General features: G+C 36.7%; 1 long non-coding RNA gene across 1 annotated transcript; it reads right to left on the bottom strand.

Moving 5' to 3' along the window:
* Positions 1-37,268: 37,268 nt before the first annotated feature.
* On the bottom strand, positions 37,269-48,939 carry LOC125964339 (uncharacterized). Its single transcript, XR_007477277.1, has 3 exons — positions 48,886-48,939; positions 47,735-47,836; positions 37,269-37,321 (listed from the first exon to the last, which is right to left on the bottom strand). It is a non-coding gene; the product is annotated as an uncharacterized LOC125964339 (long non-coding RNA).
* Between the last annotated feature and the right edge of the window lie 23,150 nt (positions 48,940-72,089).

Genomic DNA, 72,089 nt, shown 5'->3' with positions numbered 1-72,089 from the left:
GGCTTCCCTGGTGGCACAGTGGTTGAGAGTCCGCCTGCTGATGCAGGGGACACGGGTTCATGCCCCGGTCCGGGAAGATCCCACATGCCGCGGAGCGGCTGGGCCCGTGAGTCATGGCTGAGCCTGTGCGTCCGGAGCCTGTGCTCCGCAACGGGAGAGGCCACAGCAGTGAGAGGCCCACGTACCGCCAAAATAAAATAAAAATAACTGAAAAAACAAACAGAACACAAAATTCCGACTTTGGTCCATTTCTACCATCAACAATGGCTACTGTTAGATTTGTACTAACTCTTTATTCCTCTCCTGAAAGGACAATAATCTATCTTCAAATCCTCAAGGGATGGAAGAGCACGTTCAACAGGTTTTGATGTAAAGAAAAGGGCATGCTTTCTAAGACTATCTGTTTTATAACAGTCATGGTTGTCACCATAAATATGATTAACTGGCTTTTTGCCACCAACAGCCTTTTAATTCTGAGACAGTGGCAAAGATGAATAATGGAAAGACTTCATCATTCTGTAAAGCTGCAATTTTAAAGAATGTAAATCTTATGATGAAAGAAGGAAGTTGGCTGAATTATGTGCAAACTGCAATTTGACCAATATTGTTTTTCATAATAACTACTCTTAATATGTCAGCCATATTTCTTCTCTTGCACTAAAGTCATATTTCTTTGAAGTGACAGTAAATTATTTTTTCCTGTGCTTATTCACTTCAATCAGGTGGTACTGAATGATGAAAATGGAAACCTACACATTTCAACACATACATTGTCTTTTCTTATGCCCTTCAGAGTAATTGTTGGAATCAATTCATTTTGGTCACAAACATCTTGCTCTTACTTAATCATTTCTAGCACATTTGATGTGCTTTACTTTAAGACTTTTCAGATTCAAATATTTTAAAAAGACCAAGGTATGCTGTTTTTCTTTTTAATTTTCTTACTTATACTGTGAAGATGCATTTTATTAACTATAAGGTTCTCTTTATTCAGTAAGGGATTCCAAGTCACATTATGTAGCTTTGAAAAGAGAATTTAACTACATGATTTCACCCACATAATGAATTTTTTTATACATTTTTATATCTGTTAATACATATTTTGGATTTGAAGTTTAGCTATATAAAGTTTTTGCATATTTAATAGCTTAATATTTGTGTAATTTTCTTCTAATCTGGAAAGTATAATGTCAAAGAAATAACCAATCACCTTATAGGGTTAAATAAGCTAAAGTAAAGATAATCATTATGTTTCTTTTAACTCATTAAACTTGCTACAGTAGATTTCAATGAAAAAATATTCACAGTAATGGCTGAGAAGTAGTTACCCTTAAAACTCCAGAAATTCATTTATTCAAGTCTTTTAAAATACTTTCTTTTCTCCCTTCTGTAAAATCTTTCATGTACTGAATGTGTGTAAAAGAGTATCAGGAGAGGATAAAGTGAGGGAAGTGCAGAGTTTGAAGCGATTAAGTTGAACTGTGTTTTTATTTTTCAAAGGAGATGAGCACGGACATTTTATTTTATAAGTTTTTGGTGCTTTAAAATGAATAATATTAATTTAAAAAAATTTGGCAATGACTTCATTGCAAATGGAGCAAAGAAAACTGAAACCCAGATTATAAATGGGAAGCCATTTGTGTTTTTTTCCCCAAAGTTGTAAAAGTTATACAAGTGTTTAGCACAGTCATTGCTAAATTTTTAAAATTTTTGTTTTGTAGATTAAAATATATAGTGTATTTGGAATGAAACACACATATCTTAGGACAGGCTCCATATGTAAAAATATAAAACACAGATAAACATTGGACTGGGAATTGCCACTGACAAAGCTATATTCACAGTTACTACAAGACAACAATGTGGACAAAGGCAACAGAAAACAATTTTCTTAATCCTTGAGCAAGTTCTAACAGAGAATATATATATAGCACCTGCATGGGGTTAAATCTAGAATTTTTATAACAACCTTAACTACCTGCAGTTAGTTTTGATGTAATCATTCTTCAAGAATAAAAAATGAAAGTTAATATAAAATGATAGTCTAGTTTTAGAGAAAAATTCTAAAAGTTTGCTATTTCTGTTAATTAGAAAATAATTTAAGGCCATACGTTATGCTCTGTTATCTGACACAGGCATTTAAAAGTTTAATATGTGCCACAGGCATGTCATAATCCTCTAGGCTTAAAAGATCTCTAGGCTAGGGCGCCACCCGGTTGAGAGTCTGCCAACCGATGCAGGGGACACGGGTTCGTGCCCCAGTCCGGGAAGATCCCACATGCTGCGGAGCGGCTGGGCCCGTGAGCCATGGCCGCTGAGCCTGCGCGTCCGGAGCCTGTGCTCCGCAACGGGAGAGGCCACAACAGTGAGAGGCCCGCGTACCGCAAAAAGAAAAAAAAAAAAAAAGATCTCTAGGCTTAAATTTTTTCTCTTTCTCTCACCCCGTATATATATATATATGAATAAATATACACACACATGTACATACACGCACATAATTAATTAATTAATACTATTTATTGAGTACTTACTATGTGTAAGACACCATATTACCATGGTAGGCACTTGGGAAGACGTCAAAAATGGAAAAGAGGCTGTAGCTACACTCCAAGTTTTTTCCCTCTAGTTGGGGATGACATAGGCACACATATAAGGCAGAAGAAAGTAAATATAAGAAAAGTTCTGATGTAATGCTCTCAGTGTTCATAGAAGAGAAGGACCACTTTCATCTGGGAATTTGAAGAGACCTAATGAGAGAGGCGATGTTGCAACTTGAAATACATCATATTATACTATATGGAAAAGAAAAGCATTTATAGTAAATGAAACAAATTGAACAAAATCCAGGAAAATGTGGGTCAAATAGAAAAAAGTAAACAGATGTGCTTTTTGGTAGGTACAGATATATAAAAGTAAGTGGTATGAAATGTATTTAGAAACATAATTTGCAGACAGATCCCAGAGTCTTGGAAGCCAGGAGTGAGGGTCTAGACTCTACTGAGTACAACAGGTACATGAAAGTCCTTGAACAGGAAAGTATTATGATTGCTGCAGCATCTGCAATGCTTTATTATACAGAACATTAATTCTCTATATGTCTCACTTGGAAAAGATTTCCCTACACCAAGTTCAAGAAGATTTTCTCTAATAGTATCTTCAAGAAGCTTTATTGTTTTACCATTTCATTTAGACCTCCAAACTACCTGGAACTGATTTTTGTGGAGGATGTGAGGTAGAGGTCAGACTTCTTTTCTGTTCCCCCTAAATGGACAGAAATGCTTATCTTTCTAATTTCCTGGTTCTTGAAGGAAGTTTCACTCTATGATCAAAATATTAAATGACACTGACTAGTAATCAAAACATGAAAAGTGAAATAACATTATTTATTTTTGCCTGATTGACAAAGACTTTTTCAAAGTGTTATTATTTAATATTGATAATTAGGATAATCTTAGAACTGAAAGTCTTTTAAAGTCTTGGCATTGGAGCTATTTTTTGAGAAATCATTTTGGCACAATCAAATACTTTAAAATATTCATAACCTTTGACTAATTCTATTTCTATAATCTATTTTAAAAATAGAAAATGATGGGCACTTCCCTGGTGGTCCAGTGGTTAAGAATCCGCCTTCCAATGCAGGGGATGAGGGTTTAATCCCTGGTCAGGGAACTAAGATCCCACATGCCACAAGGCAACAAAGCCCTTGAGCCGCAAACTACAGAGCCCATGCACTCTGGAGGCCGAGTGCCACAGTGGAGGATCCCGCATGCCGCAACTAAGACCCGACACAGCCAAAAATAAAATAAAATAAATAAACATTAAAAAATAAAAATAGAAAATGAAAATGGCAAATAAGGGGAAAAATGTAGAAAAGAGGGATAGGGATTGCTGTGTTAAGGGTTAAAACTTTAACAGGATAATTAGGATGGCCTCACAAAGAAGGGGATGTTTGATTAAAGACAGGAGGGAGGCAAAGAGCTTGCCAAGTGCCTTTGGGAAGAAAGCATACCAGGCGTGGAGGTCCAAAGGTTCTGAGAATGTGTATATGATGAACAGTGAGATGGCCAGTGAGGGAGGGGAAAGAAGAATTAAGTGAGGTCAGAGAAATAGCGGGAGCTAGATCAGGAGGACTTTTTTAAGACATTGTAATGACTCTGGCTTTATAATAAGACAGAATCTATTGGAGAGATCTGAATAGAGGAGTGACATGATCTCACAAATTTACTGTGGCTTTTATATTTTGAATAGAAGGTAGGGACATAAGAAATACTAGTCATATGGAAATTCAATGATCCAGGCCAGAACTGTTGGTTTTCCAGACCAAGGTAATAAGCAGAGAGGTTGGTAAGAAAGGGACACAGATCCTGGATATACTTAGAAGGAGGAGTTAACAGAATGTGCAGCTTGGATATGGATATAGGATAGAGACAGAGAGGAGTCTAAATGACTCTAATGCTTTTGTCCTGAACATTAGAAGAATATAACTGCCATTAAATTAGATGCACAAGACTATAGGAGAAGAAGGTGGGGGGGAGGTAGGAAATTTGAATTTGGCATAAATTTGATGTATCCAAGTGAAATAGACAGTTGGATGCAAGACTCTGGCATTCGGAGGAAAGGCCTGGCCTAAAGATACACATTTAGACAACAGCATGGAGATGGTATTTAAAATCATGAGCCTAAGTGAGATCACTCAGAGAGTGAGGGTAAACGGAGAAGCAAAGTTAGAAGTCTAAGCTGAATCTTAAGCCACCCCAATGTTAAAAACTTGGCGATGTGAGGAGTATCTAACAGAGAAGATTCAGAACTAAAGAGTGAGTTATGAGGAAAACCAGAAGAGTTTGAGAATCTCGAAATCAAGAGAACAAATTTCTTCAAGGAGGAGAAATTTTGTAACAGTACAATCCAATAACAAACGTATACCTTTATACAGCCATTAAAATCACATGGTTTTTTTTTTAAATTACACGTTTTATATACCTGAAACTAATATTATAAATCAACTATGCTTCAATTTAAAAAACCATATGCTCTGGATATTACTAAATGACGTGGGAAAATGTTCCTTATCTGTTAAAGTAGAAAACATAAACTATGATCCTTGTTCTGAAAAGTCAATATATATGATGTGTATTTAAATAGGAAAAAGTGAAAGGGATTACACAAAATATTACTAATGTTTATCTCTGGACGGTAGTATTATAGACAATTTTTTCTATATTTTCCATATTTCCTCCAAAATATCAAACAAAATGAATACTTTCATAACCGTGATTAAACAAAACAACTGGGGTTTAAGAATTTGAAGTGGGCACTATAGTTCCTCTGTTCATATTCAAATGAACCTTACCTTCCACCTAAATGTTGTTACAAGTACTTTTCTCTTTATATTATGTACACACACACTTACTCTCTCTCTCTCACACACACACACACACACACACACACACTTCTTTGGGCCAAAACACTTGAGAAGAAGGTGCACATGCTTCAGTACTTTATTTCTAACTACTTCAGCATGAAACTCCTAGGAACAAGGACATTCTACTGTAATTATCACACTCAAACAATTAATACTGATGCAATAATATTGCCTATAGGCTTAAAATTTAAATTTCCTGAAGATGCCCAAAATGTCTCTAATAGTTTTTATTTTTCAATTAATCCATCATTCAATCTACGATCACACAATTGCTTTTAACTGCCATGTCTGTATGTCTCCTTTAATCCAGATAAGTTTTTTTTTTCCCCCCTCTATTTTTATCTGGTCTTTCATGACACTGAGAGGTTTTGAAGAGTCCAGGTCTGTTGTGTTGTAGAATGTCCTGAGTGTTTCCTTATGATTAGATTCTGGTTAAATGGCAGGAATCTCTCCTTCTCAGAATATAAATCTGGAGATACATGATGTCACTTTGTTTCAGTATTAGTGATGGTAATTTTGATCACTTGATTAAGGGGACGTGGCCAGATTTCCCCATTACAAACGTGCCCTTTTCCATTTGTAATAAGCAATTTGTGGAGTGATACTTTGAGAGTGGGATAGCCAGTTCCCCCAAAACTTTTCAATCATTGGTTTTGGCGTCTCCTCAAAGTTTGCTGCATAATGGCAGTTTTCTAATTCTCCTTTTGCCTCAGCATATATGTTAACTTCTAAGATAAAGAGGTCCCCCACCAGTTTTTCTTCTTTCTTCTTTCTCCTTCCTCCCTCTTTCCCTTCCTCCTTCCATTTCATCCCTTCTTCCCTCAGGTAGTTAGCAGAATTCATTGCCTTGAGATTATAGGATTGAGGTCCTGTTCTCTTACTGGCTGTGAGCTGAGAGTCACTCTCTGCTCTAAGGGGCTGCTTGTAGTTTGTTTGTTTCTTGCCATGTGGCAGTCTCCAATAGCACAGCAACCTCTGTTTTCAAGCCAACAAGGGACGAAAGTCTCTTTCCAGTAGGCTAAGATAGAGCATTGTATAGTAATGTAACATAAAACTTAATTAGAGTAGTAACCCATCACATTTGTTATAGGGTCTAGCCTAACTAAGAGAGGGGCATTTCATCACCTTTGCCATATTCTATTGGTTAAAAGCAAGTCATAGATCCCACCTACTCACAAGGAGGTGGAGATTTCACACAGAGTGAAGATGGGGGTTTGTCCTCTAAGTATGGTGTTTTCATTTAATATCAACTTTTTTTAAAAAATAGAATTTTTATGAATTTCCTTTTTAACCAAAGTGATCACTCATATTTCCATTTACATAGTCATTTACAAAGTTTTTGTTATTAATTTCTAGTTTTATTTCATTGTGATTAGAAAAAGATTTTTATCATTTCTATTCTATGGAACTTATTGATACTTTCATTGTGGACTATATATGGCTTTTGCTGCTGTTTTGTTGTTTTTAATAATCCATGGGTGCTTGATAGGAAGACACAATACCTGATAATCTGATATCCAGACATAAAATTCACAATATTGACATAAAATCTACCTTCATTACTATATTCTTTAGTTATTATATATTGATATTCTTATCCATTTCACTTAGGTTGAACTGATATGATTTTTTAAATTAAGACTTTATGTTTCTAAAGCAGCTTTAGGTTCACAGCAAAATTGAAGGGAAAGTACAGAAATTTCCCCCACACATGCATAGTCTCCCCAATTATCAACATTGCCCCCCAGAGTGGTACCTTTGTTACAACTGATAAACCTATGCTGACACCTCATAACCACCCAAAGTCCATAGTTTATATCATGGTTCACTGTTAGTGTTGCACATTCTGTTGGTTTGGAGAAATGTGTAATGACATGTAACCATCATTATGATATCATGCAGAGTATTTTCACTGCCCTAAAAAAAAATCCTCTGTGCTCTGCCTATTCATTTCTCCCCTCCCACCCCAACCCTTCAAAACCACTGATATTTTTACTGTGTCCATAGTTTTGCCTTTTTCAGAATGTCATATAGTTGGAATCATATAGTATTTAAGCTTTTTAGATTGGCTTCTTTCACTTGGTAATATGCATTTAAGGTTCCTCTATGTCTTTTCATGGCTTGAAGCACATTTCTTTTTAGCGTTTAATAATATTCCATTGTCTGGATGTACCAACGTTTATTTATCCATTCACCTACTGAAGGACATATTGGTTGCTTCCAAGTTTTGGCAATTATGGATAAACCTTCTATGAACATCGGTGTGCAGATTTTTGTACAGACATAAGTTTTCCAATTGCTTTGGGTAAATATCAAGAGCTCACAGTTGCTGGATCATATGGTAATAGTATTTTTAGTGTTGTAAGAAATTGAAAAACTGCCTTCCAACGTGGCTGTACCATTCTGCATTACCGGCAGCAATGAATGAGTCCCTATTGCTCCACATTCTCACCAGCATTTGGTGCTGTTATTTCACTTCCTCGAAGAACACAACTTTCTGAGTATAAATATGTTTGAGTGATATATCTACATAACCATTTGCATTTGTTTTTTTGTTAACGTTCTAAAAATTTTTTTGTGTGCTGTCTTTTATTATACATACCTTGTCTGGTACCCAAATTTAATGGTACCCTTCTAAAAATAATTAAAATTGCCCTTGTCTAATGCTTTACCACATAGTCACGTTTTGTTTTGTAATCATAAATGAAAACCAAGCAAAATCGGTGGAGGGAAAAAAAATAACCCTGAGGACAAACATCAGTAACAAGTAGAAAATTTTCTAAGTCTAGAACTTGGCAGTCTCCATAATGGGCCAACTTCTGGTTTGTTCTTGGTTGCCTCAGGGCTCTTCCAAACTTTGAAGTTATCCTGTTCTCCAGCTGTTTACTACTCAGGAAGAAGCAGCTACTTTTTTTCCTAAATAAAGTAAAATTACTAAATCCTAAAATTTGAGGAATTAGCAGTGATTTCTCATAGTTTCATTACACAGTAATGAACTCATAGACGTTTTAGGTAGAAACGTATGCTCTCCTTTCTTCACTGAGTGCATTTATATATTTCATATTTTTAGAGAAATAAATACATCAAAAAAGACTCTGCATTTGATACAACTGAACCACCTGAAAATGATACTACATATACAATAGTAACATTTTATACTTCAAGTACACAGGCACCAACTCCTTATATTATTCCACTGCTCTTAATGCTGCCTATTGAAAATGTCATTTAAAAATTATCCAGCTTTTTAAGCTCAACATTCTAACGTCAGTTCTTTGACGTAGCAGACACTAACTTCCTATTTGATTGGCAATGTTTTGAAAATTGATAATTGCCAATATATTCATTAAACAAAGTGCTTTAAATATATATTTAGCCTTCATACTGCTCATAAGAAAACATGTTTGAAAACAAGCCTGCCAAGAAAAGAAAAAGGACAATATGCAGTGGTTTACCTGGCAGCCAAGATTAATGAATGTTTCCTTACTAAGAATCACTTATGGATATCATGATGCTCTGAAGTTTGTATATTCAGACCTCAAATAAAATCTCCTCATGTTTTCTATTAGGTTAATTTTGTGGGTGACTTGATGGAAGATTTTCTTGAATTACAAGCATGTGTAGGATTTCAGGGGTGAAGAATGGGTGCATGGGGATTGTGTGTTTAGTTTGGGCATTGGGCATAGGGTCACTATTAGTGTATTTGAAAAAGCCTTTTCTGTTATTTATATAACTTTGGCTATAAAAACAAATATGTATTCTTTTATTCTCTTATTTTTCCTCATTGGCGAGGATTCACAGCTATTTGAGGGGTTTTAAATGACAATTAAAACATCAGAAATAAGTGGTGTTGAAATGCTATGCAGCTGCTAGATGGCTTTAACTATTTATGGTTTTATTTGCATGTGTCCATGCAATTAATTTAAACATCACTGATTTATTGTATTGAATGCTTACTATGTACCAGGCACTAAAGTCTTTACATATTTTAATTAATGCGATCTTTACAACACAAGGCAGGCACTATTATTAGCCTACTATATACAGGAGGAAACTGAGGCACAGAATTTAAATAAGCCACCAGACTGTACACATAGTACAGACAGGATGGAACCCATGAGGTCTTATTCCAGTCTGCCTGACTCAGATTGTAGCAGGAGCTTATCTGATTGAACTAAAATTTACCATGATCCCTCTGGGATGAAACTCCTTAAGTTGAATCATATGAGTAGAATAACTATATAATTTATCTTCCACATTAGGATACATTTCTGAGTGAAAGGAGGTGTTAAATTAATAAGTTTTGAAATTTTTTTTACCAAAAAATTATTTTACTGTGTTGGTAAACTTATAAAATGGTTCTACTCAGGAACAATTTTTTAAAATAAAATTATTTCTATAAATTAAAAATAGCCAGAACAGAACAGAAATTCCTTGGCATCTCTACTCCTGCCCTCCAATCTCCTTCTATCATTTTGGGCAGAGGTTGGCTGGGCAAGGAGATGAAAAAAAAAAAATAGCATGTATCCATGTACAATATACAAATCCTATATTTATATAGGTACATTTTCTTATATTTAATGTTACTTAAAAACTCATTATAAAACTACCTCATCAGTATTTTGTTGAAGTATTATAATACTATCTCATCAGTAGTTTTTCATCAGTTATAATTTTTTTCATGAAAATGCTTTTAATATTTTTCAAAGTAGTACATTATGGTCAATAAATTTTAAATTGGTAACAAATTTCATTGCCTTTTTTCCTACAAACCATGATATTTCTCATTGAAAAGAATAATCTCACTAAAGATACTAGCTATGATCAGAGAAAATTCTGCTAAATGGAGGCTAATATTGTGTGTGCTTGTGTGTGAGAGAGAGAGAATGGAATATTTTTCTTTGAGAGAGATTTTACATGACGGAATTCATTAAATTGGTTCCCTTTATGCATGATTCATTTGAAACAGTAATTGCTGTAATATTCTAGACCTTCTTAATTTTATTTTCTTCTGTACAGAGTAGAAATCTATCAAATTAGAAATTAAAGCTCCATCAAAATATTCATTTCTAAGTTGAAATATTCCAAAGCACAATTATACAATTTCAAAATTAAATGTAACACACCAGGTAAGCTCATAATTTGCTCAGTTGACCTCTTTCTTTTGTAATAAAACTTTTTAAAATGATCCTGTTTTCAAGTATGTTTTTTAGCAACTGCAATTTAACAAAAGCTTCAGAAGGTGAACTCTTAGCTCTCCATTTGCTGAAGGCTTTTGTTAAAATCTTCTCATTTAAAAAAAATGGAGGGCTTCCCTGGTGGTGCAGTGGTTAAGAATCCGCCTGCCAATGCAGGGGACACAGGTTCGAGCCCTGGTCTGGGAAGATCCCACATGCCGCGGAGCAACTAAGCCCGTGTGCCACAACTACTGAGCCTGTGCTCTAGAGTCCGCATGCCACAACTACTAAGCCTGCGCTCTACAGCCCGTGCTCCGCAACAAGAGAAGCCACCGCAATGAGAAGCCCATGCACCGCACTGAAGAATAGCCCCCGCTGGCCGCAGCTAGAGAAAGCCCACGGGCAGCAACAAAGACATGATGCGGCCAAAAATAAAAAAATAAACAAATTTTTAAAAAATGGAAACAAACTTTAGAGGATTTGCTAAAACAAAAAAAGATGAATACCATTATAGAACACAGGTGGTTTTGCAAAATAGTTCTTCTGAGTGCCCACATTTTTAAAATTCAAATGATGATGGGCAGCAAAGAAAGTGTACACTGTCATGCTGGTGTATGATAACTAACCTCAGCTTTGCCTTAAAAAAATTGTTATTCAGTTATTCTAATTCTGTTTATACCCACCATTTTGTAAATTTTCTCAATTACAACTTCTACTTTTTCTAACTCTATTGATATACAATTATGTAGTTTGTTGTAATTGTGTAATAACATTGTTTTACTGATGTATAACACTGTGTAAGTTTAAGGTGCATAACAGTGTCGTTTCATACACATATATTGTAATATGATTACCATCACAGCATTACCTAACACTTCCATCATGTCACATAATTATCATTTCTTTTTCACAGTGAGAATATTTACAATCTAGTCTCCCGGCAATGTGAAGTATATAATACAGGATTGATAACTATATTTACAATGTTGTATTAGATCCCCAGAACTTCTAACTGGAAGTTTGTGCCCTTTGACCAATATCTCCCCAATTCCCCCACCCCGCAGGCCTGGTAACCAACATTCTACTCTCTGTTGTTACGAGTTCTGCTATCCATGGCAAGATTTCCTTCTTTCTCATGACTAAATAATAATTCATTGTATATATATATACAACACCTTCTTTATCCATTCATCTGTTGATGGTCACTTAGGCTGTTTCCATATCTTGCCTATTGTGAATAATGCTGCAATGAACATGGAAGTACAAATATCTCTACAAAATGGTGATTTCATTTTCTTCATATATACCCAGAAGAGTGACAGCTGGGTTATATGGTAGTTCTATTTTTTAAAAATTTTGAGGAAACTCCATACTGTTTTTTTTATAATGGCTGCACCAATATACATTCCCCCCAACAGTTCCCCTTTCTCCACATTCTTGCCAACATTTGTTATCTCTTCTCTTTTTGATGACAGCCACCCTAACAAGTGTGAGGTGATATCTCATTGTGGGTTTGATGTGCATTTCTCTAATGATTACTGATGTTGAGCATCTTCTCATGTACCTGTTGGCCATGTGGACATCTTCTTTGGAAAAATGTCTATTAAGTTCCTCTGCCCATTTTTTTTTTAACATCTTTATTGGAGTATAATTGCTCTACAATGGTGTGTTAGCTTCTGCTTTATAACAAAGTGAATCAGCTATACATATACATATATCCCCATATCTCCACCCTCTTGCGTCTCCCTCCCACCCTCCCTATCCCACCCCTCTAGGTGGTCACAAAGCTGATCTCCCTGTGCTATGCAGCTGCTTCCCACTAGCTATCTATTTTACATTTGGTAGTGTATATATGTCAACGCTACTCTCTCACTTCGTCCCAGCTTACCCTTCCCCCTCCCTGTGTCCTCAAGTCCATTCTCCACATCTGCATCTTTGTTCCTGTCCTGCCCCTAGGTTCATCAGAACCTTTTTTTTTAGATTCCATATATACGTGTTAGCATGCAGTATTTGTTTTTCTCTTTCTGACTTACTTCACTTTGTATGACAAACCCTAGGTCCATCCACCTCACTACAAATAACTCAATTTTGTTTCTTTTTATGGCTGAGTAATATTCCATTGTATATATGTCCTCTGCCCATTTTTAAATTGGATTTTTGTTGTTGTTACTGAGTTGTATGAGTTCTTTATACATCAGATATATAGTTTGCAAGTATTTTTCCCCATTTTGTAGGTTATCTTTTCATTTTGTTGATTGTTTATTTTGCTATACAGAAGCTTTTTAGTTTGATGTAGTCCCACTTGTTAATTTTTGCTTATGTTGTTCATGCTTTTGGTTTCATATTAAAAAATCATTGCCAAAAAAAATGTCAGGGACCTTTTGCCTATGTTTTCTTCTAGGAATTTTATGGTTTCAGGTCTTATGTTTACATCTTTAATCCACTTTGACTTAATTTTTGTAAGCCATGTAAGATGTCAACCACATTTTTCTGCATATCGTTATCCAGTTTTCCCAACACCATTTATTAAAGAAACTATCCTTTCCCCATTGACTGTTCTTGGACCCCTTACAAAATATTAGTTGACCATATAAATGGGGTTTTTTCTGGGCTCTTGATTCTTTCAATGGCCTATGTTTCTATTTTTATACCAGTACCATACTGTTTTAATTACTACAGCTTTGTAGTACATAGTTTGAAATCAGATAGTGTGATGACTCCAGCTTTGGTCTTCTTTCTCAGGATTGCTTTGGCTATTTGAGGTCTTTTGCAGTTCATGCTTCAATTTCTAGTTTTATTAGTAGAATATCTTAACTGTAGTGGATTTAACTGTGAATTATAAGTACATAATAACCAATCCCAAGAGTATGCTTGCCTGCTTGTTTCTTAATGTAGCAGAGCACTGTTTTTTCCATGACAATATACTCCACCCAAATGTGAATGTGTAGTCTCACAGCAAAACACATTTTAGTTTCTTCAAAATTAAGCATGTTAGTTGAATTTATAGTTATGTCAGATTGTTTAACTAAACAGAATAATCTTCCAAAATTTTACTTTGATTCCAAGAATTGGATTAAAAGTAATTAAGCCATAATTGGACTTAATCATTTTTTTTCCTTGAAGTATCTGAAGATACTAATAGAAAACTGATATCATTTATGTTTAGAAAGTTCCTCCATTACTAGAGACAACATATTAACTATTGCTGCTTATTTCATACATACACAAAAAAACTTGGAACAAAAAAATAAGTAAAATTTACACAGAACTGTCACTTGCTCTACATGGGAAAAAATTAAAATGCTCCACCAAATGATATATAAACCCACCTTCTTTGCCTGACCATGTTGAATAATCATCTTTGGGCATAGTGTTTTAGAAATAACTACTAACTTTTGAAGCATTTACTGATACTTTTTCAGCAGATTTAGATCTTCTAGTTTTCCTATGGCCAGTGATATTAGGATAGTCCCCTGATAGATGTGAAGTGTTGGTAAATTATCTGTGTGAGTTATGTGTTCATAATTAAGCTGTGTGAAAAACAGAAATTCAGTACTCAATTTATTTATTAAACATATTCTCTTTTTTGGGAGCATTGCTTCTGAGACATTTCATGGACAAAAAAAAACAGCAAACAATAGAAAACTAGATACATATAGATTACACCATAAATAAATGACATACCCACATACAGTGAGTGAACTCTCTATTCGCTATATGGAAGTACATTCAGCCTCCATCCCTCACTTAGTTCACAAACCCATTACTTTCCCATGTTTCTCATCTTATAGACCGACAGGTAGTACTTTTGCTTCTCTATAATGGCACAGTTACATGGTACACCACTGAACACTTCTCCCAGGAATTAATCTGAATCTGAGCACTGTTCATTTTATCAGCAAGTACCCTACATGCTCTTCTTAAAAGAGAGGTGTTAATTACACTTATGTTGCATTTGATAAAGGCTGGAAAATGAGAGATGTAATTATGATAAACTTCCAATAGTATGTTAAAGATTTAACTGTTCTTTGCTAAACAACTCCTTGCAGAAGCTGGGTAGGTAAAGTGGAAGACCAATAAACCCATCCTGCTCTATTTAAGGCAGTTTTAATAATAATACTGGTTAGAGAGACTTTTTCTTCCCTCTGTTTCCTGGTGCGCGAGGAGAGGGGATTAAGAGCGCTGCTTAAAGGAGCTCCAGAGACGGGCGCAAGCCGCAGCTACCAACACGGACCCCAGAGATGGGCATGAGACGCTAAGGCTGCTGCTGCCGCCACCAAGAAGGCTGTGTATGAGCACAGGTCACTATCCACACCTCCCTTCCGGGGAGCCGGGGGAGCCTGTGCAGCCCGCCACTGCCAGGGTCCCGGGATCCAGGGAAAACTTCCCCAGGAGAACGCACAGCGCGCCTCATGCTGGTGCAACATCACGCCAGCCTCTGCCACCGCAGGCTTCCCCGCATCGTGCCCCTCCCTCCCCCCAGCCTGAGTGAGCCAGAGCCTCTGAATCAGCAGCTCCTTTAACCCCGTCCTGTCTGAGCAAAGAACAGATGCCCTCCATCGACCTACTCACAGAGGCGGGGCCAAATCCAAAGCAGAGCCCCGGGAGCTGTGCAAACAAAGCAGAGAAAGGGAAATCTCTCCCAGCAGCCTCAGGAGCAGCAGATTAAATCTCCACAATCAACCTGATGTACCCTGCATCTGTGGAATACCTAAATAGACAACGAATCATCCCAAACTGAGGAGGTGGACTTTGAGAGCAAGATTTACTATTTTTTCCCCTTTTCCACTGTTTGTGAGTGTGTATGTATATGCTTCTCTGAGATTTTTTCTGTACAGCTTTGCTTTCACCATTTCTCCTAAGGTTCTATACATCCGTTTTTGTTTTTTCTCTTTTTTTTTTGTTTATACTTAAAAAATTTTTTTTAATTAATTACTTTTTATTTTAATAACTTTATTTTATTTTATCTTACTTTATTTTATTTTCTTTTATCCTCTTTCTTTCTACTTTTTCTCCCTTTTATTGTGAGCCGTGTGGATGAAAGGCTCTTTGTGCTGCAGCCATGAGTCATTGCTGTGCCACTGAGGTGGGAAAGCCAACTTCAGGACACTGGTCCACAAGAGACCTCCCAGCTCCACGTAATATCAAACAGCGAAAATCTCCCAGAGATCTCCATCTCAACACCAACACCCAGCATCATTCAACGACCAGCAGGCTACAGTGCTGGACACCCTATGCCAAACAACAAGCAAGACAGGAACACAGCCCCATCCATTAGCAGAGAGGCTGCCTAAAATCATAATAAGTCCACAGACACCCCAAAACACACCACCAGACGTGGACCTGACCACCAGAAAGACAAGATCCAGCCTCATCCACCAGAACACAGGCACTAGTCCCCTCCACCAGGAAGCCTACGCAACCCACTGAACCAACTTTAGCCACTGGGGACAGACACCAAAAACAACGGAACTATGAAACTGCAGCCTGCAAAAAGGAGACCCCAAACACAGTAAGATAAGCAAAATGAGAAGACAGAAAAACACACAGCAGATGAAGGAGCTAGATAAAAACCCACAAGACCTAACAAATGAAGAGGAAATAGGCAGTCTACCTGAAAAAGAATTCAGAATAATGATAGTAAAGATGATCCAAAATCTTGGAAATAGAATAGAGAAAATGCAAGAAACAGTTAACAAGGACCTAGAAGAAATAAAGATGAAACAAGCAATGATGAACAACACAATAAATGAAATTAAAAATACTCTAGAACGGATCAATAGCAGAGTAACTGAGGCAGAACAACGGATAACTGACCTGGAAGATAAAATAGTGGAAATAACTACTGCAGAGCAGAATAAAGAAAAAAGAATGAAACAAACTGAAGACAGTCTCAGAGACCTCTGGGACAACATTAAACACACCAACATTCGAATTATAGGGGTTCCAGAAGAAGAAGAGAAAAAGAAAGGGACTGAGAAAATATTTGAAGAGATGATAGTTGAAAACTTCCCTAATATGGGAAAGGAAATAGTTAATCAAGTCCAGGAAGCACAGAGAGTCCCATACAGGATAAATCCAAGGAGAAACACACCAAGACACATATTAATCAAATTGTCAAAAATAAAATACAAACAAAATATATTAAAAGCAGCAAGGGAAAAACAACAAATAACACACAAGGGAATCCCCATAAGATTAACAGCTGATCTTTCAGCAGAAACTCTGCAAGCCAGAAGGGACTGGCAGGACATATTTAAAGTGATGAAGGAGAAAAACCTGCAACCAAGATTACTCTACACAGCAAGGATCTCATTCAGATTTGATGGAGAAATTAAAACCTTTACAGACAAGCAAAAGCTGAGAGAGTTCAGCACCACCAAACCAGCTTTACAACAAATGCTAAAGGAACTTCTCTAGGCAAGAAACACAAGAGAAGGAAAAGACCTACAATAACAACCCCAAAACAATTAAGAAAATGGGAATAGGAACATACATATCGATAAATACCTTAAATGAAAATGCATTAAATGCTACCACCAAAAGACACAGACTGGCTGAATAGATAGAAAAACAAGACCCATATATATACTGTTTACAAGAGACCCACTTCAGACCTAGAGACACATATAGAATGAAAGTAAGGGGATGGAAAAAGATATTCCATGCAAATGGAAACCAAAAGAAAGCTGGAGTAGCAATTCTCGTATCAGACAAAATAGACTTTAAAATAAAGACTATTAGAAGAGACAAAGAAGGACACTACATAATGATAAAGGGATTGATCCAAGAAGAAGATATAACAACTGTAAATATTTATGCACCCAACATAGGAGCAACTCAATACATAAGGCAATGCTAAGAGCCATAAAAGGGGAAATAGACAGTAACACATTCATAGTAGGGGATTTTAACACCCCACTTTCACCAATGGACAGATCATCCAAAATGAAAATAAATAAGGAAGCACAAGCTTTAAATGATACAATAAACAAGAGGGACTTAATTGATATTTATAGGACATTCCATCCAAAAAAAACAGAATACACATTTTTCTCAAGTGCTCATGGAACATTCTCCAGGATAGATCATATCTTGGATCACAAATCAAGCCTTGGTAAATTTAAGAAAATTGAAATTGTATCAAGTATCTTTTCCGACCACAACGCTATGAGACTAGATATCAATTACAGGAAAAGATCTGTAAAAAAGACAAACACATGGAGGCTAAACAATACACTACTTAATAACGAATTGATCACTGAAGAAATAGAAGAGGAAATCAAAAAATACCTAGAAACAAATGACAATGGAGACACGATGGCCCCAAACCTATGGGATGCAGCAAAAGCAGTTCTAAGAGGGAAGTTTATAGCAATACAATCCTACCTTAAGAAATGGGAAACATCTCAAATAAAGAAGCTAACCTTGCACCTAAAGCAATTAGAGAAACAAGAACCAAAAAAACCCAAAGTGAGCAGAAGGAAAGAAATCATAAAGGTCAGATCAGAAATAAATGAAAAAGAAATGAAGGAAACGATAGCAAATATCAATAAAACGAAAAGCTGGTTCTTTGAGAAAATAAACAAAATTGATAAACCATTAGCCAGACTCATCAAGAAAAAAAGGGAGAAGACTCAAATCAATAGAATTAGAAATGAAAAATGAGAAGTAACAACTGACACTGCAGAAATACAAAAGATCATGAGAGATTACTACAAGTAACTCTATGCCAATAAAGTGGACAACCTGAAAGAAATGGACAAATTCTTAGAAATCCACAACCTGCCAAAACCGAACCAGGAAGAAATAGAAAATATGAACAGACCAATCACAAGCACTGAAATTGAAACTGTGATTAAAAATCTTCCAACAAACTAAAGCCCATATGACCCAGCAATCCCACTACTGGGCATATACCCTGAGAAAACCATAATTCAAAAAGAGTTATGTTCCAAAATGTTCATTGAAGCTCTATTTACAATAGCCAGGAGATGGAAACAACCTAAGTGACCACCATCGGATGAATGGATAAAGAAGATGTGGCACATATATACAATGGAATATTACTCAGCCATAAAAAGAAATGAAATTGAGTTATTTGTAGTGAGGTGGATGGACCTAGAGTCTGTCATACAGAGTGAAGTAAGTCAGAAAGAGAAAGACAAATACCGTATGCTAACACATATATATGGAATCTAAGGAGAAAAAAATGTCATGAAGAACCTAGGGGCAAGACATGCATAAAGACACAGACCTACTAGAGAATGGACTTGAGGATATGGGAAGGGGGAAGGGTAAGCTGTGACAAAGTGAGAGAGTGGCATGGACATATATACACTACCAAATGTAAAACAGATAGCTAGTGGGAAGCATCTGCATAGCACAGGGAGATCAGCTCGGTGCCTCGTGACCACCTAGAGGGGTGCGATAGGGAGGGTGGGAGGGAGGGAGATGCAAGAGGGAAGAGATATGAGAACATATGTATATGTATAACTGATTCACTTTGTTATAAAGCAGAAACTAAAAAAATAAATTATGGAACATAAAAAAAAATAATAATACTGGTTTAAATTTTTTTAAATTCTGCTAAACTAATAGAACATTGTGATGAAATAAATAAACTATGTCTATCCAAGTCAAAACAGGATTATGGTCACCTTAATACTATATATATAATGGATTCACAGCACACTCATTGATTCCCAAAGCAGAGAGCTGTGGGAGGGCAATTTATGGTAGAGGAGAAGGTTGGCCACGAGAGACACTCTGATAGACTTGTCTAGGAACAAGGTACTCTCAAAGTTCAGAGTAAGGTAGAGATCACAGTGGAAAATGGCCATGGAGTGGAAAAGATAGTCTCTAAATGGCCAGAAAAGCCTGGGGTGAGCATATTCAGGTAGGAGAAAAGTTGAGTTTCACATAGTGGGGAAAGAAACTCCATGCTATGTCTGAATCATAACTTCTGTCTCCCAGCTAGCAGGAATGAATCAAGTCTCCCTTTGTTTATATTCCACAGTCTTGTGTTCAGTGACTGTCAGTGTTAAAGATAAATTTCTATTTTAACTGTGGAGGTTATTTTCTTCATTGCTATGGCTTTGTTCCTGTTCATAAAACTTTGTCGTTATTAACTGAATCATTATGTTCATGTAACACTGACTTGGAACGTAAATAAATATCAAGGGGCAATGCCTCTCATTTCCATAGCAACAAATTAAAAGCAAATACTGGTCATTTAAGCATTTCCTTCCTCCATGCATGACCACATATTAGCACACTATATCTCTGATTTCATCCTGAGTAGAGACAGAATCAAGAATGAATGTTTCATGTCTAGAGAACAAGTGGAAAATCTGCTCGGTTGTAGCAGTAAGTAGGTTTGTGAAGGGAGTGGGGCGAGGTTATAATTTCTGTTGGACGCAAATTTGAGTTTAGTTTGTCAGCAGTAAGTAAACACGGGAGAATTTTGAACCTGGGAGTAACATGAGAGAATGATATTTGCAGAAAATTCACCTAGTAGTACTTTGTAGTATGCAATTAGAAAGATGAGAAAGGGAAGTCTGGGAAGTTACATGGTTCTCTGGATACCAAGATGAGGCAGAAAGTGGGCAAGTTAGTTCAGTAAATGATTTTAACAAATACACTGGACCCCCACCCCCAATATTTATTTCCCTTTTTTTTTTATAGATCTTTACTGGAGTATAATTGCTTCAAAATACTGTGTTACTTTCTGTTGCACAACAAAGCGAATCAGCCATATGTATACACATGTCCCCATATCCCCTCCCTCTTGAGCCTACCTCCCATCCTCCCTATCCCACCTCTATAGGTCATCACAAAGCACTGAGCCGATCTCCCTATGCTATGCTGCTGCTTCCCTCCAGCCAACTATTTTACATTTAATAGTGTATATATGTCGATGCTACTCTCACTTTGGCCCAGCTTCACCCTCCCATCCCACATCCTCAAGCCCATTTTCTATGTCTACTTCTTTATTCCTGCCCTGCAACTAGGTTCATCAATACCATTGTTTTTTTAGATTCCATACATATGTGTTAGCATATGGTATTTATTCTTTTTTTTCTGACTTACTTCACTCTGTATGACAGACTCTAGGTCCAACCACCTCACTACAAATAACTCAATTTCGTTTCTTTTTATGGCTGAGTAATATTCCATTGTATATATGTGCCACATCTTCTTTATCCATTCATCTGTCGATGGACACTTAGGTTGCTTCCATGTCCTGGCTATTGTAAATAGAGCTGCAATGAACATTGTGGTACATGCCTCTTTTTCAATTATGGTTTTCTCAGGGTATATGCCCAGTACTGGGATTGCTGGGCCGTATGGTAGTTCTATTTTTAGTTTTTTAAGGAAGCTCCCTACTCTTCTCCATAGTGGCTGTGTAGTTTTGATTTGCATTTCTCTAATAATTAGTGATGTTAAGCATCTTTTCATGTGCCTCTTGGTCATCTGTTTGTCCTCCTTGGTGAAATGTCTATTTAGGTTTTCTGCCCATTTATTAACTGGATAGTTTGCGTTTTTGATAGTAAGCTCCATGAGCTGTTTGTATATTTTGAAGATTAATCCTTTGTCTGTTGTTCATTTATAAATATTATCTATCATTCTGAGGGCTGTCTTTTTGTGTTGTTTATGGTTGCTTTTGCTGTGCAAAAGCTTTTAAGTTTCGTTAAGCCCCATTTGTTTATTTTTGCTTTTATTTCCGTTACTCTTGGAGGTGGGTCAAAAAAGATCTTGCTGTGGTTTAGGTCAAAGAGTGTTTTTACTATGTTTTCCACTAAGAGCCTTATAGTGTCTGGTCTTACATTAAAGTCTTTAATCCATTTGGAGTTTATTTTTGTGTATGGTATTAGGTAGTATTCTAATTTCATTCTTTTACATGTAGCTGTCCAGTTTTCCCAGCACCACTTATTGAAGAGGCTGTCTTTTCTCCATTGTATGTTCTTGTCTCCTTTGTTGTAAATTAGGTGCCCATAAGTGCATGGGTTTACCTCTGGGCATTCTATCTTGTACCATTGATCAATATTTCTGTTTTTGTGCCAGTACCATACTGGCTTGATTACTGTAGCTTTGTGGTAGAGTTTGAAGCTGGGGAGCCTGATTCCTCCAGCTCCGTTTTTCTTTCTCAAGAGTGCTTTGGCTATTTGGGGTCTTTTGTTTCCATACAAATTGTAAAATTTTTTGTTCTAATTCTCTGAAGAATGCCATTGGTAGTTTGATAGGATTGCACTGAATCTGTAGGTTGCTTTGGGTACTATAGTCATTTTCACAATATTGGTTCTTCCATTCGAAGAACATGATATATTTCTCCATCTGTTTATGTCATCTTTGATTTCTTTCATCAGTGTTTTATAGTTTACTGAGTACAAGTCTTTTGCCTCCTTAGGCAGGTTTATTCCTAGGTATTTTATTCTTTTTGTTGCAATGGTAAATGGGAGTGTTTCCTTAATTTCTCTTTCTGATTTTTCGTTGTTGTTGTATAGGAATGCCGGATATTTCTGTGCATTAATTTTGTATCCTGCAACCTTACGAAATTCACTGATTAGTTCTAGTGGTTTACTGGTGGCATCTTTAGGATTTTCTATGTATAGTATCATGTCATCAGCAAAGAGTGACAGTTTTACTTCTTCTTTTCCAATTTGTATTCCTTTTATTTCTTTTTTTTCTCTGATTGTCGTGTCGTGTAGGACTTCTACAACTATGTTGAATAAGAGTGGTGAGAGTGGACATCCTTGTCTTGTTCCTGATCTTAGTGGAAATGCTTTCAGTTTTTCACCATTCAGTATGATGCTTGCTGTGGGTTTCTCATATATGGTCTTTATTATGTTGAGGTAGGTTCTCTCTATGCTCATTTTCTGGAAAGGTTTTTTTTTTTTATCATAAATGGGTATTGAATTTTGTCAAAAGCTTTTTCTGCACCTATGGAGATGAGCATATGGTTTTTATTGTTTAATTTGTTAATATGGTGTATCACATTGATTGATTTGCATATATTGAAAAATCCTTGCATCCCTGGGATAAATCCCCCGTGATCATGGTGTATGATCCTTTTATTGTGTTGTTGGATTCTGTTTGCTAGTATTTTGTTCAGGGTTTTTGCATCTACGCTCATCAGTGATATTGGTCTATAATTTTCTTTTTTTGTGATCTCTTTTTCTGGTTTGGGTGATGGTGGCTTTGTAGAATGAATTTGGGAGAGTTTCTCCCTCTGCAATTTTTTGGAAGTGTTTGAGAAGGATTGGTGTTATCTCTTCTGTAAATGTTTGATAGAATTCTCCTGTGAAGCCATCTGGTCCTGGACTTTTGTTTGTTGGAAGATTTGTAATTACAGTTTCAATTTCATTACTTGTGATAGGTCCTTTTATATTTTCTAATTCTTCCTGGTTTGGTCTTAGAAAATTGTACCTTTCCAAGAATTTGTCCATTTCTTCATGGTTGTCCATTTTATTGGCATATAGTTGTTTGTAGCAGTCTCTTATAATCCTTTGTATTTCTGCGGTGTCAGTTGTGATTTCTCCTTTTTCATTTCTAATTTTATTGATTTGCATCCTCTCCCTTTTTCTCTTGATGAGTCTGGCTAAGGGTTTATCAATTTTTTTTTTTTTTGCGGTACACGGGCCTCTCACTGTTGTGGCCTCTCCCGTTGCGGAGCACAGGCTCCGGACGCGCAGGCCAAGCGGCCATGGCTCATGGGCCCAGCCGCTCCGCGGCATGTGGGATTCTCCTGGACCGGCACACAAACCCGCATCCCCTGCATCGGCAGGCGGACTCTCAACCACTGCGCCACCAGGGAAGCCCCAGGGTTTATCAATTTTGTTTATGTTCTCAAACAACCAGCTTTCAGTTTTATTGATCTTTGCTATTGTTTTCTTGTTTTCTATTGCATTTATCTCTGCTCTGATCTTTATGATTTCTTTCTTTCTACTGACTTCTGGTTTTCTTTGTTCTTCTTTCTCTAGTTGTTTTAAATGTAGGGTTAGATTGTTTATTGGAGATTTGTCCTGTTTCTTGAGGTGGAATTGTATTGCTATAAACTTCCCTCTTGGAACTCCTTTTGCTGCGTCCCATATGTCTTGGGTTGTCGTGCTTTCATTGTCATTTGTTTCTATGTATTTTTAAATTTCATCTTTGATTTCTTCAGTGATTTCTTGGTTATTTAGTAGTGCACTCTTTAGCCTCCATGTGTCTGTGTTTTTTACAGTATTTTTCCTGTAACTGATTTCCAATATCATAGCATTGTGGTCAGAAAAGATGCTTGATACGATTTCAATTTTCTTAAATTTTCTGAGGCTTGATTTGTGACCCAAGATGTGATCTATTCTGGAGAATATTCCATGTGCACTTGAGAAGAAAGTGTATTCTACCACTTTTGGGTGGAATGTTCTATAAATATCAATTAGATTTATCTGGTCTCTAGTGTCATTTAAAGCTTGTGTTTCCTAATTTATTTTCTGTTTGGATAATCTGTACACTGGTGTAAGTGGGATGTTAAAGTCCCCTACTATTATTGTGTTACTGTTGATTTCTCCTTTCATGGTTGTTAGCAGTTGCCGTATGTATTGAAGTGCTCCTATGTTGGGTGCATAAACATTTATAATTGTTATATCTTCTCCTTGGATTGATCCTTTGACCATTACGTAGTGTCCCTCCTTTCTCTTGTAACAGTCTTTATTTTAAATTCTATTTTATCTGATACAAGTATTGCTACTCCAGCTTTCTTTTGATATCCATATGCATGGAATATCTTTTTCCATCCCTTCACTTTCAGTCTGTATATGTCCCTAGGTCTGAAGTGGGTCTCTTGTAGAAAGCATATATATGGGTCTTGTTTTTGTATCCATTCAGCCAGTCTGTGTCTTTTGGTTGGGGCATTTAATCCATTTACTCAAGGTTATTATCGATATGTATGTTCCTATCACCATTTTATTAATTGTTTTGGGATATTTTTTTTTGTGGGTCATTTTCTTAGAGAAGTTTCTTTAGCATTTGTTATAAAGCTGGTTTGGTAGTGCTGAATTCTCATAGCTTTTGCTTGTCTGAAAAGCTTTTGACTTCTCCATCGAATCTGAATGAGATCCTTGCTGGGTAATCTTGGTTATAGGTTTCTCTCTTTCATCACTTTAAGTATATCCTGCCACTCCCTTCTGGCCTGCAGAGTTTCCGCTGAAAAATCAGCTGATAACCTTATGGGGATTCCTTTGTATGTTACTTTTTGTTTTTCCCTTGCTGCTTTTAATATCTTTCTTTGAATTTAATTTTTGTTAGTTTGATTAATATGTGTCCTTGTGTGTTTTTCCCTGCATTTATCTTGTATGGGATTATCTGTGCTTCCTGGACTTGGATGACTCTTTCCTTTCCCATGTTAGGGAAGTTTTCAACTATAATCTCTTCAAGTACTTTCTCAGACCCTTTCTTTTTCTCTTCTTCTTCTGCGACCCCTATAATTCAAATGTTGGTATGCTTAGTGTTGTCCCAGAGGTCTCTGAGATTGTCTTCAATTCTTTTCATTCTTTTTTCTTTATTCTGCCCCTCAGCAGTTATTTACAGCATTTTGTCTTCCAGCTCACTTATTCGTTCTTCTCTCTCAGTTATTCTGTTATTGATTCCTTCTAGTGTATTTTTCATTTTAGTTATTGTGTTGTTCATCTCTGTTTGTTTGTTCTTTATTTCTTCTAGATCTTTGTTAAACATTTCTTATATTTTCTCAATCCATGCCTCCATTCTATTTCTGAGATTCTGGATCATCTTTACTCTGAATTCTTTTTCAGGTAGATTGCCTATTTCCTCTTCATTTATTTGGTCTTGTAGATTTTTACCTTGCTCCTTCATCTGTGACATATTTTTTTGCCATCTCATTTTTTTTTTTTTTTTTTTTTTAATGAGTGGGTTTGTGTTCCTGTCTTACTGGTTTTTTGGCCTGAGGCTTCCAACACTGGGGTTTGTAGGCTATTGGGTAGAGCTGGGTATTGATGCTGAGATGAGAAACTCCGTGAGACCTCACTCCGAAGAATATTCCCTGGGGTCTGAGGTTCTGTCAGTCCAGTGGTTCGGACTTATAGCTCCCACCACAGGAGCTTTGGCCTGACCATGGGCTCGTGAACCAAGATCCCGCAAGCCACCTGGGGTGGCAAAAACAAACAAACAAATAAAAAAACCCCACAACAGTAACAAATTAAAAAATAAAATTAGACTAGGAAACTAAGAGATAGGTTTGGAAGAATATAAAAATAAAAATATAAATGAATCAACAACTGGAAGGAACATCAGTATGATAATAGTAAAAAAGAGGAGGAGCAAAAAGAAAAAAACAAAAAAAGGGGGGGAAGTCCTTGGCTGTGGAGGGTGGGGCCTAAGCAAGGGCAAGGTTTGGGAAGTGGGTGGGGCCAATGCTCAGGACCCACAGGGCTGGAAAAGGCCCTGGGGGCTCTTGGGGGTGAGGCTTAGGTTCAAGGAACAGAAGGGGCCCAGGCGTGCCCCCCACCCCTGGTCTCAGAGGGCAGGGGACCTCACCTGGGAGCCCATCAGGCTTCCTGTGCTCGAGTGGGCAGGGCAAACGCTCTCATCTCCTCTCCTGCTCCTCCTGGAGGGCCCCTCCCACCTGCCTCTCCTGACCTCCCTGGCCTCCCTCCTATGCCCCCAAGGACCCACGAGGCCTGGAAGGGGGTTTGGAGGACAGGGGATTGGCCCGGGAGCTCAGCAGGCTCCCTGGGCCCCCCAGTGGGCAGGCAATTGCCCTCCACTCCTTTCCCACTCCTCCTGGAGGGTCCCTCCTGCCTGCCTCTCCTGATCTCCCTGGTCTCAGGGGTGCTGATCCTGTCTGTCCTCCACTTCTCCTCCCCCCTCAGTCCCCCTATGTCCTACTGGTTCACTTGGGGGTTCCTCCCATCTCCTTGAGCATCAGAGTCCCTCACCAGTGGCCAGCAGGTGCCCTAGTTATGGGGAGATGCTAACTCCGCGTCTTCCCACACCACCATCTTGACTCCGCCTCTATTTCTCATGTTTAAAAAAGTTATCTAAACTCTAGACTGGAGGGGGAGTTTACATTTTTATAAACCTATGACTTTTTAAAACTTAAGGTATATTTATTATCAAGAATATAATAATCAAACTTTAATGTAAACTTCTCTTCTTAGAAATAGCAGCTTTGTCTGTTATTTAAATGAGAAATAAACAGCTTTGGTCTTGGTCTCATTAGGAATTGCAGTGTTAAGAAGCCTTTTGTGTTTCTGCACATCACACACTTCTAGGGATAGAGGGAGCACTACAAACTATCTTCTTATGTCCAAAGAGAATGGAGCTTTAAATGTCCTGGGCAGCATTTTTATTTTCCCGTGGAAAAGTTCTTTCTCTCCTCATCCAATTCCTCTTCTCTCCCTTCTCCCCTCCTCCTCCCCCCATCCCCTTTTCCTCTTTACCCTCTTCCTCTCCTTCCTTCTCCTTCTTCTTCTTCCATAGCTTTTAAGAAATATTTCCACCTGTGTTTGGTACAGTGGCAACACACCAATGCATATTTAAGAATTCTCGACACAGCTGCTGGAGAGATCCTATAGGATGTAAGTCAGATCCCATCACTCCTCTGCCCAAAACCCTTAGTGGCTTCTTCTCACTCTGAGGAAGGCCATGGTTTCTGAAATGCCTTAAAGGAATGTTCTTCCCTAGAAATTCCTATGACTCACTCCCTCACTTCTTTCAGGCCTTTCCTTAAATGCTGCCTTCTCAGTAAAATCTACCCTGACCATCCTATTTTGAAATGCACCCCTGCCAATGAAATGGTCCCTCATTTTCTTTCTTGTTGTAATTTCTCCCTAACCCTTGTCACAATTTAACTTGCTATATGCATATATCAATTATGTCATTTATTGTTTTTCTCTCTGAACTAGAATGCAATTTATGTAAGTATGCAATAAATATTTATTCAATTAATTAGTACATCCATACTCACCCAATAAAATAATTAAGCTAGTAAAAAAGCTATTTTTCATACATTTTCATATTTTTATACTATTACACAGAGTACACATATTCTCAGATCATGTTCTGTACACACGCACGTACAATCACAAACATACGTAATGTAACAACTCTGGGCCATTTGAGATGCCAATTTTGCCTTTTGCATTGTGCTTCTTATGTGCTGACTAGAATTTAACCTCATATTAAATTTGTCTCCACTACAGTATGTCCTAACACCTAACAACCTTTAATGGATTTCAACAACTTAAATGTTGATGTAAATAGTACATAGTCTATGGCACCCAATATGCACTAAGAATCAATAGTACTCATAATAGTGTTAAGTATCAAAAGTATTAGTTGTTAGAGGAATATTGTATCAAAATTATACGTATATATGTATTATGAATTTATATGTGTGTATGAAATTAGATCAAATTTAATAAAAACCATTTATGCATAGGCTATACAAAATTGATATTTTTTTCATTTCCTGTTTTTCTTTGAGTGTAACTAAAGTTAATTCTTGAATTTTTAATAAGAGACTATAATGACAGGATCTATAATTCCCTTCCTCCTCTTTTACATGAACCTTATCAGGTCTCATGGTTTCAATTATCACCTCTATTTGTATAATTCCCAGTATATTTCTTTAATCTTGACCGCTATCATGAACTCCAGTATCACATTTCTAATTGCCTACAAGGCATTTCAACTTGGGAGTCAGTGGATCCCTGAAAACTCACCAGAAACTATTCTTACCCACCACCTATCTGCTCCTCCTCCATTTACTCAAAGAAAAAAAAAAGCTGCATCCTGATTTGCCTTCCATGTATTCTAGGGCTGGCAATCTGCTTTATAAGCATTCTAAATCTTTTGCTAATTTTTCCTGAGTATTTATTTTCTTAATTATTCCCTTCATTTCCATTTGTACATACCCTCACCTTCCATGCCAGGTTATGATCATTTTTAACTATTCTACCTTTTCCTCTTCTCTTCCCTCTCTTAACTATCCCCCAAAATTTTAGATAGATTTTTTTTTCAAGAAGTATATGACTTTAATCATGTTATTTTGGTCAGTTTTCAAAAAAAATATTCTTGGAAAAAATTCTAACCCTATAGTAAAATTTTTTAAATTTCCAAATTTATCACATTCTGCTATTAAACACAAACTCTTGTTCTGATCCACAAGTTATTCATACTCTTCCCTGATCATATCCTTCCATTTCCCATTTTGTATTGCTTCGTCTATAACTGCCCCATTCCTACCCACTTCCAGGCTGTGCTGGAATTCCACTTCCACCACGAAATCTTCCTGACCAACATAGCCCATGATAACTTTACCCTCTCGGGATATCTGGTCTAGTTTGACTCTGTCATTAGTTATGTGGACATGTCATCCTGCATATCTTACATTTGCTTCTGCAAAAAGAGAGAGTTGGGTTATATAATCTCATATTTTTGATCACTTAAAATTAGACAAATTTACAACATGTTTTACTACATAATTCATTTGCACTTGACTATTCACTGGTTCTTGTTGCTATTTAACTCTTTGATGCCCCCAAACTGCAAGTTCATTAGAGACAGAGATCATAGATATACTTCTATCTTAGCAACATAGTTCTACGTGCAGAGTAAATGCAAAATTTTTAAGAATGTTTAGAATTAGTAAAATCTCAGATATATCAGCTGCCATATTTGATAAGCCTTAATAACAGGTGATCACTAATTAACCTACTGATTCCAGGATACTGAATCTGCTGAGAGCCATATGTCTGAAGCTCTCCAAAGAATTATGATTTCTGAGATCCAGATACTCAGGAAACACTTTCCTGAATCACAGGGAAAGTTTAGCCAACATAAAAAGGAAAGATATGGGAAATGAAGTGGTCACCTTTTCTCTTATAACTTGTTTTCCTAGCATGACTTACCTACACATCCATCAGTTAGATCCCTCTCTCCCGTTTGTCAATTTCTTCTTCCCCACCATTCCCACCTTTATCCATTCCAGTTACTTCCATGTACAACTGCTTCTTTGAACTAGAGTAAATATGAACTATAAGTATTCTAACACTAGCAAGTACTCTGACAAATATGTTTCTCCTACATAATGACAGAATAGGTGCTTATGAGCACAGCTGAATTATCTTAGCTTTGGGAAATCCATTCACTTAAACACCCTGTTGCTGAGCACATATTATATACAAGGCAAGATGCTAGCAGCAAAAATATGGTGATGATCCAACCTTGCCCTCAAGGTCTGCATCTGGTTGGAGAGTCATCAGATTTACAGCTCTGTGGTTAGTAGAGCTATACCATGCATTAGATCTATGTAGGCAAAGGGCAAAATACCATGAAGTTTCAAAAGAAATCATGATTATAAACAAACAGGGAAAATCAAGAAAGCCTCTGTGAAAGACTGGTGGAATTTTAATGGGGCCAAGAGATGGAAAGAATGTTAGAGGTGGGAGTAAGTGAGGAAAGACGTGAAGGAGAAGCCCAGAGCAAAGACAAGAAAAGGCTGACATGGACGCATACTGTACAACGCCTTCAATCTAGAACAGATTTGAAATGAAGTAGAATTCACACAGGTGTTTTTAGCAGGCATCACATCATCAGTCCAAAGTTCTCTTCAAACTTTTGATACAATCCACTTTCTGGATTCTAAATCACATTATAATTGGCATTCGCATCACTGTCTCATAGATTGTCTGCTGCACTTTGTACTGTCACTCTGCCCTGAACTCGAAATCGCTTATTCTTGCAAAAAAAACAAGGTTTTTTTCAACACCATTTAATTGTTATTGTTTTAGCTCTATTTGCCCTTCCTATGCATTACACACTGTGTGTGTGTGGAGGGAGATTTAGAGTTAATATGCATTAAAGAACAATAAGAGCCTCAGAGATAGGGAAAAATGGTAAATCTAGGGTTCAAGAAAGACTAAATTACATGATGAAATTTTCTTTGCAATCTCAGTTCTTTAAAAGGGGGTGAAGAGAAGGAAAAGTGACTAATATGTTCTTAGTGCATTTATATAGCTTCATCTTAATTTTTGGAAAGTCTCATGAAGCAGTTTCACTGACATCATGGAAAGCTGCCTCCTTAAACTTTTTTCTTATTCTTTCCACATTGCCTCTAAAACATATGATGAAAAGGTCTTCCTCCTTTTAGAAAATTTTATTCACAGAGTGCTCTCTGGACAGACATGGAAAAAGAAAAATGAGAAAGTACCCCAGAGAGCTTGATGCCTTATTTTTGAGAGTTAATTACACAGCTTTTTAAAAAGTAAACTGCTATTTAGCAATCCTTTATTCTTCTCTGTACCTGATTGATCATTGATCAAGTGGAATGAAAATGCTTCTGTATTTTGAAAGGTTTTGAAAGACATAGAAACTTTCCTGTTTCAATACTTATATAAGGAAATAATTATATTAATTATATCCTTAAAGCATAGTGATAATGAAAATAATCTCCCTACCAACAATTCAGGAAGTCTCAAATGAGAATTAGATAGCACATCTTTCAAGTTTAAACAATGAAATGGACTCTTAACCTTTCTGATTTCATCTAAGGATCCTGCTTCCCATCATGTTCTTAATTTGATCCCATTTCTTATGACACTTTTGGACTTCAAGTATGGTTTCACAGTTTGGATGAGCTGCTAAACTTGGCACTGAATAAGTTACAAAAACAAAGAGGAAAAAAACCCACTTTTTCTTCCTAGGATCAAGGGAGTTTGAAAGACTATGGATGAATTACTCTAATACATGTGTGTAAATTTGTGAAAGAAAATATTTAACATTTATTTGTGTTCTTGTTTCTACGGTAATGAGTGGAGGTACCTCGTCTTATTTATTTGCTTTGTTAATGTTGCCCAAAAATACTGCCTCAATTGATAATAGTCAATATATTTAAAATGGGAGAGTAAACATAATAACAAAGCAAAGGTTTTACACTGAGAGTGATGTCTATCTATCAAGCTGACAAATACTCAACTAATATTCTATTTTAGGAAACATTTAGAGAAAGGTACATTTTTCCTTTTGATCCAAGAGGATAGAAGTCTTATCAGCCATTATATAGAACTTTTCTCCTATTTAAGCTATAAGATTTCCTCTATCATGTCCAATTTAATCATGTACAGATAGATCAAATGCCCAAATGATGTATATTGGAAGGCAAAAACATCATTGCAAATGTATGCAAAAATTACAGAATCACAGGATTGTTCTCTATATGGCATCCTTGTGATAGGTATAGATCTATTCCATAAGCTCAAACATAGCATGAACCTGAAAAAAGCTGATTTCCTTTTTCCAATGAGAAGACAAAAAGGAATTTTTTTCTTTCACAATTTAAATACATAAAACTTTAGGGGAATGTATTAAGTAGTAAATATACTTAAGATAAAGTAGAACTTTGGGGGTTGTATTTATATAATAAAATATGTATAATAATTTACTTAATTAACTATGTATATGCATTATATAAAACTATAAAATACATATTATTTTACTAAATTAATTTAGTAAATGAACATATTAATTTAATAAAATTGCTTCCCGCCCCCAAACTTTTGCTCCATTGTACATTTTGGGGATCTGGCTAAGGACAAGTTTGGATGGTATATTTGGGCTCTGTTGAATATACTTCTGCGGTTCACAGTCACTTCTATGTGGAGTTATTTTTAGCAAGGATTCACAAGCTAAGATTCAAGCCTGTCTGACTCAGGATGCTAATAATCTTATTTCTGTACTTTATTACCTTTCATACATTTGGTGATCCATTCACAGGCCTTTGACTCCTTAACCCAAAGGCAGGTTTTCTCTCCTAAGGCACTTGTCAACAATAGACACTCTTCTCACCTCCATCCTGGCTCCACACACTTTATTCAGCCTGTTGCTCACTGTTGCACTAGCTGAACACTACACTGTGCAAATCCAACTCCCTACATTTGCCAGACAACATCTTTGCTCTTTCTTCCTTAGCTTTAAACGACCTTCCCTAATCACATCTATACTGGTGCTGGTAATTGCTGCATAAAATACTGATATCGACAAAGATAATATAAAAATCAGAAAACCAGTTAAAAATAATAATCTATTCAAAGAGGTTTTTTTAAAAAAAATAGTTACTACATATGAAAACTTCAAATATCCTGAACTCTTACATCTCTTATATGAAAGAACTTTGAAGGAAGTTATTCCCAGTTACGACAACAATCCTAAATATTTACCTATCATTAACAAAAAAGTTATGATGGTATAAGAAACTTTTCCAAGCTATCAATAATAAAAAAATTCATGAATCATGCTATAGAATAAATGAGATTTTTAATAATCTCTCTATAGAAAATGACATTGCAAGATCATTGTCATGTGAAGAGATGATCAAAGACATATGAAGACAAAAGAAAAAGAGAAAATATATAGGACTGCTAGGCAATTAATACAAATTTTATGTTAGTGTTCTGAATTTGTCAGCTTTGAAGAATGGGCAGTTTGTAGGGAGGTCTTTTACATTCTAAACAAAAATTTACTTCTGTACCTAAATTTACATTAATAATTTTATGTCATTTTTCAATTAAAGAGAGTTCTCAAAATTGAATAAGATTCAGACTTTACAAACTTTAGATCCGTCCTTGGATAGGTACTATTTTATCTACACTGCAGACAGGAAGAGAGTAGTACAGACGAATACCACTTAAGTGACCTTCCCAAGGTTATACAGCTAGAAAGAGGCTACGCAGGGATATATTGAACCTAGTGAGTAGGACTCTACATCTTGTAACCAGCAGCCTGAGGCTTGCCAACTTTGACTGCACATTTGAATCTCTAGGGAAGCTTAAAACTACCAATTCCTGGGCCTGACCCCTGACCAATGAAATCACAATCTCTTGGGATCTGAAATTTGGCATTTTTTTTAAGGCTCCCCAGGTCATTCTAAGTATGAGAATCACTGCACTATCCTATATCTTCCCAATAAAAAGTGTTAGCTCTTGTGATGGAACGTCTGCAGTTTTTAAGGCACTCATGCTGTATGAGCAATCTGATAGCAGGAGGCTGTGCCAAAAAATCGTTCAAGGTATTTGTAATATCTTCCCTAGTTCATGTCCCTATTTCCCTCTAATCCTCACAGATGGCATCACTTCGTCTCCACATACAAGCTCAGCTCCATCCGGGTTAGGAGACCAACCTTGCTCTTAGAAGCTTAAAGGAGCAGAAACCTGTACTGTCAGCCACGTGGCATGCCTTATCCATAGCCAACCACCTTTCACTCTCTGCCCTAGTGGTCTGTAATCATAGTAAGTGATTATTTAGCCTCATGTGTAGTTCAAATTGACCAAATGACCAAACTTGTTGCTTAATATTTCATTTTTAAATCTAACTTTAATATTCATAAAATTATTTTCTACACCATCTTTATGCCATTTTTATTTCCTGGACTCTATGAACAAACATACAAATACTGTATAACTCACAAAAAGATATAATTTACCTTTAGTGTATGTATTGGTTTTGGTGTATTATCTTGAAAATCAAAGATTTGAGTTCATTTTAGATGGGAGTGAAGATTGGTCTTTTACATACGTGACAAAAAACTAGTGAAAATGTTGGGAAATGATTAGGAAGAAATGTATTATTAACTAAAAAAAATATATTTCTTTTGTTTACAGGTCTAAAGGCTTGCTCCTTGCTAGGTAAGTTTCTCCATCTCTACTCATGTGTAGATGTTATTTTCTATTATTTATAATACCATATACAAAAGAAGAGTAGAAAAATGGGAAAAAACTTATCGGGACTTCAAATTTTTTTCTTCTTGTAAGTATTTAAAAACATGAGTAGTAACTATTTTTTTTGTATCCTTAGCAAACATGAGTAGTAACTATACTACTATCCTTAGCAAACATGAGTAGTAGTAACTACTCAAACATAAGTAGTAACTATTTTTTTTGTATCCTTAGCAAGAGCACAGTGCTGTGCCTACATCAGGATCTCAGGAGATGTAGCTGAACCTGTCACAGTAGCTCATGATCCTTTCCTGTCATTTGTCCCAGGCAGAGGAACCTCTTGCTTCATGTCAGGAGCACACATGGCATCACTGGAGACGTTCACAGTTATTCCAGAGTGGGAATTGATATTTGCCAAAGGGTTATTTTCCTGCTGAGCTAATGTCTATTTACTTCTCTTTGCTTTTGTATTTGGGTTTGATCTCGATTTGACACATTTTCTTCATATTTCACATGTACTTGATGCTAGGTCATTAATCTTAAAAACCATTTAGCATTGGAGATTCCTACCAATTTCAATATAGGGTTACCACTAATGTGCTTTAGTACTGAGGGTGACATAAGTAAAGAGGTGGAGAAAACCCAGGTATATTACACTGATTCAGCTCCTCCTATTGAAAGGAAACAACAGGAGTGGGGATAAAACATTTACTTGTGACACCAGACATATGGCAAGTACTCAATTATTTTATTGATTATGAGTTATATTATAGCTAACCTGGTTGGTAACCAACTGACTTAATATCAAAGGGAAAAAAGGAGATGGCAAGTAAGATATTCAAGTCAAGATACTTAATTAGTTCTAATAAAACTCTAAGGAGTATTACAAAAAGTTATGACTGTGAAAAAATCGTCATTTGATCCTGTTATTTTAAGTAATTCATTTGGGCAACTGGCTGATGTTGGTTGCATGACATTTATTAGCATCACTTTAATGAAGTCAGGGGAAAATCTCTAACTTCTGTTTACTTTTTTCTTCTGGACATTGTAATATAACTTTAATTAAAAATAACATTAAATTATTAATTTAGTTTTTATTGTTTCCAGACTCTCAGAAAAACAGATCAAGACAGCGACTCTGGAGAACTGGGCTGGCTCTCAGGACACAGCAGGCTAGAGGGGTGGTCACCAATCAGGAGATGGAAAGTGATTCAAAAGAAAAAACCACGAAGATTAAAAGCCAACGTACAGTCTAACCAGGCTCTTTGCAAAATGGCTAGAAAGAGGGGCAGGATTCAGGTTGAAGAAAGCATGGTAATGAGCCAGAGGAAGGGTATTAGAACAAAGGAAAGGACACAGGGCATGGGCAGGTGCCCTGGGCCCCTCCATCTAGCTGTACCGGGGGCTGCCTGTTCAGCCACGAGATTGAACACTGCACCCAAAGGGGCCCAGTAAGCTTGAATTCATTTCCGTGGAATAGATATTTCTTGTTATAGCCTTTCATAGATTAGAAAACCGCAATTAGGGGAGGTGCACTATTCATGAGATAACACAACTAGTGAATGGGAGTTCTAGTGTTCTAATTTAAGGCTTCAGGTTCTTTACTGAGGATTTGCTGATATCTATTGTCTCTGTGTTTGGTCTTGTTCTTCTTGTTCCTTCACACTGATCTCATAACTTATTCTAAAAACCAGGGCTGATCATATTAATCCATAATTTTAAAAGTTTACTGTTTCCCCTGATGAAATTTAAATTTCTACACATGACCCCCCAGGTCTTTGATGATTTGTCATTTGCTATCTGTGCAGCCTCACTTCCTATGCACTTCCCATCTTGCACTCTGTGATCAAGGTCACTCTATCCTCCATCCCTAGCACACACCCTGCATGTTAATAAGGTCACAAAAAATATGTGGATGTAGTGATTATTACACTTGTGGAATGGAAGTTATGTATTTCTTAGATAACAATACTTGTTTAGATATGTGTGACTTTCTCTTATATCACAGTATCTAAGCACTTTACATGTATTATCAAATCCTCACAAAATTTTATGAAGGTACATAGACACTCAATAAATAATTACTAAATTCATGAATAAATAAGCATAAACTCTATGTTCTTTTTTTTGATGTATAATATTGCCTAATTGGAAAAGGTTCATCTTCAAAACTGAAGACTTCAAGTGAGTAAATCTCTCAGTCATAAATACAATTTTATCTGGAGAATTGTACCCCAAATATGCCACTTGAACATAATTCCTTTAAGATGCTTATTTTTTAAGATAGATCATCAGCTGCTTATATTTTCCCAGGACAAACGTGCTCTTAAGAGCCTCTCCTAATTGAGCAATTGATTAATTAGCACTTTTCTACCTTCACTAGGGAGTGAGAATTTAGAGGGTATTACTGTGCTAATAAGCTCACACTTTTCCTATTTTAAACTGTATCCAATTTTGGGAATACAAATCCCTGAGACAAGAAAAAGTCTTTCCACCCATGCAAAATGTAAAGTAGGTCATCCCACCTGTTTCTACCTGGCTAGTCCATTTGATGAGGAATGAGACATTTAGCTCTAATGTTTCTGTTTCAAATCTACAGTGTATTTGTTGAGGAATTTAGTATCATAGTAGCAAAGAACATTAAGTCATAGACAGATGAAAAAGGAGATTAGGGGCCTACGTCTCTTTTTCTTTGGCAATTCTCTTCAATAAGGATTACAAATCCATGGGCTCACATTAATAAACAATTTGTACTGGACCAGTAGCTTATGTGCTGAATATCTGCATGTTAATGAATTATTACATTGAAGAAAAACTAGTGAATATATTCTTTTGCAAAATGAGTCCTCTGACACTTGACCAAAAAAAATCCCAAAAAACAGAGTGATAGAGAATTTACCTAACAGAGTCAATCTTCACTGAAAAGAGAAGGTTAACCATGGAACGGGTCCTCTTTAACGGGTTTGTAATAAGCTGCAGGTGACGGTCTAGAGCTGTGTTGCATCATGAAGCTATTAACGGTATTAGAGACAAAAGCAAGTAATCAGAAATAGAATTTAACAGCACTGAAAATGATTCTGATCGCTATGAAACATTTTCAAATCTGTAAAAGAAATAGAATTTTGTATCTTTTTAAGGGGGAAAATAGGAAATTTTCCTAAATATATATCAAATGTATGTTATAAATATAATATAAATAAATATATATTAGTATGAAATTGCACTGTAGAACCAACTTGTTTATAATGCTCACTTTTAAAAAGTTAAAATAGCAATCCCTAAAATGTCCTATTAAAATAACCACCCTTGGGCTTCCCTGGTGGCACAGTGGTTGAGAGTCCACCTGCCGATGCAGGGGACACGGGTTCGTGCCCCAGTCCGGGAGGGTCCCACATGCCGCGGAGCGGCTGGGCCCGTGAGCCATGGCCGCTGAGCCTGCGTGTCTGGAGCCTGTGCTCCCGCAGCGGGAGGGGCCACAGCGAGGCCCACATACTGAAAAAAAAAAAAACACCCATAAGTCACAAAGTCTGCATTTAATATATTCCTTTGTATTACAATGTTATTCAATTTATTAACTTAAAGTGAGTTGATGTATTTAATTATTATTAAGTGACATGCATATATTTCTTAGACTTCATTTTTTTTCAAAAATGGTATTGGTAACAAAAAGGCTAATATTTTACTCTAATATTATCTATTATTTCTTTATCTTTACTATGTAATACTGAAAGTTGAACTCTGGAATAAGAGCGGTCTCCCCCATAACTCTATGACTTTAATAAACTAGCCACACAAGGAATGAAGTCAGATATCCATGGAAGGCATCTCAAAAGGGTATCGTCCAGGCCCGAAGCTGGAAGAGCGGGACTAGAGATTCGAATCATGGTGTGTGTATCTGAAACAAAGATGTTATATGTGAAGATGGAATGTGTTTATTGTTGTGCACGGTATGCAGAAAAAAGAGAAAGTCATGGACCCCAAGTGTGTCTGTTGTAATCCAGCACTTGCAAGGGGAACAGGTGATGAATCCAGAAAACTGGAGAGAATCAGGCACCATCTGAAGGTAAAACCCACAAAATAGTTGTAAACTGATGCCATCAATTGCTCATCTCACTGTTCTTGCTCTGATTCCTTGGCCAGCAAAGGACCATCAGAAGTCATCTGCCTGTCCATGTTCATTTCTTACTGACACTCAAGAAGGTAACCAAGTGGAAGCTATAAAGCTGAGCACTGTGGTAGTACTGTTCAATGTTTATAGATAATCTTATAAATGTATGTGTTATAAATTTTAAAATGGGCTCTTTGGTTTATCTACCAGTCTCATCAGGACTTGGTTAGTATAAGGCAATCTTCTGAATCTACTTAACTCTGAGTGATCAACGCACCCTGAATATCTGGGTTTGAAATGCTCAAGACACTTATATATCATGTCACTCCATAGCTGATGTCATCCTGTAAGATCTTGCCCGAGCAGCAGTCAACTTCCAACATAGTATCTTTAATTCTAATTGTAGGTAGAATAATCAAAATAACAAAAATCAACTTAATCCATATCATAATGATGTGGAGAAATCTTTCTACTCCATTTTGGAAAGAAATCTAAAGTTAGGTAATCATCATCATAGTCAAAATTATACTTAGAAGCACAGATTACACCTTAACCCTCCCTGCTGGGCCCTGAACACAAAATTATATTGATATTAACACCCCTGGCACTAGGACTTAAATCATGCTTCCTTTCTTGTTAGTTCCCAAACTAATGGTCATAGAGACATTAACATAAAAACTTTATAAAATACACTGTTTCTTTCCTATAATTAATGGAAAGCACTTTTTTATTGAAGTATATAGTTGATTTACAATATTGTGTTAGTTTCAGGTGTACAGCATAGTGCTTAAGTATTTTTGCACATTATACTCCATTATAGGTTATTACAAGATAATGGGTATAATTCCCTGTGCTGTAAAGTATACCCTGGTTGCTTATCTATTTTATATATTGTAGCTTGTATCTGTTAATCTCATACCCTAATTTGTCCCTCCCCGCTTCCGTCTCTCTTTGGTAACCACAAGTTTGTTTTCTGTACCTGTGAGTCTGTTTCTGCTTTGCACATATGTTCATTATTATTTTTTAGATCCCACATAAATGTGATATCATACACTATTTGTCTTTCTCTGTCAGACTTATTTCACTAAGCATAATATTCTCTAGGTCCATCCATGTTGCTGCAAATAGCATTTTATTCTTTTTATGGCAAAGTAATATTCCATTGTGTGTGTGTATATTATATATATATATATATATATATATATATAAAATACACACACACACACAACACACACACATACACACCACATCTTCTTAATCCAATCATCTGCTGATGGGCATGGAAAGCACCCTGAATAAATGGACATTGAACTCATTTAGTAATAGGGCAGCCTAGATCAGTGGTTCTCAAGGGGGAATTTTTTGCTTCCAGGGAACATTTGGCAATGTCAGGAGAGATTTTTGGTTGTTACACCTGGGGGAGGGGTGCTGTTAGCATTTAGTGAGAAGAGACTGGAGGTACTGCTAAATTATCCTACAACGTGTAGGACAGCCCCCACAAGAAGAATTATCTTGTCTAAATTGTCAGTATCTCAAGGTTGAGAAACCCTAGTTTAGATAACTGAATTATTTTTAAAAGGTGGTAATTGTTTCAAGATATGGAAAGTAAATCAAAATAAACTTATACATCGGAAGTGTGCTTTTTCGTGCAGTGTATAAATAGAATAAAAGATTCCCTAACGCTAAGCCTCCCTATGAAATGGCTGGAATTGATTCTGTAGAGAATTTTTTTTTACAGTTGCTCATTTAAAATGTTTATTGTTGTTATACTTTTATTTTTCAATTAATAAAACCTTAAAAACGAAGGATTTCATGAGGCATTACTGGAATTACTAACCAGCCAGATAGCTGAGAAATGCTTATTGAACGAATCTCCTTAGATGAAGTTGATGCTCCTATAAATCTTATTTCCATGTACTTTCCTCCATCAGTAGGACCAGCAAATTTCTTTGATGTTGTTCAATATCTTCTCCCTGCTCTATACAGCTATCCCTTTTAATTAGGTGGCAATTCCCAACCTGATCATGACACTTTTCTTTCTTTTGTTAGTGAGTGTTCAAGTGTTTAGCAATTAATAAGAAGGCTTGGAAAAAAAAGGCAGACCCCTCACACAGGAAGTAGTCCTTAGGCAAGTCACAGCGTATAAACAGTCCAACCAGACAGCAAAATGCAACAGAGCAGTCTGTGTTATCACAAGTCATGCTGAGAATACCTCTGTGCCATGAGTTTCAAGTTATTCCTATAGAAGACCAGTGCATTCTCTGTTCAGAGAATGCTGTGGAAATACGATTACCTAGCACACCATGGTGTATGTGTATACTAACAGAGCCATTTTGCCAGACTCACAGGCACAAAAGTTAGTCTGCCCCATGTTACTCATTTGTTTGTCCACTGATTCAACAAGTGGATGGAAATAGTATTTACTTATTAGGCATCTCTGCAAAGTAGCCCCTTTCATATATGCTTTCTTTTTAATTATCATACTGTCGTGAGAGATATTAGCATCAATGTTTTACTGTAAACTCAGGCTCAGTGATTTATAAATGTCCCCATGACTTGAAAGCTAGGAGGCTATTATACTCCATTTTTTTCCACACAGACCTATTCTCTACCTTTCCTTGCTTTGTCCCGTACCCTAAGAATCTAAATTCTACAGGTTCCGTCACCCACATTCCTTTGCCCTCTGGCTTCTGGTTGGGTTTAGCCAATGGAAGGCACCAGCTGATCAATGGGTGGGAAGAGGAAATGTGCATATTTATTCCCTCTGCTCTCCCCTGACTCACAATGGGTTCTGACCACTGCTGCAGTTCTTTACAATTCCAGGTCTTGTTGGGGATCCCTTCTCCCTGGGCCCTGATTTCTCCCAGGGTTCTGGGAAAACCACTCACTTTCTTCCTTCTCCTGGTCTAAGGATAGTAATGGTTTCCTGATGAATAGTAACGGTTTCCTCCGAATCCTCTGGTTCCCTTGATTCTACCCACACTTCTATAAGTTGTCTAGTCATTAAACTTTTTCAGTGTGTCCTCTGTAACCATGCCAGAGTAGTAATGTTAGGATTTAAACCCAGGTCTCTCTGACTTTAAAATCTGAGCTGTGTCTACTCTACCACGATTCTTTATTGTGTTAGCCTGTAAGGATCCAAGAGTCGAAAGGGCATGGCCTTTGTTTTCAAGTTGCTCTCACTTTGTCTGAGCAGACCCACACCAAACTACTACAAAAGATTATGGTAAATTCATTATGAAAGAATAAGAAAATACACCAAAATATACCCTGTATCTCTGGGAATTAAAATAAGAAATGGTACACAAAAGTCGTTAAAGATTGAATATTAAATCTTTGTATGGCAATGGGTCTTAAGGGACTCCCTTTCCTTATAGAAGGAAATTGAGATTACGTAAGGAGGTCTAAGGACTAGGTAAGTCCCACAAAGTGCCTTAGTGGCCAAGCTGGGTCTAGTACACAAGTTCCTTAATTCCTAGCCAAGTGTTCATTTCTCTTTACTAAATGACCCACATAGGCTCCTAAGAGAGTACTAAAAAAGCATCTTGGATATCATGACAGTCTACATACATTCTACATACATTAATCAAAACATGTAAATTCTCGACTTGAAGAATGTTATGCAAAAATTAAGATGTAGCCTTCTCTCTGTCTTCCCCCCTCCCCCTCCCCAAACCCTACAAAATAGAGAATATGTGAGCGTGCTAAATACATGCAGAATTAATCTAGAGAGACTCCTCAAAACTGCAAACTCGTCCAGAGAAATTTTTTTTCCAATTAAATCTAAACCTCAACTGTTTTTGAGACTTCTTTTCCTCACTTAAAAACGGAAGTAACATATCTGCACGATAGCAGAAAGAGAGGCTATCAAGTGCTCAGTGTGTCAGCGTTTTGTAATCTGCTTTTGGCCAGTGGGTGGTGAAGTGGTTTATTTCAAGTTGAGGACTTATATGAAACCCCTTTGCGCTTATTTTATGCAGGATAGCTTTCCCACAATAATGCAAAGCAATCGAAGCACCAAGCAATCCACTGCTACTCCACAATTTTGTTTATTTTTATGTAGAGTAGTTCTGACATTAGGATTTAAATGTTCTTAATGTTTCACTTGATTCTTATATATTCAAAAATTCAGATAACATCAAATTGCTTATTATAGTTTTATTTAAATTAAGATCATTTGAATCACAAGCAATAATAGCGGGGTCTACTGAAAAGAGGGGTTTGAAAAAGCCCTGTGGTCTAAATCATAATGGGGTAGCTTGGCTAGTTTTCTATCTGTTCCTTTAGTCCGTTCCTTGGGAACAGAGTGCAAAAGCAGGATGGAGGAGGTTACCGTTCCATTACTTTATTTCCATTTTAAACTTTTAAGTAAATCCAGCTAAACTGAGATTTATTTTCTGGCTGCTTCTTTCACACTGAAGTAATTTGTTATTAGAATAGGATTCAGGCGATCTAGAAATCCTCCGATGCCACACATTATTTTTTTCTCTTCTTATCCTTTTCTCTAAACTAAAACGTATGTCTTTAAACAAAGTGCATAAGAGAGTTTTAAAAAGATCATTTTCCACTGATAGTTTCCAGCCACACCAGAGGCAAAAGTGCCAAACTTTGTCAGGAAAGGCTGCCCTTGTGACATTTTTTGGCAGGGATCTGAAAGGCAGGCAGTAGACGGCATATAGAAAATCTTATTCTTCTATATTTCCCTTATGATTCTAAATGGACCAAGACTTAAGACAAAAGTTCAAACAGTGTCCAGCGTAATTTTGCATTCATACTCTGCAAACATATCATGTCCCGTCAGCTCTCCCTGAGGGAACATATCAGTCGGTGATCAGACAATGCACTCTGATAAGATGGATGAGGCTTCGACATGTGCCAGACCTGTGTGACATGCAGCATATAAAAAGACAACTGAAGTGCCACTTGGCCTGAGAAGAGCACGGAGTCTAAAGGGAGAGAGAGAGACAAACGTCCTGAGAATTAGGGGTAAGAGAATGAGATGAGGAGGAAAGCCAAGTATATTTGGTTGTATGACGTACAACACACAAAGAGCATCACGCGCGTTGCCTGATTTAATCTCCACGATAACTCTGCTATCAGAATCCTTCAGATAAGGAAGATGAGGTTTAAGAGAGATTCTTTAATGTGTCCAATATTATACTGGCATGAAAGATTCCAGCCAGAATTCACATCCAAGAAATCTTTATTATGTTCCTTAAACAAGGAGAACTTTCTCATATTACACCATGCCATCCTCCCAATCAGGAAAGAATCGTTGATTCTAGTCTACCATCCAATCCACAGACATAGTTCAAATTTCATCAACTGTCCCAATAGTGCCTCTTTTTCTGTCTGGTCCAGGATCTGTTTAAGAACATGGATTGCATTCAACTGCCATGTCACACCAGGCTCCCTCAATCTGGAAGAGTGCCTAAATATTTCCCTGTCTTTCATGGGCTAGATGCTGTTAAAGAGTACAGACACCATTCTATAGGATGACCTCAATCTGCTTCTTGGCGTGTCTTATCAGGAAGCACACTGCTGTGATTTTGTCCCACAATTGCTGAGTTTGCCCCTCATCATTTAGTTAAGTTTGTGCCTATCAGGTTTTTCCACCATAAGTCACTATTTCCCCCTTTTTATTTGATTAGTATTTTGTGGAGAAATATTCTTACACCAATATCCTCGGCAAACTTCTAACCATCCTTTAGCATCTATTGATGACTCCTAGTGATATCAACTACCACTCTGATAATATCCAACGGTCATTATCTGTTTCAATCATTCCTTCTACAGTTAATAGTTGGCATCTCACTGTGAAAAAGAAAGCTTTCCATTCTCTCCAACATTTCTTTATATCTGTAGGGTTTCAAAGTTTTTCTTTTGTATTTAATGAGTTATAGTTCCATACTCTCATTATCTTTTCTGAGAACAAATTGTCCCAGATTGCCTAGTGGGAGCCCAATTAAGGTGGCCCCTGTGTCTATTTGATATGTTCTCAAAATAATTCATTGTGCTGCCCTCCTCTTCTATTAACGATGTCCCCACTAACTCAGTCATCATAAGGTCCATAGTATCAGAAGAGCAAATTTTAATTAACAAGCAACCCTATTACTCCAATGGCTGAGCCAGGAGAATGTGTTTCAACCTTTTCCCCAGTTTCTTCAGTGATATGAATTTTTGAAACAGGTGAAACCATGAGGAAATGAAAGCACACGGTTTACTACCTACATTAACTTTGACCAAGGTGACAGGAAGAACAGTTGGTAAGTATCATACCTAGTAGCTCTTACTAGCACATGAGCCCAAGACAATATGTCCTGATACTTTCTATGGCACAAACCCCTCGCATCTTCTTCCTAGGTCTTCCCCCAAATGGAATTAACCAATTACTTTTTCCAATTACTCCAATTATTCTTCCTTTAATTTGTATGTTTTATTTACATGGCCATTTCATAAGCATAAAAGTGGGCATCTTATTTGCAGTATAACCAGGGATTATACATGTGTATTGTCACTGTTAATGAGACTAACTCTAGTTAAATTCTCACTACTTTTTGGCTCATTTTATTTTTGTGATTGCAAAAATATAAACATTCCACAGTTTCCCCTTTCTTATTTTGCCTGTTTAGCCTCAAGATTTTATTGGCCTGTACATGTTTTTTTCTGAATTCACTAAATTCTTATATTCTATTTCTACTCACAAACTGTGATAACTTATACTCATTCAATATAAATGATCTATCTTCTCATCAGTACTGTCCACTCAGCATATGAAGCAATTTATGACTTACAGAGAGGTATGCAATCTTGAGGACTATACAGAGCTTGAAGCCAAGTAGATATCCTGAACATTATTACCTGCTAGAAGTATTACAATGCTGGAGGCCACCAGACAGAATGGTAACTGAGCAGGGATAAGGAGTTTCCAAAAAGCCCAAGGAATTCCAACCGACCTTATCTTTTTTAAAGTGTTTTCAGCATACCTTCTTATCCAACTCATCTACAATTAACGCTGCCCCAAACTACTTTCTATAAGTTTATTCATTTCCAAATAGTGATCTATTTTGCATAACAAGATTTACAGAAGAATAAGCAAGTAATTGAAAACTCACAATACTTTAAGCCAAGTTGTTTCTCTGAATTAAAAAAAAAATTCTCAACATGAACACAAAATGATATATAGTTGTTCAAAGAGCAGCATTCCTAACATAATTAAATATAAATTACCACTGCATAATTTGGTCAAAGGGTACATCTGTCTAGATTCTGATAACACTGGAAGTCCAAAATTCCAAATTCCCATGTCTTCTGTGATTTTCTTTGAAGATAGAGCATTTTTCTAAGAATCTTTTTTTTTTTTTACTGAAAAGACTAGAATTTATGGTATGAAAAAATACTGTATTATCTTAAGGAAACAAGCCTGTGCAACAGGGCTTTGAATAAAGATCTGTTCCTAGTTCCCCAGCATGTAAACCAGAGTGACATAAAAATGTATTTCATTTTTAGGCTCAGTCATGGCTCAACCTCCTTCAGGTGATGCTCTGAATGCTGACAGGGGGCCTTAAATCTTTGGTGGGTTTATGAACTGCAACAAGGAACTTTTCATGATGTCCTGAATCCCAGAAGTAAGACGCCAGTGGTTAATCTCTGAGTCACTGGGCCCCTTTGACCTGTTCTCTTCACACTTGTTTCCATATTTCATCTGCTCTGAGCTGGATTCACTTTACGATTTTGGTTAAGTGTGAAGAAAATCAGCATGGCAGGTGGAAGGAACTAAAGCTGCTCTGTACCCAGGGCTAAATTTCTGCCAATATGTATTTTGTTTCCTGTAGCAAAATCCCTGACGTTGTTTTTCTGCAAGTTGACTAAGCCTTGTCACTTGCCAGTTAAACAATATCAGATGTAATATTCCCTCGAAGAGGACAAAGAACGGGACTCTGTGTTTGGTTTTTATGTTAAGGACAACATGGCTCATGGTGTATAGGGAACTGAAAGAAACAATACTTCAGGAATCATGCCAAATGTGAAACATGGCTTTGCTCTTTGAGACCCTGGTTACAGACACTCAGCTGAAAGTCTTAGGCTGGCAGGGGCCGTGAGTAATGTGAGGAGCTCTGAACTAGGGGCAGAGGATCCCAAGTCAGCCAGCTTGTTACCCCACAAGATAGTGTCTCACAACCTGAGCTGCTACAATAGTAAACTCAAAATAAGGCAGACCTCAGATGATTTAATTAGGAATAAGTGCAACAGTAAACTTAAACTATATATAGGCTAAAAATCATCTTATAAGAGGTTACGATTCTCCTGTTACACGGTTGTAAATCTTTTTTGCCGATTTTATCTACCTAGAGCCAGTAAACCAATTAAGTTGCTGCTGTGGCATTGATTTTAACTTCTTATCAGATTTTTTGTGTCTGTCTTGATGCCAACAATCCAGTTGGAAACTAAAATATTGAGTCAGTAATCTGGACTGCATAATATACACACATCTCATTATTTTATATACAAAAACCTATACTCTTGTTAAGAGTTCTTAAATTGCTATCTAACATTATGGACACCAAGACTAAGAAACGCTTTGTAAACTGTATCTCATAACCTCAGAAATCTAGAAGTTCTTATCACATACCAAAATTATGTGCAGTATTAAACGTGGCAATTTTTATGATAAACCTAAGCACAAATGGTTCAGAGTTCTGATCCAAAGAAATAACTATCACTGTTTCTGTATAAATGTGTGTGTGTGTATATAAATAAATATATATATATATATATGACAGAAAAAGAGAGCTACAACTCTATATAAAATAATGAAATAATTATATATATTAAATGAAATAATGATATATAAATATGAATACATATATCCATATATATGTATGTATATTTGAATATACATTGAGGTACACACAAGTCTGCATGAGACCCCATCCCAGAACAATTAAGTCAGAATACACAGAGGTGCAGCTGCAGCACTAGTGCATATTAAAAGCTACACAGGTGATTTTAATGTGCAGCCAGGACTGAGAACCTTTGCTCCACATCTACTCAATATATCTGAAAGTCTTCTGTGTAGCTGGTATTCTAAATGCACTTAAATTACATTGGCCCTTATGTCTCCATTCAGATGAGAAGAACAATACCAATGGCAATATTAAACACCTTATCTGATGCATCTGATGCAACTAATTCACTCAACTTTTCCACTGCCTCTTAGGAAATGAAAACAGGCATCACTTACCCTTCCGGTGTCTCACTGTGGTGGATAGAGACTTACCCTTCTGGTTTCTCACTGTGGTGGATAGAGACTTACCTTCTTGTTTCTCACTGTGGTGGGCTTGATGGTGCTAACAAAATGATGGAGGGTCTTCCCTCTTTTACCCAGTCTCTTCATAGCTTTCAGTGTTACCGAGTTCTATGAATGAAAATTGTTAGATTAATGGTGGGGTCATGAAAAGACAATGAAAAGAAAACCTACATAGAGGAAGAAATGTGAATGTTGAAGCCAGGAAACCAACATCAGGGATGAATGGGGAAGAATGATACACGCAACAAGGCATCACCTGAAATCTAGAGAAGCCTCTGTTTATGTGCCCTGGGAGTGGACACAAATGCCACCTGGGCCAGGCGGAATATGGTGAGTGGACATAGCCAAAACACTTCTCTCCACAGGGCTTCTGTTACAATCACTTCAACTTTACAGCATCGATACTGAAGTCTTTTATCTATGTTTTCAGTTGAATAAGAGTTTGTTGACAGGTCCCATCTGTAAACAAAGAACCCACTCAAAATTAGTTTCAGTTAATGCAACGTTTGCACATATGTATGTGTTCATAGGACCTGTGATGTGTCCAATTTAAAAGTAAACAGTCATCTCCCCACTGGGACATGAGATGTTTGAAACTTAAGAGGGAAAAATAAGTCACAAAACATATATGAAAGCTGGCCAATGCAATACAGTGTAGAATCTATCCTCCTCACTCTGCACCTGGTACATGGTGGAGGCTCTACAAACAGATGTTCAATCCATGATCACTTGACAATCTCTGTAAGAGACCAAGTCATTTACACTATTAGATTTGTAAATCAGCATTAGCTCCCTTATACAACTAATTTCATGTAATTGTTCTAATGTCCTGAGAGATTTTTTTGTGGAACTTTATTGTGCTTTCAAACATATGGGGATCTTACTAAAATGCAGACTCTGATTCTGTAGGTCTGGGTCGGACCAGAGTTTCTGCATTTGTAACCAACTACCAGGTGATGCCAACATCGCAGTCTGTTTACTGCTCTTTAGTGTCAAGGCCGTAAAAAAAAAAAAAAAAAAAAAGGAAAGAAAAGAAGGATAAATCAGAATTTATCTCACTCCTTTTGAGAAAGAAAGCTTCACTACATAAAACAAAACATTTAGGAAATAAGATAGAGTATGAATGAGAAACTTAAAAAGCAGAGAAAACTCAGCACCTGGCTTTGACACAGTCTCTGTGTTGCTTAATGGTACTCCTAAGTATTTTCAGTTTTCTTTGTTGTCCTAACCACACTTCAATAATTAGTAAATATCAGAGGCAAGCTGAGATTTGCTGCTTGGTCCAACAGTCAAGCATTCCAGCTTCTATAGGGAAAAACAAGCACTTCAATGCACGTCTGTGATTTGTAGTTTCGTAAATGTTGTTCTAGTCCTACTCCACACAGTTAGCAAAACAGGAATGCAATAATTGCTTTATTTCAACACACAGCTCACCATTAATCTTGGGATTTATTACAAAAGACTGTACTCCATGAAATTAATCAACATGCTCTATGTTTGTCCTCCCTCCCTTCCCCCCCCATGTGGTTGCTAGATCCAAGAAACTGAAATACCAGTTTCCATAACAATCTCTGAAATTCTTTGCTCTGACAGACATGTATAGTTAAGACTTGCAGATTTTTCTTTTACTTGTGTCAGAAGGGACTTAACTATGTCGGGCCTCTTGCCTCCTGCCACTTCTAACAAGACTCATTTCATAAAAGAGAGAGGAGAGGATGTGTTGAGAGGACTGTTTGATTCCAGCTCTTTCCTTAATGGGTCTAGTGTGACCTGAACTAGTCACTGAAATGTCTCTGAGCCTCAGTTTCCTCATACAGAAAGTGATATTATTAGCAATACAAACATTATTTGTTATGACTATGGGATATGAGCTCATGCATACATTTGATTCAAAACACTTTTTGAGTGAGGTTATAAATCCTCATATGAGACACACATGTGGATCATTCCTTCTCTTTTCTTTCCTTAACTTAAATGTGGTTTGGCAGCTGGGACTCTGGATATTATATGTATTTTAGCTCAATCAGTTTTATTCTCTGCATTTAGTTCACAAGATGGGAAGCCTCCCAAGGGCAGGGACAACGTCTGTTAACTTGCTGCTGGGTAACAGTGCCTAGCATAATCCCTGGCACGCGGGAGGCCCCACAAATGTCAAACACATAAATAAAGACTGTTTGCCTCTGACACGTTTACTTCCTTCTAAGGGTAAAAGCTGAGACACTCTCACCGGTGATTTGGAATCAAACCTATTTTTTAGTTTGAAATCTACATGAAGGCAACTAACATGTTAACATATGTCCAGCCACTATTTCATTGTCATCTTTCTATTACAGTGAAAATTCAGTGGGAGTTAGCATCTTTTAGTAGTCTTAAATGTTCTAAAATATAAGAGCAATGGAAATTTTAACCAGCTAGTGTTGTGGTATTTACTTGGGAATAAGCAGTGTGTACCTCTTCTCTCTTCCTGTCCCCTCTGTCTTTCCACACATCTGTCTGCCTACAACATATAACCCATCACTGCCTTCATACGCCCAAAGTTTACACAGTCCCAGGTAGGGTCCAGGTGTGTGGGGTCCATGACTCATTCAGACTCACTTGGACTCTAGGACCACCCAAGAAGCCAGAGCTTCTGGGGTGGCATGGGAAGAAATGGATGCTTAAAATCCCAGGCACTAAAAATAAATACCTGAAGTTAAAATTTTCTGTCCAGAACTTGGAGAGGTCTAGTACGTGACTGTGAGAAAGAACAGAGGTTCTGGAGAAGAAAACAGGCTAATTAAGGGCTCTTATTCCACACAGACCATTCTCTGATCTCAGCTCCTCCACAGTGCCTCTGACCTCAATTATTTCCGAATTCTACTAAAGAATTAAGAAAAGAAAGGAAGCTTTGTGCCTGTTGTTCTTTTATTCTCAGTTGCTTGTTTGCTTTACTGATGTTAGATGATTTCCTTCTATAAGCTCTTATCCTCAGAAATCTAAGTAAATCACAAATCAGAGAATAAAAACTATATTCCTCAGTTCTCTATGTGACTGATGAACTCTCAAGCACCCACAAGCCACAACAGAATGCATGGGTGTACGTCCCTGACCAGTGTGCACTACATAACGAAAGAAGGCTTTGAAAGAGGTCAAACGATCAAAGCACTGAAAAGTATTTTGTCATTATATACTACATAATATTTGTAACCCTATAGCTGGGCCAATTCTGATTCTAGGATGAGCTAGGTATCCTCGGAAACTAAATGTATTACTCCGAATAAGGAGAAGTGTTTTATTCCCACCACTACCCACAAGGTGCATATGCTGGAGAGCTCGATCAGTTTGTAAAGGATCATAGCAAGCCAAGAATTCTGTGCATCTTATCATTCTCTTGAAGTTAGAAATAATCCAGGAATTTCAGCCACATTTCTCATTAACTATAGAGAATTATGCAATTGTTTGGAATAGCCCACCAAAAGGCAGTCAATAAAAGATAACTGATATAATGTGCTAGTTCTTGAACAGATATAGATTTTAGACATACCCAAGATTTTAACAGTTAAAGTAACTAATTTTCTAATTAGTTTCTAATAACTAATTTTTCTAATTCTAAGTGGTTCTTTATGGAAGTTCTCAAACTAAACTCCCTTCAATACTCTGTATGGAATTTTTTTTTTTTTGAGGTACGCAGGCCTCTCACTGTTGTGGCCTCTCCCGTTGCGGAGCACAGGCTCCGGACGTGTAGGTTCAGCGGCCATGGCTCACGGGCCCAGCTGCTCCGCGGCATGTGGGATCTTCCCGGACCAGGGCACGAACCCGTGTCCCCTGCATCGGCAGGCGGACTCTCAACCACTGCTCCACCAGGGAAGCCCGGATTTTATTTTTTAAAGATAAATGCTCAAAACCAGCACAGATTCTGTCAATGTCTAGTCGAACACATACGAGTTTATTTAGATGCCTCTTTGCCTTCCTATTGTCTCAATTTTCTCCTTTCAGTAAGCCCTCAGGAATAAACTAAGCAAAGACTAACTGGGGATTTTGGTGTGGGAATGTGACTCGAGGTCTGGGTCTCTGGGGATGATCTCTTATACCAGAGTACCTAAGCAAGATACAGTGCAGTAATCAGCATGCAGAAAGTTGAGAGCTACCTGTGAAAATTGTACTTGGGATGACGGGCAAAACAGAGGGGATCTTTCAAGAGAACAGACTCTTCTTATAAAAACTACCAATAAAAGCACTTGATAAAGCATCATCTAGAAAATATTTTGGGATTCAACTTCATGGATCATTTATTCATTACTATTCTTTATTAAAATAAAAAGTTAATCAGTGTTTTCTGAGATAAAGATGGAGTAAAGTGTTTGGGAAAGACGCTGGCCTTTGTTGCAATATTAATGGGAGACACTGATTAGGATCAGATAGTTTCTCAACAGAGGAAGAGATCAAGCCACCAAGACAGTTATTATGAGGAAAACACTTACTGCTGATGGCAGTTGGGCTTTGTTAAAACTTTTTGCCTTGATAAGTCTCTTGTGGACTAATGCTTTTTAATATTCACTGATTAAATGGAAATAAAATAGCCATGAGGAGGCTGTAGTTTCCAAACAGTTTAGAAGTTCTCATTATCTCCTCAATGAAGAACTTATTTTGAGAACATCACAGAGGATATTTTATATGCATCAGATCCCTTGAAATGTTACCTTTTATAGATACATGATTTTACATAGCATTATTATCATGTGATTTGTACCCTAATCTTTAAAAGGGTGTAAGTGTGTCCCAACTATAATTTGAAAAATCTAGGCAAACAATAACACTAACTGAATTTTAACTTCTAGTGTGATTCTGTAGAAAGGTAATGGATTGCTCAAAGTTTCTTGAATTCTTTTCAAAGATAGTCACCCACAATCATTTTTTAATCAGGTATATTTTTGTTCGGGGCATGAGTTTTGGAGTCAAACTACTTCAGTTCTAAACCTAACTCTACTGATGACTAGTTATGTGACCTTGTTTGGCTCTACTGTGTCTCGGTTTCCTTATCTGTAAAATGGAAATAATACTGGTACATATTGGAAGGCGATTAACCATAACTCATTTGTCTGCATGCCTTTTGAGCAGAGTCACTGACTACATTTGTTATGGATTATATTTTTAAGGATGCAACAGCCTTGGGAAAGATAAATAATGTCTCCTTCCCAAGCAATAATGCTTACTGCCAATTACAGAAATTTTGGGTTCCCCAAGTTCAAGGCTCCTGTTCTGTAATTTAACCCATCGCACAGGCATTGTAACCTGGCTCTTTTCATGTTGCTCTGTGGGAATTTGGGCTAAGGGAACTTACAAAGAAAATGTGGATACTTTGGCAATTACTATTACTATGAGTAATAAAACTGTCCTTTGCTTTTGAACCAGTAGTCTCATATCTTCTGCTAACATCCATGAAACTGTGGTAGGCTAATTTGTTAGCTTGCAATTCGGGTAAAATTTCAGACCTTTCATAGTTCTTGCAGCACCTACCTTATAATGTTATTTTGGGGATTAAATAATATATGCAAAGTGCTTACAACATTATCTGGTATATAAAAAATCCCAGATATTAGCTAATATTGTTAGCTGCTATTAATTGGCCAACAATTATTTCAAGATGTAAAGACCTCAGGATATCGGTGAATTCCAATTCTTATGGTGTTGAATTATGAAAAACACAGACTAAAGAATCACTGAAGTGCCTTGTGATGATATGTATTTTCTTTCTAAGAAAAAGGTGATTTGTGGAATTGGGAATTTTATGACTATCTTGGATACTTGCTTTGAATATACAAATTACTCATTCCATATCAAATTATACAAATGATTACCAGAGACGATGATGCTCCACAAATGATCAGTCATATCAACATTTTTTTCCTGTGGACCCTGTTGCCTATTATTGACGGTCAAAATCATGCTGATGTCACTGTTTTCATTTGAATTTAAGACTAATTCTTTTCACCGTCCTATGAAAATGTGTGTTGGTTGGTTCTCTTATCAAAGTGCCATAAAGGAAGGAATGGTGATTACTGCTTATCTCTTTAATTTATTACTAAGGATGTTATACAAACACAATCAAAGACATCTTTGCTGAGAGATATTATTTGATTAATGTCATGAGTCCCATCCAACCTCAACTTGACTGTTAAAGAGAAATAACTGATGCCTCTAAGTTTCTGCAAAATTAGTCACATGATTCTATCAAGTTGATCTATCACACTGAGTTTCTGTTATATTTCTAAGCCATTAACAGAAATATGTGTGAAATGGCCTATGCCATATCTTGTCAATTGTATAAAGAATTCAGTTGATCACATAACTCTTAATTTTTGAGAATTTAATGAATGAAGATGTTGCTGGTTGATGGTGTTAAGGGCTAAGTTATTATTTATAGAATGTTTACTATAGCTCATTATCATCAAGAAAATGTAAAAAGTATGGGATTGCTTCCTCCACATATACTTTCCTTGCTCTTAATTAGGTTTTAAGACTGTTATAATTTTGTTTTATTTGTCATATATAAAAAAGAAGAGGGAAAATTTTGACACACAGTATACTTTTCCCTAGATTCTATGCTCCATTAGGATTACTCATCTGCCTATACAGAGTTTAGAATTGAGTCAAGGAAACGAAAAACATTCACAGAAATGTTAATCCATATTTAGTACAAATCAATATAAAATAATTGGTTCAGATAGGAAATGCACAGGAGTAATGGTTTTCAAATTTATTATTATTATTATTATTTTTGTGTGTGTGTGGTACGCGGGCCTCTCACTGTTGTGGCCTCTCCTGTTGCGGAGCACAGGCTCCGGACGCACAGGCTCAGCGGCCATGGCTCGCGGGCCCAGCCGCTCCGCGGCATGTGGGATCTTCCCGGACCGGGGCACGAACCCGTGTCCCCTGCATCGGCAGGCGGACTCTCAACCACTGCGCCACCAGGGAAGCCCTCAAATTATTTTTAAAGTGTGGAAATATTTTTTAATATTTCTATCAGGTTACAGAATATCCATATGGATCTGCTTATCCTACAGAGCATCCCAATGGGCACTCCAGAGACCCCTAAGCATTTAAAATGCCAGAGTTTGTAAGACCACACTCTAATTCTCCCCAAGGGTGAATGGAGACGTTGTACTCTTTCTACATACCCTGCCCACTCCAAGAGGCACTGATTTGTCACATACTTAGGTGGTAAACATGTAATTTGAAGTCTAGTTTGTTCAAATTTGAAGGTAATATCTTTTTATTTTTATTGTTGTAGATGTTTGTTGTTTCTATTTCACAATACTTCTTCCACTTATGATTGTCAAATAAAGTACAGGATGGCCAATCATGAATTTTGGAAAAACAATAGAGTTTTTTAGTATTAGTTTGTCCCAGATGTTATATAGGACATTCTTATTTTAAAGAATTATGTGTTGTTTATCTGATATTAAAATTTAACTGGCCATCCCATATTTTTATTTGCTAAATTTAGCAAACCTTCATGGGAAGATTTCAGGAAAAGTGACACTATATATGACCCAATAAATATATATAATACATTTAGAGAGGGTATTTCAAGAGCAGAAAAATGCAAGATTATCTACATTTCTGAAATCTTATCACAGATATGAATATGCACGTTCTAAGTGTAAAGGCAAAATTTTAAGGTATTGAACTATCTCCCTCTCTCTCTCAGGAGTCCATGTGTACCCAAGTGGGAAAAACCTTATTGTCTTAGTGTTTAGTGGGATTGTCAAACTCACTTGAAAATTTTCTACAGAGACAGAGCAGAGTGCCAAAGTGTGAGGAAGCAAAGTAATGGCTTAGATTTTCACAAAATAATAATCTAACCTGCTCCTTTATGAATGAGAAAACAATTCTCAGCTTTACTCCAAATGTCTCCCTGTATCATTTTTTAGGAGAAGAATATCAATTCTTCGTGGTAGTTTTTAGTCTAGCAGGGTAGAAATTTAAATTCTGTCTTCAACATTTATTAGCCATGTGAATTTGGACAAATCACTTATCTGCAACTCACATTTCTTGCTGGAAAATAGAGCAAATGATGCTTACATCATGCGGTGGTTGCGAAAATTAATTGGAATGTATTTAAAACATACAGTATAGTTAATACCTAAAATATAGCAGGTGGTCAAATAAATGATAACTATGATTTCAGGCCCTGCCTAATCCGATACCACATTTTCCAAAACTATTATGCATTTATTATCTTTTCACAACAGCTCATTTTTGTAAAGATTCCACCACAGTAGAATTTTATTCATTTCTGTTTTGAATCTTAATCAGGAATTCTGAAGTAATAATTCTGAATAAGAGTGAGACCAACCACTATCAGGCAGGCATTACCGATCAGAACAGCTACCAGGGTAATTAGAGCAGATGCCAGAGGTAACCACACAGTACAGGTCTGCCCCTGGCTAAATAACAGCCACATTCTTGGAAGAGAAAAAGCAAAATATCAGGGACTCTAAACTCCCATAAAGGATGATAAGATTCAAATTAAAGACCTTACATAAAATAAAGGGGTTTCTTGAGAGTAATGAGAGTTGAGTTGACATTTTAATCTCTAATCTAAAAAGTCTGTATTAACAGCGGCATAATGCTTAATGGCGGGTCAATTTAGAAAAGTAGGAGTAATAGCAGTAACAATAGTAGCTTTCTTTATTGAATGTCCACAATGTGACAGGCACTCAGCTGCACACTTTACATTCACTTACTCATTTAATTCTATCAGAACTTTGAGGCTGTATTTATCTCCATGTCACAAATTAGACTGACAGAGATTACAGAGATTTCCCAGGTCACACGCAGCTGGTAGGAGAAGATTCAGATGTTTTAAACCCACCTATATCTATCTCCAAAACCCATGTTCTTATACATTATGTGGTGATGCCTTCAACTACAATCTAATAAAGTGAAAATAGATGATCATATTTTCATGAAAATTATGTAAACAGTGAAAAACAGAATTAACCTATTTGATAGCCACCACCGGAGTGACGCTTCAAAGGAATTTCATTTAATCGATGTTACCAATCCAACAATCAAGTTTCAGAAAGTTTTGGGGGGAAAAAAAGCAGAAATATTGCAGTGGTTTTGGTTCTTTCCCCAAACACAGTAAAAATAAATGTGTTTCTGCTTAACCAGATGTAGAGAGAAAAGAAAAAATTGTAAACTAAGCGAACCTTGCACCTGGATATTACCCCTGTCGGTAGTCATCCTAACACTGGGATATGTATTTGTTGACACCAACCCTCTCCAAACACTGCATAATTCTTTTGGATACTATTTTTATCCATATTCAAACATGTGCACATAGCCATGACTTCAACTAGTTGAATCAGCATACGCACTGGAGTTTGTTACTTTACTGACCCCCACGGTGACTCAGGCTTGTGAGAAATCCTAAGAAAGTTTTATGGCTAAAAGTAGTTGAGAACTACAAAAGATATAAAGAGATATATAAAAGAAAGATGTGGCAGAGACTGTGAGTTGCCTGCTCAAAATCCATTTGCCCCTTATTTTATATTTAACAATGTATTTATTGTTAGAAGCAGCAACAAAGAACTTAACTGTAAAATGCCTCCCTCCCTGCCTCTCTTCCTCCTCTTTTCTGCCACCAATGTAGACATGATTGCTGGAGCTGCTGTATCTATCCTATAACTCACAAGGCAATTTGTGAATTGAAACAAGTTCTACAGATGGCAGAGCAGAAAAATAGAGGGAATCTGGGGGCAATAACGACGGCACACACCAATTATACTTCCCTGGCCTGCCTCTCTGGACTGCTGCTCACCTGAGGAAAAAAAGAAAACTCTAATTCACATAAGTCACTGTTTTAAGGTCTTACCTTTGGTAGCCAGATATAATCCCTAAATAATGCAAAAGGTAATACTCTTTTACTTTTGTTTATTTATTTGGGTGTGTGTGTGTGTGTGTGTGTGTGTGTGTGTGTGTGTGTGTGTGTGTGTGTGTGTGTGTGTGTGTGTGTGTGTGTGTGTGTGTGTGTGTGTGTGTGTGTCCAATCCTAATGGGAAACAATAAATGCCAACACTGTAAATGTGGGCTGAAAAACAAAGAAACTAAACTGTAGTTGGTAGAATTTAGTAAACATTTGAAAAGTGAAGTATTGAATATACTCAAATTTGTAGGTTCTGTTTAGGGTCCCAAAGTTTTTAAAGAACTTAGAAAAGTCTTTATATAACCTTCTGTAGGACAGCATGCTTTCTAAAATATAAATTAAGGGGTATGGTTGTTTTAGCTCTTACTTTTGCCAGATCTGACATCCTGTGAGTTCTCTCTTCTGCCCCTCAGTGCTTACCCCACCCACTTCCTGCATTAAGAGTGATTATGGTTTCTTCTAAGTGGAGAAAGAGCTGATTAGGGGAGAATCTGGGGATGAGGAACAAATGCAAGAGTAGGTTCTCAGATCACTAAACACTTGTCATTTCAAATTCTCAAAATGCTTCATAAAAGCCATTAAACAAAATTATTTATGAGATTCTTACAAAATATGCAAATAATAGTATCTTCATAGATACGAGTAAGATTAAAAGAATTAGGCAGATTAAAACCAAAATTATATCCTCCTGGCTAATTCAGCTGGTAGAACATGAGACTCTTAAAAACCAAAATTAATAAAAATAATAAATGGTAAAAGGTAAGAGATAATAAAATCTGGCAAAGATAATTATTTTATGAATATTGTCATTTAATGGTTTGCTACACACCATTTAAAAAACTGATATATGGCAATTTGTAACCTAGGTCAAACCAAATTTGAGCATATATGCATATGCATATATCTATAATCAGATGGTTTCTGATTCACTGAAATCAATGCATCTGTACTTACATACATGAATAACACAATAATTGAAATCATTTGTAAGTAAGTTAAGAATAATTTTTTTTGAAAAATAGCTGAGGTAAGTACCTCTATTAGGGAGATGCTCTTCATAGACAATATATCTTTAAATCATTATCTTTAAAAGATTTCCCTTACTTTGAGAAAATGATCCTTTTCAATTAAACATGTAACAGTCAAATCAACAGAACTGACAGGCAATTCATAGAATGGTAGATGTTGCACATAGATTAACCTCAAATTCAACATAAGTGATGGAGAACTTTTATATTCCACTGTGGAAAAAAGATCAGCTTAACACAGCTCTTTTTGTCCTTACCCTGAAACCAATAAGATCAGTGCTTACCCTATTTGAAGGCAAGGAGCATATGACTAAACAGTGATTCCCAATTATATCTGACTAAGTGTTGCTAACACTGTATATCATGTAATCCTTTAGGTGATGTTCCTAAAAATAGTGGGTCTCAAATTATAATCTGACAGAATCTGCAAGTCCCTGGGGGTAGACTAAATGTATTGACTATATGATTGCAAAATCACTCATTTTTGTATGAACACTTGAAAAAAATAAGTGAATGGGTAGGATTTTGTTAATTTTTTTAAATAAATGTGTCATAAATCAGTGTTATCACACTACAAATAAACTAACAAATGAGTCAATAATTATTGCCTAATAAGCTGGAAGTGTTATTAAAATATTTATACAGTATTATTTTCAAGATGTGGAAGACTGCTACATAAAATATAACCAAATTTTCATTAGTTTGCATAATGGAGTATAATATAGTGATGTTTAATGATTGCTATGTATACTACTGCCAAACTCTTTTCAGAATTCTTGTCCTAGAACAACATTATTGAAATGTATCTCTGGAGATGGTTACTTATAATTCAAATTTGACTACTCTCTTTGACTCTTTTTATCTTGTTTTTATCATGAATTGTTTAGAGTGATTAATTCCTTATTTATTTCTGTAAAACCATAAATAAAGAGGTCCAGATAAGATTAGAACATTGGCTAGACCATGCTAATAGATGCTTCCATAACTAAGCCACCAGAGCTCAACCCATATTATCATTAGCTGCCACCTGGACACTTATAATAGCTTCCTAACTGGTTTCCCTAGTCCCATTGTTGCTTTCCACCAAACTCTCTTCACAAACTGTAGCCAGAATATTTTCAAAATACAAGCCTGATCAAACCATGCACGTGTCATACACACACACACACACACACACACACACACACACATTTTGTTTATAATACCTCAATGAATCCCCACAGCTCTTCTGTAAAAATCTAAATTCCTAGCAGAACCTGCACGGTCTCATCTCTTCCACTATACACAAGCTACTCACTGGCTGACTGACTCCCTCCCTGGATGTTGGCCACACTTACCATTTTTCTGGTTCCTGAAAGATCTTATCTGTCCTTGCCAGGGTACCTATGAATATGCTAGCCACTCTGTGTGGAATACTCTTTGTCTGCCAATTGACTGATTGACTTGATATCATTAACTCCAAAATCTTTGCTAAACTGTCGCTTCCTTAAGAAAGACTGCCCTGATATGCTTAGCTATATCAAATCTCCTTCTTCTTATATGATCTTATATCTTCAAACAGTACATACTCAAGTAATACCTTTCATTTATTATATTTACATTTGTTATATTTATATTTCTTTATATAATATTTGATTAATATCTCTTTTATCCTCTAGACTAAGTTCCATGAGATCAGGAACTACATCAGCTTTTGTTCGTCACTGCCTCTCTAGTAGTTTGCACACAGTAGTTCCTCAATAAACAGTTGCTGCATGAATCATAATTACCAAAAAATTCATAGCCTTAAATGTTTACATTTTAGTTCAAGAAATAACTTAAATAAATGAAGTGATAATTCAACTCAAGAAATCAGGAGGAAAAGCACAAAACAAATTTTACTGATTTTATATGGACAATAAAATCTTTTCCATATTCTTCTAACAACACAAGTAATAAATAAAAACACAAATAATCATTGTTTTCTTAACTAAATTATTTCCTAATGATCTTAATTTGACTTTAAATGAAATATTACTCTTATTCCCACTCTCAACCCAACATGTACCTCAAACATATATGAAATGCTAAAGCATTACTAGTTCTTATTGGTCTAGATAATCCTAATAATGCATGATAGGAATAAAAGCACTTGTGTCCTTATATTCATTTACATTTTGGAATGCACACACGCACATATACACATGCACATATCACACAGACACACACATTAACAGAACATCAATTAATTTTATTCAAGAAGAAATTTTACTAACAGAATAATCAGGCATGCTGGGAACAAGAATATTCTTAAAATTTTTAATATTTGGTTTTGTTTTTTAGAAAATAATGATTAAAAAAAAACACTCCCCATCCTTCCCAAGACTCCCCATCCTTCGCTATAGCCCATCACATTACATTCCCAGGATCTCAATCATTTATCTTTACTTCCATTATATCCTTTTTCCTGTGGTCCCTACATTTGTTGTATGCTTCCCCCCTGATTTCTTGAGTTGAATTATACTTCATTTATTTCAGTTATTTCTTGAGCCAAAATATAAACATTTAAGACCATGATTTTTTTTCTCTGTTTACTTTTTCCCTCCAGGTTCTCCCTTTGCTATTCTCACTATAGTTTCCTAACTAGGTTTCAACTTGCACCTTGCTATGCTTTTTGACCCAAATGTTCTTTTGCAGAAAGTTTCTTTTGTAAAGTTTCCAAATTAACTGAGGTGTTATTATTACTGTTATTGTGAAAATATTCATGTTAATTATTAATTAATGGCATTAATTTATTAGGTAATATGGCCTATGCTATTGCTAGTATGGAAATTTGTTGACTTTTATGATGAATAAATGAAAAAAATTTTAATTATAATGATTCTGTGGGTAGTTGAAAAGAGGTATATACTTTGTTGAGGATCCATTAAATCATCCTTTTATACATTCAAAGTCCTCTATATTTCTTTATCTTACGTATTTAGTTGGTGAATGATTGAGGCAGGCTGATATACTGTTATCATGCTCATGACAATTGTCCTCATATTTCAATCTGTTTTTAATTTATATATTGCAATTTATGCTATTGGGTAGGTAGCAGTTTTAACTCTTATTTTGAACAGAATACTCTAGCAGGATAAAATTCCTCTTTGTCTAAGGTAAAACTCTTTTCCCTTAGTTCTGCTTTATATAATATTAATAGTATCACCTTGATTTATTTTTTGTTTGTATTTCTTTGATACATTAGTGTTCAACAGTTTATACTCAGTCTTCCCGTATCATTTTATTTTAACCAAATCTACGGTCAAGAGTGTATTTGGGGGTGGGAAGAGTGAAGTCATTTCTGACGTTTCCTTTACTCACTGTTTCTCATGAAAAGAGGAATATGGTACAGGAATGGTTAATGCATGGTGATACGTGAGTCAGCCACATCCTCTTTCCTCTTTGACTCTGCTCGCCCGCACAGACTATGCACTCTGTTCTGCTCTTAGCCCTGTTGTAAGTTGGGTGGTAAAGGCACTGCCACTGCAACAGGAGGCCTGTGATCATCGAGCGCTGCCTGCTGGTCGAATCTTCGTAATTCAAGACTCAGTGTTTGGAAGCTATTTTTGCTGCATACCTAGGTCACATTCTCCAACAATCAGTAAAAGCTGACTTTCTGAACTCCAGTTGTCGAACTATGGCATCCTACTTGGGTCAGTTCACCAATATTTGGAACCTTAGTCAAGGGACCGACAAGGAGTGGGTCCAGCTAGCAGCGTAATACTTGCAGATGGAAGCAGACCATGTGGCTTTTTAATGCTGTAAGTTTGCGATGGCCTATTTGTCCATGTGAATGGTTTTTATTGTTGTGTAGTCAGATTTTAACTGATGTGGCCTTGGTAGATAATTTTAGGAGTTAGCACACTTGTATGGGTCATGCCAAATACCACAAAAACACCATCATGCCATGCTAGAGCTTAGTGTTCCAATACCATACTTGCACATTCATTATAGAGGTACAGCTTGGCCTGGTATTGTAGTCGGAGCTGATGCATGGAATAAATTTCTGTAAAAAACCCATTTATGTCTAGTCAAGATTCACCTTGAACCAAACAGAGTTTTAGTAAAAATTTTTGATGCTTTTAATGCTTCTATAGTTAGTTCCGCAAAGTTCCATGTACATCACACAGCAATAATGAACACTTAAATTTTTAGGAAAAGCCCTAGTTGAATAGAAGCAGCTAGCTGTCCTCCATAATATCAGTGTTTTCCTTTTTCTGTGGTAAAGATTTGGCTAGGTACACTGCCACCCAGGTAAGAATACTTTTCCCACACTTCCTTCAAGCTATCTGTGTCCATATGATGCTTCCGGCCAATAGGGAGGGAGCAAGAAATTACAGGATAAATTTACAGGTCAGGTCCTTTAACTGAAAACAGATAAAAATCTTTGCTATATATACAAATCAATAGGAAAAAGAGGAATACAAACCAATTAAAAATTGGGTAAAAGACTTGTACAGGCACTTCACAAAAGAAGATATCCAAGTGACCATTAAGCATATGGCCACACTGTCAGTTTCATTAGTCATTGGAGAAATGAAAATGAAAACCACAATGAGATACCACTACACGACAAACGGAAAGGTTAAAATTAAAAAGATCCTCAATACCAAGCACTGACGAGAACGGAGCATCTGGAACTTTCATACACTGCTGTTGCGAATGTAAAACAGTGGAATCACTTTGGAAAACTTTCTGGCATTTTCTAACAAAGGAAACTATTCTGCCCAATGCCTTAGAAAGTCACTCCTAGGTACACAGTACATGGAAGGGAAATGAATGCACATGCTCACAAAAGACTTCTATAAGAATACTCACAGAAACATCTTTTTGTAATAGCTCAAAGCTAGAAACAATTCACTTGCTCAAAAACAAGATTGATAAAGAAATTTATGCATATTACTACAATGCACTATGTTGCAAAGTGAACAAGCAACAATGATAAATCTTAGAAACATGCTGACCTTAAGAAGCCCTATTCAAAATAATCCACAGACTATATACTCATTTTTATGAAGTTGAAAACCAGCAAACTCATGCCATATTGTTTACGGAAGCATACATGATTAACTATAAGGAAAACAACACAGTGACTATCATGAAAATTAAGATAAAGACTGTCTATAGGAAAGAAAAGGGGAGATGTAAACTGGAAGAGACTCCTGCAGAGATTCTGGTGTAGGGACAATGTTCCAGTTCTTAACCTAAGCAGTGGTTACATGGATGTTCATTATGTAACTCTTCCCTAAATACTATGCATATTTTATACACATTTCTATGTTTATGCTACATCTCACAATTTTAAAATGTTAAAAAATGAGTTTTGGCTATGTAGTTCAACAAAATTAGGCAATTTCCTTAGCCTCTTATAGTCTTGGCCTTTTAATCTATGAAATGGTGATTAAAAATAGCCGTTTAATAGGATGTTCTGATGAGTGAGTCAGATGACATAGTTAGGTCTTGGATTTGATTTTGTCCTTTCTACAAGATACTAAGTTAGCCTTTTACAAGACAGTTTATCCTTTACAAGGCAGTAAGTTACTATTTCAAGGATGCCGGCAGCAGACCTAAGATTCTAGGGTCACAAACAAAGGACTTCATCACTCGTGGCACAGTAAGCAGCACGAGTGTCAGCATGTTTACAAGACATCTCCTGGCCCAGAAGTCCAATGGGAGTGGTGCGATATGGCCCAGAAGGATGCATACGGCGGATGTACACAGTGGTTGGCATCACAGCTGAGGAACACGGAACTGGGGGAATCCACTGATTTCATAAGATGCAATAAGAAAGCCTGCTCTTTGTCCTAGAGAGGAACATTACTTTACCTTTCAAGGTCACTAGTTGCTAACACAACCCTGAGAAATCGCCCAGGGAAAGAGTGGTCAGGACCGTGCATTCTTGTTATGCCCTGCAAGGTGCACAGGAATGCAAGCAGCACGTGGTGGATTACCTCCAAACTTGCACAGTTTCCTCGCAATAGGATCACCAAGGGTGATGACATGATATTGAGAAAAACACATACAATACCTAATCAAAAATAAATAAGTACATACTAAATGGTGGTGAAGCAACTAAATATCCATATAGGAAAAAAATCTAACTCTGACCCCTGCCTTGCACCATATCCCCCTCCCCCTAAAATAATCAGAATGGCTCAGAAACATAAACGTGGAAACTAAAAACTATAATGTCCATAGAAAAAAACAAAAATGTTCATGACCTTTGTTGGGCTGTACCCTCCAGGCCTACAAGCCTTGTAGTTGCCCAGTCTCAAACACCAAAGAAAGAGCCCTGAGACAGCAACAGAGACATCAATGGCTTACTCGATAGGAGATCTCACATGAAGGATCGTGGAGTGACACCCCACCGCCTGCGGCAGACAGCAGACAGGACAAGGCAGCAGTCTTTGCTACTCAGAGGAGAAGGAGGCTACCATTTATAGGGAGAATTAACCTCAGGTGGGCTCATCAGTCACCAGGGACTAATTAAGCCCTATAATTAAGAGGAATCCATAGTCATGTGAGTGAAGCAGGGACTAGTTGAGCAGGGGAATGTACAGAGAGCAATAGAACAGCCATCTTGAATGGCCTAACCACATACCTTGGTGCAGGCAAATTTTTTTTTATTAACACTTTAACACAATGCATAAGTTCTAATTATTAAAAAAAAAAGAAGAGTCAACTTTATCTAAATTTAAAAGGTTTGCACATCAAATATTCCATTAAGTAATGAAAGGCGACCCACAGATTGGGAGAATCAAGTTAAATACATATATCTGACAAAGGACTCATATCCAGAATATATAAAGAACTCCTAAAAATCAATAACACAGCCCAGAAGCTGCTGCATGATTCACTACACAGATCTTGTCTCCAGATATGGTAGACAGAATTCTAAGAAAATCCCAACATCCGCATTCCCTAATGTACATGTCCTGTATAATCCCTGGGACTGGGGATATGATGGACTTCAGTCTCTTATTCGTTATGTTATATAACATAGTTGACTCTAAGAAAGGGAGGTCATCCTGGGTGGACCTGACCTAATTAAGTGAGCTCATCAAAAGGGAGAGATCTCCCTAGATAAAGAGATTTGAAGCATGAGAGGAATTCAAAAGGAGAGAGATTCTCCATTGCCCGCTTTGAAGCTGGAGGGTGCAACATGGTAAGAAACGTGGGCAGCTGTTTAGAAGATGAGAGACAGCCAGCAAAGAAACAGAGATTACAACTCTGCAACCTCAAGGAATGGAACTCTTGCAATTGTCTGAATGAATCTGTAACAACATCCCTACATTCAGATGAGAACACAGCCAGTGACATCTTTCTTTTCACCTTGTGAGAGCCTTAGCAGAAAACCCAGCCATGCAGTGCAGAGACCTCTGACCTGCAGAATCGTGAGCTAAGAAATTTGTGTTGTTTTATACAGCTAAGTTTATATATCTCAATAAAATACTGTAAAATAAAAGACATTCTTTTTAATTGAAGTATAGTTAATTTGCAATGTTGTGTTAGTTTCAACTGTACAGCAAAAAGTGATTCAGTTATACATATATATATATTCTTTTTCAGATTCTTTTCCATTATACATTATTATAAGATACTGAGTATAGTTCCCTGTGCTATACAGTAGGTCCTTGTTGTTTACCTATTTCATATATAGTAGTATAGATATGTTAATCCCAAACTCCTAATTTATCTCTCCCCCCCATCCCCTTTGGTAACCAACCATAAGTTTGTTTTTTATGTCTGTGAGTCTATTTCTGTTTTGTAAATAAGTTCATTTGTTTCCTTTTTTTTAGATTCTACATATAAGTGATATCATGTGATGTTTGTCTTTCTCTGATTTACTTCACTTAGTATGATAATCTCCAGGTCCATCCATGTTGCTGCAAATGGTATTATTATTTCATTCTTTTTAATGGCTGAGTAACATTCCATTTGTATATATATACCACATCTTCTTTATCCATTTATCTGTCAATGGACATTTAGGTTGCTTCCATGTCCTGGCTATTGTAAACAGTGCTGCTGTGAACACTGGGGTGCATATATCTTTTCAAATTAGAGTTTCCTCTGGATATATGCCCAGGAGTAGGATTGCAGGATCATATAGTAACTCTATTTTTGGTTTTTTAAGGAACCTTCATACTGTTCCCCACAGCAGCTATACCAATTTACATTCCTATCAACAGTGTAGAAGAGTTCAAAATTAAGGAAACAATCCCATTTACACTGCATCAAAAAGGATAAAATACCTAGGAATAAACCTACCTAAGGAGGCAAAAGACCTGTACTCTGAAAACAATAAGACACTGATGAAAGAAACTGAAGATGACACAAACAGATGGAAAGATATACCATCTTCTTGGATTGGAAGAATCAATATTGTTAAAATGATCATACTACCTATGGCAATCTACAGATTGAATCCAATCTCTATCAAATTACCAATGACAGTTTTCACAGAACTAGAACAAAAAAACTTTTAATTTGTATGGAAACACAAAAGACTCTGAATAGCCAAAACAATCTTGAGAAAGATAAATGGAGCTGGAGGAATCATGCTAACTTCAGACTATACTCCAAAGCTACAGTAATCAAAACAATATGGTATTAGCACAAAAACAGAAATATAGATCAATGGAATAGGATAGAAAGCCCAGAAACAAACCCATGCGCTTATGGTCAATTAGTCTACAACAGTGGAGGCAAGAATATACAATGGAAAAGAGACAGTTTCTTCAGTAAGTGGTGCTGGGAAAACTGGATAGCTACATGTAAAAGAATGGAATTAGAACATTCTCTAACACCATATACAAAGATAAACTCAAAATGGATTAAAACCTAAATGTAAGGCAAGATACTATAAAACTCCTAGAGGAAAACATAGGCATAATACTCTGACATAAATCACACAGTAATATTTTTTTGGATCTGTCTCCTAGAGTAATGAAAATAAAAGCAAAAATAAACAAATGGGACCTAATTAAACTCAAAAGCTCTTGCACAGCAAAGGAAACCATAAACAAAATGAAAAGACAACCCACAGAATATGAGAAAATATTTGCAAATGATGCTACTGACAAGGGATTAATTTCCAAAATACACAAACAGCTCATACAGCTGAATATCAAAAAGAAAAACAAAAAACCAACCAAAAAATGGGCAGAAGACCTAAATGGACATTTCTCCAAAAAAGATATACAGATGGCCAACTGGCACATGAAAAGATGTTCAATATCGCTAATTATTAGAGAAATGTAAATCAAAACAACAATGAGGTGACACCTCATGCTGGTCGGAATGGCCATCATTAAAAAGTCTGCAAATAATAAATGGTGGAGAAGACATTCTCATACCAGTTTGGGAAGTATCTGTGACAGATTAAGAATGAGATCATGAGGCAAAAATATGACTTTGGTATAAACTGGTGAAATTGAGTCTTCTACCAAAGATAAAAATCCTTCCAGTTTTGTTTGACATTGCTTCACCAGTCAGTGTCAATGTCAAACTGCAAACCTTACAGTCCTATATTCAAGTTGCTTGATCCACACCTTTGCCTCTTTGTTTGAAAGGAAATCCCAGAAATGCGGAATCAGGGTTGGGAAAATGTGGATGCTTATTCTTCTGACGATTGTGTAGGGGTACAATGGATCTAGGCAACCTGTTTTGGCTATCTCTCCTTCCCTTGCTGTCACCACACAGGGCTGGGCCCACCAGAGTAGAGTGTAGAACAGGGAGTCAATATCATTAGTACATAAAAGGCAGCCCACAAAGTTTCCTCCCTCTCCTTCTTCTTCCCCAGCCTTCCCCTCCTATGATACATGACATCGCCACTTTCTCCCACATCACATCTTCCTCACAGACAACTGAACATTTCCACAAACATGCTTTTATTCACAATGTTTTGTTTGGCTATTCTCTGGCCCCAGGAACAACATGTGGATATGCACGGATTTGTTTGCAACACATAATGACATCTCAGATATTTTGTCATGTCAGCTAACGATTCACTGACGGTTGTAGTGAGCTGGCTTTGACAGGTGAGCTTCCCCAGGTTGAGGCTGGGAATCTCATGAACACCCTCTGGCCTTGCTCACTTTCTTTTGAAACACCAGTTTGTTGTAGCTCAAGCAGTACTTTAAAGGGACCTAAATCTCTTACAGCTGTGAATCACTCCCATCATCCACTAGATCTGCAGAGCTCCCCAGGGAATGGTGCAGCTATGGACAGCCAGCTGTAAGAGCAAACATAAATCTCTTTGGAGACTTACATGCTGCCATATTTTGCTAGGGTTTAGAAAGACTGAACGATTTTAATCATTTATCTCCATTTATCAAAATGCTCCAGCCCAACAACCCCAAACCATTTTCAGCTGTGAGCCTGCCTTGCAATAGTGGAAACTTACCATAGAGTATGTTGATGACTGTGTGATAAACGCATGCATGTATAAAAGATTGTTCTGGCCATAGGAAATATTTTATTAATTAATGTCCATTAAACAAATAATCAAAATCCACTTTGTAGTTTACATTTTATAGTATATATGAATTCATTATACACACATACACATATGTAATCTCATATATCACATGAACCACTTGGCCAAGAGTTCACCAGCATTTCCATTGTACACCTTATTTTTAGCTATTCATAAGGGTATGAAAATCAGAACCATGGGAGCATAGATGTGTTCCATGATGACTTCCTCCTTTTTTTATACTATTACTAAATACAGAAAGAAAAACATATTCCTAAATCTTTAAAACAAAATTTAAGATACAAGTAAATGATGTTCTATTATATGTCTCTTAATAATTATAAGAGCTAATGAAAATGGGTATTTAATTAAAAAAATTGAAACTTAAAGATAAATATATCATTCAGAAGTGGTTAGGGGTTGTTTTGGGTGGATTATCTGTTTACATAATGCTATAATTAAAGTAACAAGATTTCTACCAAATCAAGAGCACCTCTCATTCAGGGACAGAGTGGGAGGAGGAACAGGGAGCTTCTTCCGCCTGTGTAATCCCCAGTTTGAACCTGGGAGGAAGGTGCTTGCTGATGAGCTTGCTTTGCTTCCCACACCACAGGTCCCAGAATAGGGGACCTGGACAGACACCCCAACAACCAGGCCCAATGCATCTCCTTCTTCTTTCAGATGTGGCTGCGTCAGAGATACAGGGAGACTGCCATTAGCATGATTCATCTTGTGCAACACCTCCTTGATCTTGCTAGGAGGAACCACTCATGCATTTGTACGAAGTAAATATCAAAGTGGTGCTCTGGTGGGTATCACTCACAGCTTTAAACAAGGATCATTCTTGTTAAAAGTAGCAAAACTGTAAAACCTGATGGGAACAGTGGGTACTCTGCACTGTGTTCTATAAGCAAACTCAAAATTTGAGGTATTTGAAAGTAGATATAAAACAGGAAAGGACAGAATAGGAACTTTTTATTTTTGTAATGGAAGTTAAAGGCAGCAAATAGAAAATGATTTCTTCTCAAAAGCATAGACATTCATGACTGATGAGGAATAAGTGTACTGTATGAATTGGACATGGAGAGATAACAAAACTTAGGAACAGATGTGCCTGGTGAAAGGATGTGGCCCTCTCTTTACTAATCCCCATGATAAAGGAGATTAATAGAGTGTTTGTGGCTAGGTCACAGGAAGGTCATCGGATGATCAGAAAGTTGCCTGCGGATGCGTCCACTGCCAAGTTACCCCAAAATCCCAAGTCAGGATGGTATTCGGTAGAGAACCCTGGAAAACTTTGACACCATTAATAGCAGAACTCAGGGTGAGTTACTCCCAGAGCACCATGGAATAAAACCAGAGTTAAGTATTTTTAGAAAGTTAAGTATTTGAGATCAGACAAGTATCTGCTTCTAACTAAATTTTCTAATATTATAATGTTTAAATAGGATATGTTTTCCAATTCACTTATTAAAATTTTGGCAAAATTAGCTAACAATGATATTTAAATGTCTGAACAAATAGTTCTGTTCTTTTCAAGAAAAAAGCTTACTTGAATATCTATTTTTTTATACTTCTATAGAATACTCTGTATAGAGAAAACTGCATGGTTCTGTGTAGAGGACAGATCAAAGTGAAATGCCTAAAATTACAGGGCCTCTGCCCAGCACATCTGTCTGGGTAGAAGTTTATGATAGGAAATAAATATACTGATTATTGCAAGTTTTTATAACCCAAACAAATATATCACCATTCATGACAGGGCAGACAGAACATGCACTCTCGGGTCAAAACATGGAACTGACTCCCAGGTTTACCTGTTACTATCTGTGTGAACTAGCATAATTTACTTAAAATCTCTGGGCCTCAATTTTATTATTTGTAAAATGGGATTAATAATACTTACTTTATAGAATGTTGCAAAGATTAGTGATATTGTATTTTAAGTAATTATGGTAGTGGTCAATAAAAATAATCATCTAAAACAACACTAACATGTTCATTTTGGAAGAACACATGTCAATTTAGATATAACAAATCACAAACCATTAACTCATGTAATATGAGTTACATTGTTGAATATCACTAGGCTTGTGGGTACTAATAATATGAATAAAACATGGACCTTGACATCAAACTTCTTGATAAAGCATGTAGACTTTTTTTTTAAACATCTTTATTGGAGTATAACTGCTTTACAATGGTGTGTTAGTTTCTGCTGTATAACAAAGTGAATCAGCTATACATATACATATATCCCCATATCTCCTCCCTCTTGCTTCTCCCTCCCAACCCTCTAGGTGGTCACAAAGCACGGAGCTGATCTCCCTGTGCTATGCGGCTGCTTCCTACTAGCTATTTTAAGCATGTAGACTTTTTTTTTTTTTAACATCTTTATTGGGGTATAATTGCTTTACAATGGTGTGTTAGTTTCTGCTTTATAACAAAGTGAATCAGTTATACATATACATATGTTCCCATCTCTCTTCCCTCTTGCGTCTCCCTCCCTCCCACCCTCCCTATCCCACCCCTCTAGGTGGTCACAAAGCACCGAGCCGATATCCCTGTGCCATGCGGCTGCTTCCCACTAGCTATCTACCTTATGATTGTTAGTGTATATATGTCCATGCCTCTCTCTCGCCCTGTCACAGCTCACCAGCATGTAGACTTTTATAAGTAAATTTGTGAAAGGTTTTTTTCACATGAAAGGGTTCCTTTTTTCTTTTTTTACATTTTGTTTCTCTAGTGTACGTGCATGCAAAGGGGATGAAATATAGGGTTACCTTGGCCAAGGATGGAACTTTAAAACAAAAAATTGTTAATCCAATATAAGCAAAATCTGGACATGTTAATTATTATTTAGAAATAAAAGGAGGAATAGATAATGCTTCCCCCACTCTAAATTCTCTATGTTAAAGT

This window comes from Orcinus orca, chromosome 4 (assembly GCF_937001465.1).
Source record: "Orcinus orca chromosome 4, mOrcOrc1.1, whole genome shotgun sequence".
In the NCBI taxonomy this organism is placed as follows: Eukaryota; Metazoa; Chordata; class Mammalia; order Artiodactyla; family Delphinidae; genus Orcinus; species Orcinus orca.
Note: the sequence above shows the minus strand (reverse complement) of the source record. Positions and strands in the feature narration are given on the sequence as shown.